The following is a 65,308-nucleotide window of genomic DNA, read 5'->3' on the forward strand; positions in this document are numbered from 1 at the left end:
CAGTAAAAGGTATTTAAAACAATATTTAATTTTAAATTAATTACATTTTTAGATAGGAGGGCAGCAGGAGCGAAATTCAGGAAAGTGGGTGGGGAGTGTGGAGGTACGCTTTAAAAACTGTATGGAAACAACACTGCATAAACTCTTAAACATATGTTGTGAAGTAGACATCGCATTTGTTGCAAAGGGTCCCCTGAGTATTTGTTTTTTACATTTTGTATGAGCAATCCTAAAATTGATCATTGAATTTCAAGTTCATTTTATCATAAAAGTCCACCTGCAAAGTCATGATCGTATGCTTCCAGTAAATAGCTTGCGTGCGCAGAGTTCAGCTGTCAGGTATATTCTTGTACTTTCAAACAGAGTTTCAGACAGTAATTTGTGAAACCAATGGCAGCAGCTGTGTACTTTATATGGGGATGGCCTATAAACCTTTGGTTAAACAAATAACCTGCAGTCACAAATGTATGAAATCTTTGACACTAAACAGACATAAAATTAGTAACACAGTTACCTCTGAGAATGCTTTTAGCTGCTCCTGAAATTTACAGATTGCTTGTGCTACCATTGCTTCTAGGAAGTGCTGGGCTCCGATTGTTCTGCTTATACTCAAGCAATGTCTTCTGTACTCTGCTTTCTTAGGCTGGTCCTGGCCTAAACTGCTGGATCTAAAACCTAAGTTCATTATAAGAGATTTAGGACACATTTACATTTCCCCATGTGCATTTTTGTGCTTTGACAAACGTTGAATTAACACTTTCCATTCACTTTTAACTCCAACAAATGAGAAATGGACTTGCCTTATTATAGATGAAATGGTGAGTCAAACTATATAAAAACTGTATTGATGATTTGAGGGGGGTTAGCAGGCTTTTAGCTCAAGCCCAACTCACACCAAAACGTTTAATTTAGCATTGTATAGAGCAGGTACGGTTTAGAGCCTTGTTCAGATTCTTGCAATAAAATTACCAGTACAAGTGTCACAAGGAAGGAAGTGAGGGAAAGTCTCCCCAGTGGAGTCACTGTAATAAAACTTGATTGAAATTGAAGGTACTCATGCAGTAGGTTGTTCCAGTCACCCTGAAGAACTTTGAATGGTTTCACTGAAGGCTTTGGCTGTTTTAAAGACTAGCTCAATGATTTTGAGATTAGGGTTCTATGGGGGTCATACAGTGGGGCAACAAAATATTTAGTCAGCCACCAATTGTGCAAGTTCTCCCACTTAAAAAGATGAGAGAGGTTTGTAATTGTCATCATAGGTATATCTCAATTATGAGAGACAAAATGTGGGAACAAATCCAGACAATCACATTGTCTGATTTTTGAAAGAATCTATTTGCAAATTATGGTGGAAAATAAGTATTTGGTCACCTACAAACAAGCAAGATTTCTGGCTCTCACAGACCTGTATCTTCTTCTTTAAGAGGCTCCTCTGTCCGCCGCTCATTACCTGTATTAATGGCACTTGTTTGAACTTGTTATCAGTATAAAAGACACCTGTCCACAACCCCAAACAGTCACACTCCAAACTCCACTATGGTGAAGACCAAAGAGCTGTTGAAGGACACCAGAAACAAAATTGTAGACCTGCACCAGGCTGGGAAGACTGAAACTGCAATAGGCAAGCAGCTTGGTGTGAAGAAATCAACTGTGGGAGCAATAATTAGAAAATGGAAGACATACAAGACCACTGATAACCTCCCTTGATCTGGGGCTCCATGGAAGATCTCACCCCGTGGGGTCAAAATTATCACAAGAACGGTGAGCAAATATCCCAGAACCACATGGGGGACCTAGTGAATGACCTGCAGAGAGCTGGGACCAACGTAACAAAAGTTACCATCAGTAACACACTACACCACCAGGGACTCAGATCCTGCAGTGCCAGATGTGTCCCCTTGCTTAAAGTGGTTGTATAGCCAAATTGGGGGCTTTTACCTACAGGAAAGCCTATAATAAGGCTTACCTGCAGGTAAAAAAATTCCCCTCGCAATGCGCCGCTGACTGCAGCGGCGCATGCGCACAGGGGATTCCCGGCTGGAAGCCCGGCAGACGCTGGACCCTGCCGGAGAGAAATCTCCCACGCGCATGCGCGGGAGTAACGATATCGTGGCTCCGGCCACTCACAGCGCCGGAGCCACGATACCCGGAAGAAACGCTGAGGGAACATGTCAGCTTCCTCGGCGTGGATCAGGACAGATGTCGGGGCCTCATTCTAAGGTAAGTATTTCATAATGAGCTAGTATGCGGTGCATACTAGCTCATTATGCTTTTTGGTTTTCAGGTGAGGAAAAAAAATAAAAAATTCAGCGGATATACAACCGCTTTAAGCCAGTACATGTTTGGGCCCATCTGAGGTTTGCTAGAGAACATTTGGATGATCCAGAAGAGGATTGGGAGAATGTCATATGGTCAGATGAAATAAAAGTAGAACTGTTTGGCAGAAACACAACTTGTTGTGTATGGAGGAGAGAGAATGCTGAGTTGCAACCAAAGAACACCATACCTACTGTGAAGCATGGGGGTGGCAACATCATGCTTTGAAGGCTGTTTCTCTGCAAAGGGAACAGGACGGCTGATCCGTATACATGAAAGAATGAATGGGGTCACGTATCATGAGATTTTGAATGCAAACTTCCTCCTATCAGCAAGGACATTGAAGATGAAACGTGGCTGGGTCTTTCAGCATGACAATGATCCCAAACACACCGCCCGGGCATTGAAGACGTGGCTTCGTAAGAAGCATTTCAAGGTCCTGGAGTGGCCTTGCCAGTCTCCAGATCTCAACTCCATAGAAAACCTTTGGAGGGAGTTGAAAGTCCGTGTTGCCCCGCGACAGCCCCAAAACATCACTGCCCTAGAGGAGATCTGCATGGAGGAATGGCCCAACATACCAGCAACAGTATGTGACAACCTTGTGAAGACTTACAGAAAACGTTTGACCTCTGTCATTGCCAACAAAGGTTATATAACAAAGTATTGAGATGAACTTTTGATATTGACAAAATACTTATTTTCCACCATAATTTGCAAATAAATTCTTTAAAAAAATCAGACAGAAAATGTGATTGTCTGGATTTCTTTCCACATTTTGTCTCTCATAGTTGAGGTATACCTATAATGACAATTACAGGCCTCTCTCATCTTTTTAAGTGGGAGAACTTTCACAATTGGTGGCTGACTAAATACTGTTTTGCCCCACTGTAATGTGTTGCAGCATACCATGTTCCTCTTTTAACTGCAGATCGTTTTTTAATGATTTTGTCCATATGTTTGGGGTCATTTTTATGTTTCAGAATGACTCTGGGATTGAACAGGTGCCTCCCTTAAGAATTTGAATGATAAATATGAAAAAAGGCTGTAATTTTCAACAGTAATGCCCCGTACACACGAGCGGACTTTTCGACATCCAAACTCCGACGGACTGAGTCCGGCGGACTATCCGATCGTGTGTGGGCTGCAACGGACTTTAGCGAAGCTAAAGTCTGACGGACTTTAGAAATGAAGCATGCTTTAAATTTTCCCGACGGAACTCCGCCGGACCCGGTCCCCTTTGAAAAATCCGCTCGTGTGTGTGCTACTCCGACGGACTAAAACCGACGCTAGGGCAGCTATTGGCTACTGTCTAGGAACTTCCTACGTCGAATCCAGTCGTACGTCATCACGTTCGACTCCGTCGGAGTTTGGTGTGATGGTGTGTGGTCAAGTCCGTTCGGTCGAAAAGTCCGCCAGAACTCCGTCGGAACTCCGGCGGAACTCCTTTGGAGGTCTGTCAGACTTAATCCCTCTCGTGTGTACGGGGCATAAGAGGACCATCCATTTTGATCAAATCGCTGACTTGCAGGAAATTTCTACAGGGCTTAAAGTGGCTTTATTATGAGAGAAGTAGTCAGTAGGGTGTCTTTTTGGAAATCTAGTAACTTTAGTCTGGCAATGGGGTGGGTTTAATAAATGCAAATAGACTGAGCACTCTGCAAGTGCAGTTCAGAGCTTAGTAAATGAGCAGAAGCTCTGCTGACTTCCATCATCCAATCATGTGCAATGTGATTGGGTATTCTTTATAGAGTGAAGCTTAACCTCATTTACCAAACTCTGGAGCAACTGTACTTGCAAAGCACACAGTCTATTTGCCTTGGGTAAATCAACCTCGTTGGTGGCCTATAAAAACCTGTTATGATACCTTGAATAACCGGGAGGAGACCTTTTGTGAGACCTGGACACCTTGAAATCATTTTGTGTACACTGGCGCCTATCTTCGGGAGGTAGCACAATTGAACTGACCTCCTAGATTAAACCCCACTCCCTGGGCGAGAGGCCCTCCCTGCATTCATCCTTTCTTTCAATTTTGCGGCAAACTCATCCAGAAGTTTGCCCCCTCCTCCTTCCTCTGCCGCCAGGCCATTTACAAAGCGCAGCGTGCTTCGCACATGCGCAATAGGGGACTCGCTGTGAAGCCGCTGGGTACAGCGTGGCTCTCTCTGGCGGTGTGGGTACAGTGTGGCTCTCTCTGGTGGTGCGGGTACAGCATGGGTCTCTCTCTCTGGTGGTGTGGGTATACTTTGGCTCTCTCTGGTGGTGTGGGTACAGCGTGGCTCTCTCTCTGGTGATGCGGGTACAGTGTGGCTCTCTTTGGTGGTGCAGTACAGCATCGCTTTCTCTGGTGGTGCGGGTACAGCTTTGCTCTCGTGGCTCTCTCTGGTGGTGCAGGTACAGCGTGGCTCTCTCTGGTGGTGCGGGTACAGCGTGGCTCTCTCTGGTGGTGCGGGTACAGCGTAGCTTTCTCTGGTGGTGTGGGTACAGCGAGGCTCTCTCTGGCATTACAGGTACAGAGTGGCTCTCTCTAGTGGTGCGGTACAGCGTGACTCTCTCTGGTGGTGTGGGTACAGCATGGCTCTCTCTGGTGGTGTGAGTACAGCGTGGCTCTCTCTGGTGGCGCAGGTACAGTGTGGCTCTCTCTGGTGGTGTGGGTACAGTGTGGCTCTCTCTGGTGGTGGGGTACAGCATGGCTCTCTCTAGTGGTGTGGGTACAACTTGGCTCTCTCTGGTGATGTGGGTACAGTGTGGCTCTCTCTAGTGGTGTGGGTATAGCTTGGCTCTCTCTGGTGGTGTGGGTACAGCTTGGCTCTATATGGTGATGCTGGGGCTATTAAAGAGAGCACATTCCTCTCTATTTTTCCATGTCTCCTGTAGCTGCTTCTGCAGTGTAGCACTCCTCAGCTTGTTTCCTGGTTTTCTCTTTTCCCCCAGCAGAGTGCAATATTGGAGACTATAGCCTGCTCCCTGCTGAGAACAATTGGGCCACCAATCTCCGGGACTACATTTCCCATGATGCCCCTCTAGTTTCTTCTGATTGGCCCTCCGCTGTGGCCAATTGGGAGGGAAGAAGAACAGGCAGGAAGCTTCCTCTTCTCCCGTACTGCCGACATTAGAAAAGGGGGCAAACATCCTGACAGCGGCCCGCAGCTCCCCCCGCCCCACCTTGTGGATGCCCATGGCTGGAGGAGGAGGAGCAGTATGTAGGAGTGGAGAGCGGAGCTGTCAGCGTGGGCTCTGAGGCTGAGCCAGGGGCGGATCCAGGGGGGGGGCAACGGGTCAATTGCCCCCTCCGAGAATACCGCCAGCTAATGACAGCACGGCCGGTTCCGCGGGTCCAATCGCGGCCGGTTCCGCGGGTACCCGCGGGCCGGTTCCGTGGGTCCAATCGCGGCCGGTTCCGCGGGTACCCGCGGCCGGTTCCGCGGGTCCAATCGCGGCCGGTTCCGCGGGTCCAATCGCGGCCGGTTCCGCGGGTACCCGCGGGCCGGTTCCGCGGGTCCAATCGCGGCCAGTTCCGAGGGTACCCGCGGCCGGTTCCGCGGGTCCAATCGCGGTCGGTTCCGCGGGTACCCGCGCTGAGTGGACGGGTGAGGGGGGGCAGCTGGGCGGCTTAGGAGGGCTGCTGGCCAATCAGGAAGCCAGCAGGCAGGGGAGCAGGGAGATGACATCATCTCTCACTGCCCTGCATCCCTCCAGTTCCACCCTCACTGTGTAGGAAGCTGTGTGCAGCAGAGAGATTGCATCATCTCTCTGCTGCCTATCTTCACTCTGGGACCCAACAAAAGACCACCAGTAGGTGACAATCCGCAATGTGTGGCAGACTACGTGGCAAGTGGCAATCCGCAATGTGTGGCAGACTACGTGGCAAGTGGCAATCCACAATGTGTGGCAGACTACATGGCAAGTGGCAATCCGCAATGTGTGGCAGGTGACGTGGCAAGTGACAATCCGCAATGTGTGGCAGGTGACGTGGCAAGTGACAATCCGCAATGTGTGGCAGGTGACGTGGCAAGTGGCAATCCGCAATGTGTGGCAGGTGACGTGGCAAGTGACAATCCGCAATGTGTGGCAGGTGACGTGGCAAGTGACAATCCGCAATGTGTGGCAGACTACGTGGCAAGTGGCAATCCGCAATGTGTGGCAGGTGACGTGGCAAGTGACAATCCGCAATGTGTGGCAGGCTACGTGGCAAGTGGCAATCCGCAATGTGTGGCAGGCAACGTGGCAAGTGACAATCCGCAATGTGTGGCAGGTGACGTGGCAAGTGGCAATCCGCAGTGTGTGGCAGGCAACGTGGCAAGTGACAATCCGCAATGTGTGGCAGGTGACGTGGCAAGTGACAATCCCCAATGTGTGGCAGGTGACGTGGCAAGTGGCAATCCGCAATGTGTGGCAGGCTACGTGGCAATCCGCATCTGGTGGCAGGCGACGTGGCAAGTGACAATCCGCAATGTGTGGCAGGTGACGTGGCAAGTCACAATCCGCAATGTGTGGCAGGTGACGTGGCAAGTGGCAATCTGCAATGTGTGGCAGGCTACGTGGCAAGTGACAATCCGCAATGTGTGGCAGGTGACGTGGCAAGTAACAATCCGCATTTGGTGACAAGTGACAATCCACATTTGGTGGCAGGCGACATGGCAAGTGACATCCTCAGGGCTCCCACTGATTCTGCAGTATGGTGAGTTGAACCATTTAATTTTATATTACAATGTATTAATAGAAATAATGCGCTTCAATCATCCTGACACCATAACAACCATGGTGCCGTAATGATTGAAGCGCAAATACCAGCCATTTCCCATATAAATTGCCCCCCAAAAAACATATTTATAGCAGTGCCCCTCCCGAGATTAGACTCTGGATCCGCCCCTGGGCTGAGCTGTGTGTGAGAGAGACACACAGCTAAGTCCATGCTGCTGTTAGTTCTGCCAGAGAAGGCACAGGCATGGCCACATAGCAGTATGCAAGGGGCAGCTGCAACCTGTGTTAACCCTGTCCAGACCAAGGTCACCTCTTACCTCCCGCTGTGCGGGATGATCATCAACAGGCCACGGTGCGAGCAGCCCCCGGCCCACTGGGCAAATGTCTGGTCTGCCCTTTGTCCATTCCGGGCCTTCAAGAAGGTCAGCAAAGGCACCGGTCATATTTCCCTTAGGAAACGTTCATTTTTAGAAGTGCATTTACCTCTACTAGATATATTGCAGCTGTTGAGATTTTTTTCCTGGCATTGAGAAAAGCTTCATAAATATATGTGAATGGCTGTAAATGGAAATGAGAAATTCTTCTTGGAATCATTTTCTTCTTAATCATTGACACAAATTCCACAACATTTCAGCAGTGATTACACTTTGAAAAGCATATCTGCAGAGCGCAAGCAAAGTCTTTACCGAAAACATTACTGAAGCATATCTCCTTTTTTTAAATGTTACTAAAGCAAATAAGATTGTCCAAAAGCAATTATACGAAGAATGTGTCTTAATTGGGCATAATTCTTTACTACTATTTAGAGTCAGGATCATAATAGCAGACACTGTTCTTGTCATTTATTCCATTGATAAGTGAAAAAGGCAGTTCACCAGATGAAATGCAAAACGCGTATTTCAGCATGCAGTTTTTTTGTATGAAGTACTAACTCTACATTGGGACAAAAGAACAGTTTTGGAAGAGATTGAAGCTCTTATGAATAATTAAGTTGATTCTTGAAAAAAACACTTCTAAAGAGTCTTTGTTATCTATAATAGAATGGCAGTATATGCTCAGTCATATTTTTATTGTTTTGCAACAAATCCATCCAGCACTAGGCTGTTGTCACAATGAGAAAGGTGTGTGTCGTGGCCCCAAAACATCAGTGTCCTTAAAATCCTGAGGTCGATCGGTTGACTGCTGGCTCTCTCTTCTATTTTTATTTTTATTGTTGTCTGTTCCCGCACATGGAAGATTTCCCTTTCAGTTTCTGATGCGTAGACAAAACAGTAAGTCATTGGAAATATCCCCAAAGTAAAAGAAAATTCTACCTCTGACAGTTGTCACCAGAATACACATCTCAAATGGAAGATATGTCTTCTCCAATTCTGGTGACATCTATAAAAACTTTTTTTATTAGCGCTAGCGTCAAAATTTTCAGGACAAGCTTTGAGGTGTACCCATTTCTTCAAGATCCAAGCAGTACAAATACACAAAGTTTTAGCAGAATGTTAATAAGACAACACGGTGACATCTATAAACTTTTGGATTTCCGCTCACTTTCTGTCTGAATAACAATAATCCCCAAGAGAAATAATGAGTGGATCTCTCCAATAAGTACAAAGACAGCACAAAAAGCCTGAGGCCCTAAGAGATTCAAATCCTTCCCCACTTAATCCAAAACCTGTATCCTCAAGAGAAATGATGAGTGGATCTCTCCAATAGAGACAAAGACAGCACATAAAACCTGAGGCTCAACGAGGTTCAAACACTTCTTCACTCAAACCAAAACCAGAATAACAAAGAGAAATAGTGAGTGGATCTCTCCAATGAATACAGAGACAACACAAAAACCTAAGGCTCTAAGCCCCCATACACATGGTCGGACATTCTGATGGAAAATGTCCGATCGGACCATGTTGTCGGATAATCCGACCGTGTGTGGGCTACATCGGACTTTTTCCATTGGAATGCCCGACCAACAAAGTTTGAGAGCTGGATATAAAATTTTCCTACAACATGATCTGATCGGACTTTGTCCGATTGTTTGTAGAGAATTCCGATCGGACAAAGTGCCACGCATGCTCAGATCAAATTACGAGACCAAAGCTATTGGCTACTAGCCTGAACGTAGTCCCGTCGTAACTAATGAACGTCATCACACTACGAACGACCCAATTTTCCGACAACTTTGTCTGACCATGTGTATGCAACACCAGTTTTGGACAAAATCCGTTGGAAAAAATCTGATGGATTTTGTGGTCGGAATATCCGACTGCGTGTATGGGGGCTAAGAGTCTCAAACCCTTCCCGACTCAAATCAAAACCAGGATCCCCAAGAGAAATAGCGAGTGGATCTCTCCAATGGGAACAAAGACCGCACAAAAAACGTAAGGTTCTAAAAAGTTCAAACCCTTCCTCACTAAAACCAAAACCAGGATCCTCTAGAGAAATAGTGAGTGGATGTCTCCAATGAGGACAAAGACAGCACACAAATCTGAGGCTCTAAAAGGTTCAAAACCTGCTCCACTCAAACCAGAACCAGGGTCCTCAAGAGAGATAGTGAGTGGATCTCTCCAATGAGGACAAAGAGAGCACAAAAATCCTGAGGCTCTAAAATAGGTTGTAATGCCATGTACGGCAGAAAAAGTCAGACGGAATCATTTCATCGTATATTCTGATCGTGTGTGGGCTTCAGCTGACTTTTTTTTCTAAAATTCTGTCGGACCTAGAAATAGAACACGTTTTAAATCTTTCTGACAGTATCAATTCCTATTGGGAAAACCGTTCGTCCGTATGCTGTTCCGACAGACCAAAAACAACACAAGGGCAGCTATTGGCTACTGGCTATTTAACTTCCTTTTTCTAGTCCCATCGTACATGTTGTACATCACCGCGTTCTAAACAATCAGACTTTGGTGTGATCGTGTGTAGGCAAGTCCATTTCAGCGGAACTCCGTTGGAAAAACCGCTGTGTGTACGAGTTTATTCTGACGGAAAAACCAGTCGTGTGTACGCGACATAACTCTTCCCAACTCAAACCAAAACCAGGGAAGCAATTTTGGTTGGAGTTACCTTTATAGTGCTTATAAACAGGCTAATTTTAGATCGCAGTGGTTTCTCTATGTATAGGTACAAGCAATACCTATGTCTGACTATTATGTGTTTGCATTAAAATCTGGTCAAATTACGATGTCTTCTGTCAGAGTACTGATTATCATAAGATTTTTTTTCTTTTTCTAGCTTAGAAGTTTATCATATGTTTATGATCTGGAAGTCTAGCACAAGAATAAATTATTAAGTTCAGGCTTTTAGAACCCAGGCGGGAGCAAAATGGCTGGATCTTGTATAGTAGGTAGAATCATGCTGTCATATCTCCTGTTGTCAGTCATTCAAATTTGTGATCATGTTTCACAGGCATGCACCATCTAGTGGTTTGAAGCTGAATTCCAGGAATGATCTTTATTGTATAGTTACATTGGTCCAGCTTGGACCAATATATTTATGCATATCTCATACCTGAGGGGAAGCCAAGAATCACTTTAGCAGTTGGCACAGGTACATTGATAGCCACCATCTTCTGGGTCCTGTGCCAAACGGCTTCCCCTACACACTGACCAGAGGAGGTCGCTTGCTCGGAACCGCCATCATTCACAGAACACTGTCATTTTTTCAATGAATAAAAGGCATTCTCTTTGGATGAATTGGAGATTGTGATGTCACCACTCTTCCTCTCTACTTCATAAAAGCAAGTGAAATGTTCAAACAACACTTGTCTATTCATTGACTGTACAATGATTTTTCATACGAATGCGTGTACGAATCTTCTCTTCTGACACTCTACTAGTGCATGTTAGCTTCTCCAGTGGCCCCTCAGATATGAGATATGTGTACTTACATCAGTCCAAGCTGGATTAATGTAAATATGCAATAAATATGACACCTGGTGTAGCACTGCCCCTGTAGGAGATGTTGGATAGGATGGGCCCTCTGTTCTTTGCATTGACATTCTTAAGAACCTCAGTGCCTCCTTAATTATGGGGGGGGGGATTTGTGCTAGAAGGAGGAATGGGGGAGGGGGAGAATTTGTGCTAGATGGATCATGGGGGGGGGATTTGTGCTAGATGGAGGAATGAAAGGGGGAGATTTGTGCTAGAAGGATGAATGGAGGTGGGGAGGGGGATTTGTGATAGAAGGAGGAATTGGTGGGAGGGATTTGTGCTAGAATGAGGGATGGAGGGTGGGATTTGTGTTAGAAGGAGGAATGGGGGGGGGATTTGTGCTAGAAGGTGCAATTGGGGGGGGGGTGAATTTGTGATAGATGGAGGAAAGGGGATTTGTACTAGAAGGAGGAATGGGGGGTGGGTGGGTGCTAGAAAGAGAAATGAGGGGAATATGTGCTAGAAGGAGGAATGAAGGGGGGTTTGTGCTAGAAGGAGGAATGGAGGGGGGTTGTGTGAGAAGGAGGAATGGGGAGGGGGAATGTGTTAGGAGGCAGGTTTGGGGAAGTTTTCTGCTACAACGGACCGCGGTTGCCACTCACCTCCCGCTATGCGGCCATGCCTGTGTTTCCTCTCCCACCCCACCAGCAATGTCATCATATCAGGAGAGCAGGGGATGGGAAAAGCCTTTTCATATCAACAAGCGGGTAATCGCCCGTTATGATCCAGATCTGTAGCTCCTTCTGCTCCCTGCTCCCTGGGAGAGGAGATACAGGCTAAATCCTGCCTCTTCCGAAGGTGTGATTAGAAAGAAAAGGGGGGTATGACTGCAAGGGGCACTGTGATGGGGGGTTGTGATTGCTAGGGGCACTGTGATATAAAGGGGACTGCACTGTAAAAAAGCACTGTAATCATTTCTGTGAATATCCTCGCCCCCCCCCCCCCCCCCCACGCTGCTCAGTCTAAAATGCTCAGGCCTTTTTTTTTGTCCCAGCCTGAGCCTGTTGCCGACCGATTGGGTGTCTACTGTCCAAAAAAAAAGAAGGATGGTAGCAGAGAGGGCAGGGAAACAAAGCTGGCTTGGAGAATAATTACTAAGGGGGGTGCATCTCTTCTGCTGGCTATTGTTGGGGCTCTTTAAGAGCGTTGACAGCTTCAATTAACCTACAAATATTAAAGGTACAGTATAGATACGGTATAGTTTTGGCATAGGTGCAAGACAGTTGTGGTTCAGATGCAGTAAAGGTTCGGTATAATGCGGTCTAGAGTTGATATAGGTACAGTCTGGGTTTGATGTAAGTGCGGTATATAAAGTAGTATGGGTGCAGTATGGATTGGGTACACTTGGTGTTCTGTTCTCAGTCGCTCAGTTACTGCTAGCAGTATAAGCAATGGGCAAATAGCCCTCTCACCAGTCCCTAGGATGCTGCGGTGAACCTCTCGCTGCAGAAGGGGGGGGGGGCCTTGGTTTCTCTCAGGAAAGCCTCTGGTGATTAGTGGTGGGAAGCAAAGGGTGAGTGGACACCCCAGTCTCCCTACTGCAACAGTGCAGGTGCTGTGATATGGCCAGTGCTACTCTGTCCCCAGTCTTAGGCTCGGATCTCTGCTAGTTATGTCTCTCGCTTGCAGGTGAATATACAGACAGAAAACTAAGGGACTGGGGGGGGGGGGGTACACCCATCTAAATGTAATCAGTTTAATAAATTGGATTCAATAAAGTAATACAATTCACTCACTGCAGTAGCAGGAAAAAGGCATGTCAGTTACATAGTTACAAAGTTAGGTTGAACCAAGAAAGGGGGGGGGGGAGAAGGCATCTTAGTGTGAAGAGGAGTCCTGGTTTCCTGGCTCCACTGTGCCGAGTCCGGTGAATGGTGGCTGACCTGTGTGCATAGATTGACAGGCAAGCATTTTGTGCGTCGACAGGGAAGCTGGAGTGCTGGGTGAGAAGGCCGTGGGACACAAGCTGCCCTCCATGGTATCCTGAAGCTTTCGGTGGTCCTTGGGAAGCACATGGGATGACGTCATCACTTTGGGGACATGGTAACACATTTTGGGGCAACAGTCTCCACTCCTTTGTGAAACCAAGTTTGAGAAAGGGTCGGCACAGTGACATGCCTTCTTTCCTGCTACTGCAGTGAGTGCATTTTAGTATTTTTATTGAATCCAATTTATTGAACTGTTTACATTTAGATGGGTGCGCCCCCCTTCTTTCTTTTTACACTTAACATATAAGTAACCCAGGACTTATTCTGAGGAGAACTGCACAATCTTCTTACTCCTCTGGAACATTATCCTTATGGCACTCTTGAATAGTTCTTTTTTTATTATTCTTTATTTATCTCAAATTTTTTATATATACTATTTTCCCAACAAAGAGTGTATAAAACATTTTACAAAAAAGAGAAAAAGAAAAACCTTATTACACCTAAATACAAACATTTCTTAATTTCTTTATAACTTATAACTATACCATCCAAACGTTAAATACCCCTCTGCCTTCACCCGCCCCCCCCCCCCTTGCCTTGCAAATTACTTATGGGTACCATAGTTGTATCTATTATTTCTGGCCGGGTATTAGTTTTTCCCATCCTCCTATTTTTTTCTTTTTTTTCCCCCCTTTTTCTTCCCCTTCTCCCCCTTTTTCCTTCTCCCCTTCGCCCTTTCTTTCCCTTATATTTATTGTGTAATTTCCTCTACATATCTCCAAGAGTTTTTAAATTCTTCCCATGGAGTCCATTTATCTAGGCCTCCCACTTCTGCTGTTAGATCTTCGTCCCCTTCCTTATAGTATTCAATTTTTTGTATTTCATTTACATGAAAAATCCATTCCGATATTTTAGGACTTTCGGTCTCTCTCCATTTTTTTGGGATTAAATTCTTGGCGGTATCTAGAAGAATGGGGATTAACGAGGTTTTGTATAGCTTTATGGGTTCATCTGTCCCATGAAATAGAATCGTCCAAGGATCTTCTCTTATTTCCTTTTTAGTTACAATCTTTATTATCTCTATGATCTTCCTCCAATATTTTTTAATAATGGGACAGTCCCACCAAATATGGGCCATAGTCCCAGTTTTTTTACACCCACGCCAGCAATCCGCAGATTGCGCTGCTACGAATTTGGCCGTTTTGTCAGGAGTAGCGTACCACCTTGATAAACATTTGTAATTTGTCTCTATCAGCTTATTATCTACTACCCCGGTGTGAGTTAATTTGAATATCTGCTTACGAATTTGAGTGCTACATTGTGACCCCAAGTCCTTTTCCCACTTTTCGATGTATGGCGGGGCCTCCCGCTCGTCTCCCTCTGAGAGAATCTTATATATTCGAGTTATATTTTTTTTCGATTTTTCTCTCAGGCATAACCGCTCTAGAGGTCTCAGATCCTCTTCACTTCGAATTGGCTGAGGGAGATTTGAGATAAAGTGACTTAACTGGAGGAACCGCCATGCATCGATCTTCATAAGTTCAGTGTCTACGCTCAGTGCTTGAAATGGAATTAATCTACCATTAACTAATATGTCTTTTAATTGTGCATTTCCTTTTATTATCCAGTTACCCCCTACTTCCTGTTTTCCCGGTGTGAAGTAATCGTTTTCCTTGAGAAAAATCAACGGTGAATTATACCCCCAATTATTTTGTGAGTGTGTGCGATCCCATATCTTAAATGCTAAACGTGTTATCTCGTGTGCGTCGGATCCTATTGTCCTATACTGTGGAGGGTTCCAAATTATACGTCCTAAAAGTGCTTGACTCATTACCTTTTCTAAACTCACCCATCTCTTTTCATTTACCTCTTTCGCCCATTCCACTACTCGTGACAAAACTACCGCATTGTAGTATCTTTTTAGATCTGGGGCTGCCAGTCCCCCTTGTCTTTTCCCCCTGCTTAATACCGCCCAGCTAATTCTCGGCTTTTTAAATTGCCATATATATTTAGAGATTATATTTTTCAGTGTTCTGAAGTAGGCCTGAGAGAGCGGGATGGGCAACATTTGAAACTTATATATAATCTTTGGGACCAGAAACATTTTGACCGCGTTAATCCGTCCTAACCAGGAGAGGGGACATGTTGAGATTTTTTTTATTTCTCTTTTAATTTCATCAAGTAATGGGATATAATTATTCATGTATATTTTCCTGATCGTATTCGTGAGGTAAACTCCCAAATATTTAATTTCCTTACGCCAGGGAAAGCGGAATTCTGCCTGGAGTTTCTCCTCTTCCTGGATGCTAATATTAACATTCAAGACTTCGGACTTGCTGAGGTTTATTTTCAAATTCGATATTTTGCCGAATTTTTCCAAAGTCCCCAGCAAGTTCGGAATCGTAATCCTAGGATTGGTAATAAAAAAGAGCACATCGTCCGCATAGGCTGCGAGTTTGTGTTCATCCCTTCCCATCTCAATCCCCTTTATGTCCTGGTTGTTTCGGATAGCGGCCAGTAATGGTTCCAAAGATAAAGCAAAAAGGAGCGGGGATAACGGGCACCCCTGTCTGGTGCCGTTTCCCATTTGAAATTGAGCAGAGGATTCACCGTTAATCTTTACCGAGGCCTGCGGATGATTATAAAGTACTTGGATCCATTGGATCATTCTCGGTCCCACACCCATTACTTCTAACGTTTCTATCATGAGTCCCCAGTCTACCCTGTCAAATGCTTTCTCCGCATCTATAGACAGGAATAGACCTGGGGTCCCACTATTTTTTAGGGCCTGGAGGAGGAGCAATGCCCTTACTCCATTATCCCTCCCTTCTCTTTCGGGAATAAACCCGACCTGGTCTGGATGCACTAGTTCATTCATCTTTTCCTTCAATCTAGACGCCAATATTTTTGCGAATAGTTTTGTATCAGCATTCAATAGTGCTATCGGCCTATAACTGGAGCAGAGCAAATGATCCTTTCCCTCCTTTGGTAATACCGTGATGGTGGCCTGTAAGGCCTCTGCATTCATTTCGTATTTTGTACCTAAACCGTTCATGTATTTACATAATCTGGGGACTAATATCTCCTTAAATTTTTTATAGTAAAAAGTTGTGTACCCGTCGGGTCCCGGACTTTTACCCGATGCCGTCTCCTTTAACGCTTTATGAATTTCCTCTTCTGTGATAGGTCTATCTATATTATCTCTATCACTTTCTTGTAAATGCGGTAGTTTGGGGTCGTACAAAAACTCTTTAATAATTTCCTCATCCCCTTTACCTCGCCCCCCTTTTTGGCCTACGTTATATAGAGCTTCATAATATTGCCTGAATACCCCCGCAATTTCCTTGGTAGTATGGACCATCTTCCCATTCTTGTCCTGAATTTTATCAATAAAGTTAGTCTCCCTCTTCCCTTTTAGCTGTCTCGCTAGATATTTACCTGTTTTATTTTTCCCATAGTATCTCTCTCTGGCTCTTCCCTCACATGCCCTCCTTGCTTCCTGATCCATCAAGTTCTTAAGTTCCTCTCTCGTGTTGATCAGTAGATGATATGGTTCCTGCTTTTGACCCTTATGTTTTTTATGCTCTTGCTCTAATCTATAAACTTCTTTTATCAGATTCTCCCTTTTCTCTATTCTATCTTTTTTCTTTTTTGCTCCTATGGAGATGAGGATACCCCTGATGTATGCTTTATGTCCTTCCCATAGGGAGGCACCCGAAATTTCCCCTATATTATTCATCAAGAAGTAAAATTCTATTTCTTTCCGGATTATCTCTACAGTTTCTTTATCCTGTAAAAAATTTTCATTTAATCTCCAAGTAAAAGGTTTTCTATGAATTCCGGGTATCCTCATCTTCATTATCACTGGGGAGTGATCTGACAGCGACACTATTCCTATCCTTGTTTCAGAGACTTCTTCTAGCAGCCTGTGATCCACCAATATGTAGTCCAGCCTGGAGTGTGTCCCGTGCACGGGGGAGAAAAAGGTATAATCTTTTATTTTTTCATGTTGGATCCTCCAAGCATCCATCATTTGGTGTTGTTTCAGGCGATGCTTAATTATTTTCAGATTCCTCTCATTCGACCCCCTTGCACGGGACGTGCTGTCCATGGCCGGATCCATACAAAAATTTAAGTCCCCTGCCAATATTACATCTCCTGATTTAAAGTCTGCTAGTCTCCGTAGTATTTGTTTCAAGTATCCAACTGGATTTTTATTTGGACAGTATACATTTGCGAGCGTAAACACCCTGTTTCCTAGTTCTCCCTTAAGGAACAAATATCGGCCCTCAGGATCAGTCAGCCTATCAAGCAATGTAAATCTTGTATGTTTCTCAAATCCAATCGCCACTCCCTTCGCCCTCCTTATTGGGGAGTCCCCATAGAACCAGATCGGGAACCTATCTGAATATAAATTAGTATTCGTATCCTGGGTTAGATGGGTCTCCTGCAAGAATACCACTTCTGCACTATATTGCTGCAGTTCCTTTAAAACTTTATACCTTTTATTAGGAGAATTTAATCCTTTTACATTGTATGACAAAAACTTTACCTCAGTCATCCAAGGTTGTCTGATGGCCTATTTATTCTGTAAATTTTTACCCTACCCATAATTTTCCCTTTTTTTTCTTTCCCCCCTTCTGCAAGGCTTTTCTTTTCCCACCTAACCCCCCTCCCCACCCACCCCTCCTCACCCCCCCCTCCCCACCCACTGGCCCAATCCTGGCCTTTACTTGTCATTGGGGGGCACAGCTCCCCTCTGCAAGCAATACCTACTAGGGTGTAACTCCAACTGCGACCCTCCACTTCTGTATCCCTTCTCCCCCCACCCCTTGGGAGAAGGATTCCCCCTATACAAACAAGGAGTGGTGGAGCCCGGATCAGCCCATCCGATCCTTCCTCCTGTCAATCCCCCCCCTGCCCTTGTCTCCCCGGGCTTTCCCTCCCCCCCCCCCTCCCCAACCCGAAAAAACAAAAAAAAACAAAAAGGAAGACCATTTCAAACCAGAGCCATAGCAAAAAAATTATTATTATTATTGAATAGAGTCCCTTCACATTAAATTTCACGTGGATCTCGAGGGATCTTGGGAGGTGGAATTCCCAGTTTATTACAAAAATCTTCTAGTTCATCTAGGAACTTTAGCTTGATAGTCGTTCCCTCTCTCTGGACTAACAGGGCTGTCTGGAACCCCCATTTGTACTTTATGTTTGCGCTTCTCAACTGTTCCAATAGGGGTTTTAGTTGTCTTCTCCGTGCCAGGGTTCCTGCAGAGAGATCTGTGAAAACTTGCAGTATTGTACCCTCATATTGTATTGGAGACGGTCCTCTTAGTCTGCTCCATATCTTGGCTTTATCCTCATAGAGGTGAAATTTTATGATCACGTCTCTTGGTACCTCTTCCCTTAGTCCTGGAGGTTTCCTCACTCTGTGTGCTCGATCGATCTTTAATTCTTCTCCTTCCACTCTACCTAGTAAAGGGTTAAATATCTTTGCCATTTTTGCTCCTAGATCTTCTCCCTGTTGTTCTGGCAGGGCTCTGATCCTAAGATTTTGACGTCGGCTCTGGTTCTCCTGTTCCTCCATTCTATATAAGATATCCCTGTGAGCCTCTTGCATCCTTCTAGTTTGCAATTGTAAGTCTATTATTTCCTGAGCCTGTTTAACCGTTAGTTCCTCTGTTTCTTCTATCCTCCTTAACAGGTGCCCCATATCCGCCCTTACGGTTGAAATCTCTGCTTTGATTGTATGTTCCAAGCTCGTGAACATTTCCTGTATTTCGCCTTTTGTTGGTATTTGGGAAATATCCCTCTGCTCCTTTCCCTTACCATCCGAATCCAAATCCAACTCCTCACCGGAAGTGTCAGCCTGTGACCCAACTAATCTTTCTGCCTCCTTCCTCTTCTCTCGTGTGCCCAGCTGTTTTTTTTCTATACCAGGACTTTTTTGGCTGGTTTCTTTAAGGTACTTCTGGATTGTACTTGTATTTAGACTCTCTCTTGGGTTTTTGGGATCATTAACTTTTGGGTTTCTTCCCCTCATGTTGTCCCTCTTTATCTTTCTCCTCCCCAGGATTCCCCTTTCACTTAGTGGTCACTGTATAAGTATCGGGGAATGTCTGAGACCCCCTTTTTTTTTCTTTTCTTTTCCAGGGATTCTTCACTGACGGTCTGCCGTTGGTGCACTCTACCGACAATAGGGGAGATTACCTGTACTTCTCCGTGTCCTTAAATATACCCCTTATGTGTCCGTGTCTTGGCTATAATGGCCCAAAATATGTCACCAAAAAAAAAAAAAGAAAAAGAGAGAGAGTATCGAGCAAAGGCTTTTACCTTTGTCACACTGAAGTATTCCCTTGATAATGAGATATGGAGAAAAAAAAAGGGACCAGAGGTACTAATTCCTCAGCACTATTTTTGAAACCTTCGGATTCACCTTCAATAAGGAGACACAGGTGCAACACATAGTCAATATCATCCTCTGCTTCTCATCTCATTCTAGCGCTAAGCATAGTGACTGTACTATACTGGCCTCAAACACAGGTGATGCTCAGTAGGAACAAAAGGGGAAAAAAAAAAAAAAAACAGGAAAACAGGAAAGACACTCAGTTCAAAAGTGTTTCAAGCTTCCCGGCAGAACTTTTCAAGGCTTATTGAGCCTATACATTTTAACCTGTCTTCTCAGGGAAACTATTTATTAAGAACTCAGCTTCGTTTTCCAGTCCATCCGCTTTATCCAGCTAATTTCTCCTGAGTACACGTATTTTAAATGCACGTTTCCGCTCCATGGAACATAGTTCTACAGGTTTCAATTAACACTGCTCACCTGTATTACTCCTGTTATACTGCTGCTGTGTATTTAACAGGCCTTGAAGTAACATTCAGGGTATAAGCAATGCTTAGATCTAACCTGTTTGTCGTCTTCTTTGAATTCAGATTCTTCAGCTCACAGGGAAATCTCAGCGTCGGGTGTACGGGGGGGGGGAGGGGGAGATCCGGGGGCTCCGTTCGCTCCAGCGAGGTCCTCAGCTCCATCAGCCGGCGGTACGCCTCCGAGTCCCGCTGGAGGAGTACTCAGTCTCGTGCGTGCAGCGTTCGATTGCAGGCGAAGGGGTTGATGCTGGCTGCATTACGGAGCGCTGTGCTCTCACACCGCGCCCAGCTCCGATCGGTACGGCGGGTCCTCCTCCATCCGCTCGCGTGGAAGCCGCAGTCAGGCTCCTCCCCTCTCACGTGCACAGCATGACCGCCGGAAGTGAGTTTATGGTGCTTGAATAGTTCTATAGCATATTCCTTTCTTTTAGAATATCCAGACAGTGGTTCTCTGTCTCTAGCTCCCTTGGTGCCAAGAGGAAGCGTTTTCCTGGGCAGTTTAATAAAAATCATCTCTCCACACCTCCTGCTGCACAGTGCATGTTGGGATCTGTAGTGTAACCATTATAGTATAACCATTAAATGATTGCCATCTCAAACTACCACTCCCATTCTCATTGCTCTTCTTAGAAGTCTATGGGCTTACTTGGCTTTAGCTCTCCCCCTGCTGGCCGGAGGTGAATGGTGTAGTATAACATCATATCTCAGTAGAGGGAGAGAAGAATAAAAAGGCACTGTCTCCATCTTGCTGTAGCCCAGCACCTGGCTACTCTGGAGCTAAGGTTTAGGTTTATATTACTTCCAAGTGTTCTACAAATGTGCACCCATGTCATCCAGTAATTTTTATTTTACTGCTAAGAACTGCCCAGCTGCACCTGTGGACAATTACCATAAGTGCTCAGTTTTAAGCAGGGCATGCATAGTTGTTTTTTTTTTTGTTCAATTCTGAGACTCCCCACCCCTGTCAGAATACACAGATCAGGGCTGCAGCGACTGATTGAATGCTGGTTTTCCATCAGTTGCACTGACAGCTGTTGACACAGCCTAAAAGTCGACTGGTTCAATTTGCGAATACCCAGCTTTAGAAACACGCTTAAACAAACATCTCACTCTTTGATTCGGTTCCCAGGCTCCAGCTCCCCTAACCTGGCTCCTGATTTCCTTTTCAGGGATTTTGATACCTGTTGACAACTTGGCGTGCTTCAGTCTGACCAAAATTTCTGTTTGCTGTCTACTCAATCTCTGCCTGTTGTACAATTTCTGCTTGCCACCCACCTTAATCTTTTGCTGGCCTTAGACCATGATCTCATTGCTGTTAGCTGGTTTAAGTCCAGGTGTATCCAAGGGTTGCAACCTGGTAGCTGTGCCATAGCAAAGTCCATCATCCCTTACCGAGTGCACTGGTGAATACAGCATGGCTTCTTAGATACTGTGCTTTTGGCCCACTGTTTGGCTGCTGATGTGAATAGAGTCCACAGTTACCATGACACTTGTTTCCTAACTTATTTATCGTTTTATTTATTTATTACAGGTACTTACATAGTGCTGTCAATTTACACAGTGTTTCACATATACAGTACATATATTGTACATGCACAACACGGTGGCAAAGTGGTTTCAATATCCTGACCGGACGTCATATGACGTGATCAGGATATTAAGCCGCTGCACGCCCCCGAGGGCGTGCATCGCGGCGACCGTTGTTGCGGTGTGTCAGTCTGATACACCGCAACTATGATCTCAGTAAAGGGTCTCTGACGTGGACTCTTTACCATGTGATCAGCCATGTCCAATCACAGCTGATCACAGTGTAAATAGGAAGAGCCAGTGATCGGCTTTTCCTCACTTGCGTCTGTCAGACGCAAGTAGAGGAGTGCCGATCAGCGCAGCCCCCCCCCCCCCCGAGGATGCCCACACTGGACCACCAGGGACGCCACCAGACCACCAGGAATGCCCAGCACAAGGTATTCCCCCCTAGACCATCAGGGATGCCAGTCAGTGCCCACAATAGATGCCAATCAGTGCCCACAATGGGCATCACTGATTGCCATGCATTATTGCATCCATCCCTACAATACTGTACACTACAATGCCGCCTATCAGTGCCCATCCGTGCTGCCTATCAGTGCCCATCCTTGCCACCTATCAGTGCCCATCCATGCCGCCTATCAGTGCCCATCCACGCCGCCTATCAGTGCCCATCCGTGCCGCCTATCAGTGCCCATCCATGCCCATCCGTGCCACCTATCCATGCCAATCCGTGCCACCTATCAGTGCCTATTTGTGCCACCCATCAGTGTCGCCTATCAGTGCCACTTCATTGGTGCCACATCATCGGTGCCCATCAGTGCCGCCTTATCAGTGCACGTCACTGCAGCCCATCAGTGCCCATCAATGAAGGAGAAAACGTACTTATTTACAAAGTTTTGTAACCGAAGCAAAAAGAAACATGTTTTTTTCAAAATTGTCGGTCTTATTTTATTTGTTTAGCAGAAAATAAAAATCCCAGAGGCGATCAAATACCACCAAAGGAAAGCTCTATTTGTGGGAACAAAATTATAAAAATTTAGTTTGGGTACAGTGTAGCATGACCGCGCAATTGTCATTCAAAGTGCGACAGCGCTGAAAGCTCAAAATTTATTTGGGCAGGAAGGTGTATAAGTGCCCGGTATTGAAGTGGTTACAGAAGGTTTCTCCAAATATACTTGTGTACTAAATTAGCTGGCTTACCCTATTGTGTGTTCCTCAATTGCCAGCAATGTGCCCATTCAAAGCAATTGTTTTTGAAGAGTAAAAAACAAGTAACAATAGGGCACGTGCACTGACCTGGAATAATCCAGCATTAAAGTGAAATATGTGTACAAAGCAGTAAAAGGTTGGATACAGTATGATCGTTTTATAGATATTTAAAAGGAAATTGTGAACCTTTTAGTGCATTGTACACAGATTTATTTTAATGCTGGATTATTCTAGGTCAATGTGACGTGCCCTAATGTTACTTGTTTTGTATTTATTTTAATGGATAAGTTCAACTTTGGTAACATGTTACACCCATATTTAGGGTATAACATGTTACAAAACAGCACCTGCCTGCACCCCTCTGATCCCTGCCGTGACAGTGGATGGGGATCTTCTCCCCGCACCCGATGTCACAATTTAAAAAGAGCGTGGCCAATGTGGTGCTCCATCCACACAGCTCATTCATTCACCGCAATCTGTGAATTAATGAACTAACCACCATCTGCAGCCGTGGCAGGCGGCTTGTAGTTCTCAATAAACTGTCATAAACAAAGGCATTTCATTACTATGGTTGCTTGTGGGCTTTGGTGAACTTCAAATTTATAATCTTGCTTCCACTTAGCCTTGTTTTTTGCCAGGCTAATATTATTATTTATTATAGGTACTTATAGCACCGTCAATTTACGCAGTGCTTTACATTTATATTGCACTTTCACATCAGTCCCTGCCCTCAAAGAGCTTACAGTCCTAGGCCCTAGCGTAGGTCCCTAGCTCACATTGATACATACATTCTGTACACTATTTTATCAAACGTATTGTGACGCCTGCCTTTACACGCACATGAACTTTAATGGCATCTCAGTCTTAGTCTGTAGGGTTCAATATTGAGTTGGTCCACCCTATACCAGCTTCAACTCTTCTGGGAGGGCTGTCCACAAGGTTTAGGTGTGTGTCTATCAGTGGCAGCCCGTTCATTAGGGGTGCCACCCCCCATCCATGCGTCCCGCCCCCCCTAATCTACATGCATGACGCCATGGATTCCAATGGGGGATTTTTTTTTTTAAGCACGTGATTAGAGCCTGAGGCTCTAATAGGCTTTAAAAAAGGTTGGGCTCGGGGTGCAGAGCACTGCGCTCTGAGACCACCTAGTTTGTGACAATAGCGAATGAAGATTCGCTATTTTCACGTGGATTCTCCTCCCGGCCAAACAGGAAGCGGGTCCGAGACCCGTTTCACGATTGGCAGAAAGGAGAAGCGTTCCAATTGGTCAACGAGGAGGAGGGAGAGATCGAAAGCCGCCATGATGTCTGCAGAGAGCAGGGGAAGCTGCCCGAGGAGGAGAGCAGGGAAAGGAGAAGCTGCCTGTGATGTTGAAGAGGAAAGCAGGAGAAAGAGAAGCTGCTGCCCATCACCTGGGTGAAGCTCTGCCTGCCATAGATGAGGTAAATGCTCCCGATTGGTGACAAGGCCTGGCTTGCAGTTTTCCACTCTAATTCATCCCAAAGGTATTCTATCGGGTTGAGGTCAGGACTCTGTGCAGGCCAGTCAAGTTCCTCCACCCCAAACTCGTTCATCCATGTCTTTATGATAATACAGAGAACTGATGGGATAATGTGGGGAGTGCAAAAATAACCTGGGGGGAATGCTAACCACCATACCAATCACTTTATTTTATTTACACTTTTGTTGTAAGGTCAAGGCTAAGATACAAAATGTTTCTTGGTGTGTAATAAATCATGTCTCTTTTTAAATATTTATCTACTTAATAGAAAGTGGTAGTTGTAGAAATTTTACATGAAAACAACATGGTATAAACTGGAAATTCTAACTTTTAAAGAAAATACTACTAATAGTCTGAATTCTCTTGAGTATAAAAAAGAAGCTATGTACATGTCTCCATCTAGTGGCCTTTAGAAGAACATACATAGTGTGAAGAGAAATGTATATATTGTATATACATATTGGCAGTGGCAATGCAGTTTTGATCCCCAAAATATTCTTCATTATCAAAAAAATAACTATAAAGTATAAAACCTGAAACAATTAAAGAATAGGCTCTGCTAGCACCAGTTTACAGATAGGGTATAGTGAGTGGTACAGAAGTTGTAATGCTGACCATACATGGCTCTAATATCAGACAAAATGCAAGCTGTGAGTGGCCCTATTGGCACCACTGGGCTTGACAAACTTTGATTGAAAAATGAAAAGATCTGGGTGCAAAATTGTCAGCTGAACAGTGATATCCAATCAGTGACTGTGTCTTATTAGATAGGGGCTAAGTGGGGGGTGACTGATCCTAAATATACTGTACAAGTTCAGTTTTTCTTGTTTGAATTCATAATTTGATTTATATTTACATTGAATTTTTCAATTTAATTAAAATGATAGAAGTGTTTCCTTAATAAAGTGAATGTAAACCATCTCCTATACCCAGCAAAGTGACCAGCCTCAGATGATACACAGAGATGAAACAAATCTCCCTACATAAGTTTTACATGTATATTTGCTGTCTTTCCCTTGCTATATTCTTTAGCAAGTGGACACCCCGCCCCCCCCCGCCGTAGGTCAGGCACCCCTCCGCTGGTTTTACCAGCCCCGCACTTACCCCATCTATGGCACGGGCAGCGATTCCCTTAGGGCGCAGCTTCCGCTGCGTCTTCTCCTCTGCATCAAGGTGGCCGTGTGTCTCCTACCTCCTCCTAGGCCAATCGGATCGCTTATCCCTTTGGCCAATCGAGAAACGGGTCTCAGGACCCGATTTCTGATTGGCCAGGGGGGGAAATCCGTGTGACAATAGCGATTATTCATTCACTATTGTCACACAACTGGATAGGCTCTGCGCCCCAAGCCCACCCTTTTTTTAAGCCTATTAGAGCTTCTGACTCCAATCATATGCTTAAAAAAATACCATATTGGAATCCATGCGTCTGGCACCCCGCATGTAGATTAGGGGGCCAGACGCATAGATAGAGGGACGGTCCTCCTGCGCCCTGCATTATGGGCCGTCACTGAGTCTGGGCATACACTGTGTGAGAGCTGATTGGAGGAAAGGCACATCCCCCCCCCCTCCACATAGGCAGAGGAATGAAGAAACTTGCAGAGCTGTGCTGTGAATAGACGAGCTCTCTGCTAATCTCCCTCTAATCACCCTCCCCGACACAAATTTTCAGCTGCTTTTATCTCCTGTGTTAGAGAGCTTGTCAGAAGTTCTCATGCTGATAACAGAGGAACGGAGCAGCAGAGAGCAACAGCTGATATTCCAGCCAGTGTCTAATTGATTGCTGCTGTATAGGAACCAAATTTGATAGCAATGGAAGAGTTCCCTGGCAAAGGATTTGAGATATTTGACGATTCGACTCCTTACTCCATAACAAGAAATGTCTCTGTGCCACTGCCGGAGAGAACCCTGGGTTACTGAACAGGGGCGTCAATAACCCCCCTTTAGAAGAAAGTCCTAATTGGGGTTACAATTTTTCCCAAATATGCAGTAAATGTGCTGTAAGAAAAGATAAAGAAGAAAGTGGACCACGGACAGAGATATCTAGCCAGGGAAGCGCCTGGAAATCAAAAGGGGCAATCGACTGTTCTATGTGTACCCATTGTTTAAGGTGAGAATGATGGAACCAGTTTACTAGTCTAGTTAACACTGCTGCAACGTGGTAATAATATAGGTCCAGTGCCCCTACACCCCCTTTTGCTTTAGGGAGATATAGAATTCTCCTTTGTAATCTAGGTCTATTGCAACCCTAAATAGACCTTGAATGGGAGGCCACTATGGGTATAGTTTGGAAAAAATAGAGAAAACGCGGTACTATATCCATTTTTTAAATATTGATCCTCCCAAACCATGAATAATGGGCTTGATCGTACTTATTTCACTCATATTTCATTGAGAACTACAAGTCTGTCTGCTGTGGTTGAAGATGGGACTTGTAGTTCATCCATTCACAGATCTCTGATTTCATTTCAAATCTGACAGCTGCTGAGGGCAACAAGGACCCCCGCACACTGACGGTGGGGATTTTGGGAGTGGGGTCCACCTGGCACCATGTTTCTCTAAATATGGGTGTAATATTTAACATAGTCTTAAAGGTGGAGTTAATGCTGTGTACACACGAGCGGAATGTCCGACAGAAAAAGTCAGATGGAATCTTTTCATCGTATATTCCGATCGTGTGTATGCCTCATCAGACAATTTTTACGAAAATTCTGATGGACCTAGAAATAGAACATGTTTTAAATCTTTCCAATGGAACCAATTCCTATTGGCAAAACCGCTCATCTGTATGCTGTTCTGACGGACCAAAAACAACGCATGCTCTGAAGCAAGTAAAAGACAGAGGCTATTGGCTACTGAACTTCCTTTTTCCCGTCCTGTCATACGTGCTGTACGTCACCGCGTTCTTAAGGATCGGACTTTGGTGTGACCGTGTGTACGCACAACAGTTTCAGCGGAACTCTGACGGAAAAACCTTCGGAGTGTATTCCGACGGGAAAACCGGTCGTGTGTACACGGCATTAGCCTTTGAATGGCTACTGAACCTGAATTATACTAAAGCTTATCACATAAAAGACACAAAAGTCAGGTCTGACTTATCAGAAACCAATTGTACTTCCAGTATTTTTAGGGATTGTGGCAGGAAACAAATGAAAATAAAAAGTCATTGAAAATAGAATCTCTATTCACACAGCATCCAATTGAATCAAGATGCCAGTAAATAAGTGTTTCAAATTGATTTCTAAACTGAATGATATAGTGAAAAAGCATTAGGATTCCCTTAACCACTTCCAGACCAGCCTCCTTCGTTATACGCCGGTACTTTGACATAGAATACTGTTGTTATGGCAGCAGACAGCTGCCATAACCCCGGTATTTTTTAAATGGCAGGCAGTCCGCTTTCCACGATCGTAAGAGCGAGAGCAATAATTCTAGCAAAATACCTACTCTATAGCTAAAAACTTGTAACCTGTAAAAATATTTAGACTTCGCCTATGGAAATTTCTTATGCCCCATAAACATGGTCGGAAATTCTGATGGAAAAAGTCCAATGGGATTATGTTGTCGGAAAATCTGATCGTGTGGGGGCTCCATCAGACTTTTTCTGTCGGAATTTCCGACCGTGTTTATGGGGCATAAGAAATGTCAGTCAGTATATCTCTTGCTCTGATTCACCACACTCATTGGAGCGCTGAGCTGTGGAGGGGCAGGAAGCGGCCAACTCTGCGGCTCGCTGAGAGGCTGCCATCAGTCCAGGCACCTGGCAGATCCAGTTTTTCGGAAGTCAGGATGACGCGGTGCCTCGACTGATAGCAGTGACATCAGTGGAGAGCAAACTTCAGACCTCTCTATGCTGAAAATGGGTCATAGGAGTGCAAAACAAATTGCACTCCTGTGACCTGGAGGAGAAGCCCAGCCTAAAAAGTTCAGGCTGGACTTCTCCTTTAACTTTAGGCTGGAAACGTTTAAGGACTTTTAAAATGTTACCTATGGATAATTTGTGATGATAAAGTTTGTTGCGGATTTGCACACAATTTTAAAGTTTGATAGGCTGGGCATCTGTTTACTGGATGCTTACTTATATTTTACCACATGGGAGCAAATAGGTGAAATGTATTGTTAGAGTTAACATCCACTTTAATACAGGCAGTTATGCATTTGTTAAAAATATTCAAAGTATTTTTAAATCTAACTAGTGTAAGTACATGATTTTGGACTCAATTCATACTTTGGTTAAGGATATAGCACAAATTCCTGTGGCAAGAATCAGAGGCTTCCAGTGGCCAGAATGACAGGTGATTGCGAATAGCTACAGCCATGCAGCCTATACAAAGCAGTGACAGGCTAATGGCGGCTGCACCTGTCTGTGGCTGTTTGGATATAATCGGAGATGCATGATTGCCCCTGGATGCAAACTGCATCCAGAGAGGAAAACCAGAGGTATTCAGTGGATGTCTGATTACATCTGACCAGCTATGCCACTGTCAGCCTATTATTGCTTTGTATAGGCTCACTGGGACAAGTATGTACAGTCACCTGACATTCTGGCCGACCGAAGATTCTGATTCTTGTTGCTAGAATTTGCACTATAAAGGCCTGTACACACGATCTGACTTTTTGACAACAAACATGCAAATTAGCTGTTTTGGAGCAACATCCGACCGTGTGTACGCTCCATGGGACAAACTTTTTCCGTTTTCATCTGACTTTTATTGGCTGTGCGAACGGACAAACTTTTTGACAACATAAGTCCAATCGTGTGTACACAAAACCATCGGACTTTTGTACAAAGTATAAACACGGATGCTCAGAACCAATGCAAAAGATCAGACAACAATACAGAAGTTGACCAAAGGTGGCGCCGGAGTAATTGAACGTCCTCTTTTGAAGTGTTGGCAGTACGTTGAAACGTCACTACATTCGTGTTTGTAGCCTAAAATGTCCGATCATGTGTGTGCAATACAAAATTATGGCCAACGCTCTTTGTACAAAAGTCCACGGGAAAGTTTGTACAAAGTCCGATCGTGTGTATGGGGCTTAACAGTAATCACAAATGTGAATGGAGCCTAGCCTCTCTGCAGTAGAACTCAGACTGGGCGAGTCAGTTAAATGAGCTGGCTGAAAACATACTGACAAGAGCACAGAACAGCATGAACATGGATGGCAGATAAGGCTCAATTCACATCTATGCATGTTGCTTTTGAGCTTTTCTGCAGTGCTTTTTGCTGTGCTTTCTGCGTTTTTGTAAACAAGTTTTAACCACGATTTGCAATTTACGATTTGTGCCAATTTTTTTTACATTCACTGTATATAGCTGGTTGCTAAGGAGTGGGTTGGGAAGCCGGCCACTGCATCCTTAACAACCGATGAGTCATCAGCTATCAGTGTCAGCAGGCTTCACCACTGACAGCAAAATGTAAAAAAAAATAGTTGCTGGCTAAAAACAAAACACATGGGGTTCCCTACATCCCCAAGCCAACATTTAAAAAAAAATTGCCATGGGGTCCCCCCCCCCAAACCCATAGCAGACCCTTTTCCGAGCAAGCAGCCCAATAGGTCAGAAAAGGGAGGGAACAAGGGAGTGCCCCCCCCAAACTATACCAGGCCACATGCTCTCAACATGGAGGTGGGTGCTTTGGCCAAAAGAACCTTGCCCCCATGTTGATTGGGTTAAGGGCCTCTCCTTGACAACCCTGGCCAGGGGTTGTCGGGGTCTGTGGACGGAGGGCTTATCAGAATCTGGAAGCCCCCTTTAACAAGGGGACACCCAGATCCTGACTCCCATGTATTGGGTACATTGCACCCCTACCCATTCACCAAAAAAGCAGTGAAATATAAAAAAATAAATAACAAGAGCCGGTTTTTGACAAGTCCTTTTTTTAAAAAATAGCTCCAAGCCGTCTTCTCCCCAAGCAGTCTTCTTCCGGTGCCGTCTTCTCTTGGAGCTGTCTTCTCCTGTTCCGCTGTCTTCTATCTTGCTGCCACTTGCTTCTTCCTCACCGCTGGTTACCCACTAAAAACAAAAAAGGCCACTCTTGTCCTGAGTCTGTCTTACTTTTGACGTCCTCAACTGTCTGACATCTCTTATATAGCCAAGGATCTTGGCCATCTGATGATGTCACCCGAGAGCCCACCCCTTGTGAAGTCACAAAGGGACGGGCTCTCCAGGTGACGTCACCGGATGGCCTCAGAACAAGAGGACAGAGGCACATAAGACATCTCCCCCACCCCTGCCCCAAAGCACCCACTCCCCATGTTGAGGCCATGCGGCCTGGTATGGTTTGGGGGGGTGCTCGCTCCTCCCATCCCTTTACCTACCAGGCTGCATGCTGTGATAAGGGTCTGGTATGGATTTTGGGGGGCCCCACACCATTTAAAAAAAAATGGTGTGGGGGTGTCCCCTCCTAATCTTTACTACAATGATTGATTCTGGTATAGTCTTTGGGGGGCAGGGACACCACGCCATTTTTTTCGTAAATGTTTTTAGCCGTCATTTTTTTTTACATTCAGCTGTCAGCAGGGAAGCCCACTGACAGCTGAGGACTCATCGGTTATTAAGGACGTGTCGGCCGACTTCCCGGCCCACTCTTTAGCAACCAGCTATATACAATGAATGTAAAAAAAAAACTCAAATTACAAATTGTGGTAAAATCGCGGTAAAAACACAGTACTTGCATTTTGGATGCGGGTCCATGCAAAACACTGTATTTTGGAGGAAAAAAGTCCCTTACCCTTTCTAAAAATGCAGAGACACAAAATGCATTGATGTGAACGTGTTCCATAGTAATCCATGTTAAAAAAAATTCCCTGCATTTCTGCAAAATGCAAAAAGCATCAAAAAACGCATTAGTGTAAATCCAGCCTTAGGGTGCGTCACAACACATTCAATTTGAATAAACACAATGGGGGTTATGTACAAAAGGCAAATCCACTTTGCACTGCAAGTGCACTTGGAAGTGCAGTCGCTCTAAGCCCTTGTACACACGGTTGGAGATTCCGACAACCAATCCGTCGGATTTTGTCTGTCGGATTTTGTCCGACGGATCTTGTCCGAAACTGTTGCATACACACGGTCGGACAAAGTTGTCGGAAAATCCGATCTTTCATAACGTGATGATGTAATTTTGTTACGATGGGACTACGTTCAGGCTAGTAGCCAATAGCTTTGATGTAGGAATTTGATCTGAGCATGCGTGGCACTTGGTCCGATCGGAATTCTCTACACATGATCGGAGTATGTCCGATCGGAGCATTTTGTCGGAAAATATTTCCGGCAAGTTGGAAAATTTGGTCCGACGGATATTCCGATGGAAACAGTCCGATGCAGACCACACACAGTCGGAATATCCGACAAAACGCTCCGATCGGAAACATTCCGTCGGAATCTCCAATCGTGTGTACAAGGGCTAAGACTTTTAAGCCCCATACACACTATCAGTTTTTCTGCTGAGTTTTTCCTTCAGATTTACCAAAACCATGTAATATGAGGTCAAACCTTTGGAGTTTAAATTTGTATGCAATCAGGCAGGCTCTTGCACTACATGGTTTTTGTAAATCTGAAGGAAAAAAATCAGCAGAAAATCTGATAGTGTGTATGGGGCTTAAGGGGTAGATCTGAAATGAGTGGAAGCTCTGCTGATTTTATCATCCAATCATGTGCAAGCTAAAATGCTGTTTTTTTATTTTCTTTGTATGTCCCCCTCGGATCTACAGCGACTTTACTTCCAAGTGCACTTCAAGTGACATTCCAAGTGCGCTTGCAGTGCAAAGTGGAGTTTCCTTTAGTAAATAACCCACAATGTGCCTTAATTCACAAAAATATGTGTTGCAGCTTTGTGTATCCTAGTTTGAATAAGCCCTAAAAGCCGGTGGGGGTTGGTTGTGGGTCCTGATCCATCTTCTTTTCTTGTTCTGGATCAAAATTGTAAGCAAAAAAAAAAGTAGAAAAGGGGGGCATTTTTTAGGCATAGACATTTATTCTAGAGATAGACATGCGTCCAAACCGCTGTTCTTGTGAAAAGCAATCTGCGCTCTGACTGCTTTTCAGAGCCATCTAACAGGCTGTGAGGAGGTGATATGACGCCTCCTCACTGCCTGTTTTACAGCGGAGTTCTGCCAAAAAAATTTTATTTAAAGTCAGCAGCTGCAAAAAGCGCAGTTGCTGACTTTCTATAATTAGACACCTGCCCCATGGTCCTCTCCCCAGCGCCGGCATTCTTACTATGGGCACCTGGCTATGGCTTCACAGCCAGGCACGCACAGCATGAGCCACGCTGTGAATGGACGGACAATCTTTTGGGACTTGTGATGTGTCCCAGAAGATTGCACGGAGGGAGGGGGGAGAGGTGAACTTCCTTCTGGCGTCCCGGGCCCCCCAGGAGGAAGTGGGAGCTGGATGCCTCTAAAAAGAGGGGATCCGTTCCCCCTCCCAAAAAAAAATGACATGCCAAATGTGGCATGTCAGGAGGTCACTGTCACTTAAAGCGGAAGTTCCATTTTTGGATTCCGCTTTAACTCCATAATTGGTGCTTCCTCATTTGCTTGAATGGGTCATGTTCAGAAGGCTTAACTACCAATTGTTGGATCATTTTTTGTTGCAGGCACGAAGAGAAGCATCGCAACTGTGGCATGTGAACACCCCTGTCCATTGCACCTTTAGGGGGAGGGGGCAGTTGGCGGCGCTAAAAATGCATCTTAACCACTTGTTTTTAACCCCCCCTTCCACAACTGCAAGTCTAAGGCTCGAAGCACACTGAAGCTCATAAATGGCCGTTTTTGGGAGTTTGAGCATTTTTTTTTAACAGCCCATAAACTCCCCTCTATGGTATCCTATGTGTCCATGCACACATGGACGTTTTTGCATGTTTATCATCAGTGGAGTTTATGGGCTGTTTTCTGAACGCCATAAAATCCCATTCAGGAGTAGTTTTTCTGACCCAAAAAAACGCTAAATGCTGATAAACGCTCAAAAACGTGGCTCACCAGCATTTTTTTACTTTTTTGATCCATTGAAAAAAATAAAATAACGCTAAAAAAAACTAACAAACAATATTTCAAAAACGTTACTGACGTTTTTCTAACGTTACTTTAACGTCCAGTGTGCATGGAGCCTAAGTTTTCAGTTTCAGGGATGAATCTTTTTGCCTTAATTCCGACCTAAAAACTGAGCCAATTCGGACTAGTGTGCACCCAGCCTAAATGAGCCCATGGTTCATTCACACCAGAAGCGCTGGGGTGTGTATTTGAGTGCATTCCCAAAGATTGGCAAGCAAAAAATGGTTCTCTATGACTGTAGTTCATACCAGCATGCCAGACATCCCAAGTCTCCAGCGCGGTGTAGGAGCCTCCCACATTTCGGGAGTGGCTCCCGGACACCTGCAAGTGCTGCCCTATATCCCGAATGTAGGGTTGACCCTGGATGGTCCCCTGGTTCACAGTTGGGGATGATCGGTGCAGCAGAAGGGACAGCTGTGAACACTGATCTCCCTGTATAGCTGACAGACATTTCTCCTTTTCTCCCCCCTTTGGCTGTCGGCTAACAGGCTATACAGGGAGATTGATGATCACAGCTGTCCCTCCTGCTGCATCGATCATCCCCGACTGTTCCCTGTGTGCTCCTCCTCCAGCCCCCATCTGTGTCTATTCTTCTACAGCTCCCCTCCGTGCTCTTGACTCCTCCCCCCTTCTTCTCCAGATCCCTGTCCTCCTCCTCCGCCCTCCCTCGTCCCCCACAGCCGGTGTCTTGTCAAATAGCGTCCTCCATCGGATAGTGTCCGCTGCGTACTGCGCATGTGCAGTATACAGGAACACAGATTCCGAAAAATGCCGAGGATGAACGGCGCCTGCGCCGTGAGTCCAGGTTCTATCCCCACTATCCAAGTGGACATAGAGTTAGAATAAAAAAGAGCCGAGCGCAGCGAGGCCGAGCCCAAAGCGTGCGCCCGCGAGGGGCCCTCTCAAATTCACAACCCTATGTCCGCTTGGATGGTGGGGCTACCACCTCCACTCACGGCGCAGGCGCCGTTCAGCTTCTGAGATTTTCCGAAGCTTCGTCTGCTCCGTACTGCGCATGCGCAGTACGGAGCGGACACCATTTGATGGCCGGACTCTATACGGCAGAACACCGGCTTCCCTCCTCCCCTGACGGCTGTGGGGATCTGTCAGGATAGAGAGCGGAGGAAGGGACTGCTCATTTACTGGCCCCTGCCTTTTCTGAATTGGATGCAGTGAGCGAGATCGCTCCTGTGTCCTGTGAAAACTGAACAGAGAGACCTGTGTGTTACTATGCTCAGTTTATGAATAGACGGGGGCCACTGGGGTCGATTTACTAAAGGAAAATCCACTCTGCACTACAAGTGCACTTGTAGTGCAGTTGCTGTAGATCACTGTAGATCTGAAATTAGGGGAAGCCCTGCTGAATATCATCCAATCATGTGCAAGCAAAAATGCTGTTTTTGATTTTCCTTGCATGTCCCCCTCTGATCTACAGCAACTTTACTTCCAAGTGCACTTGTAGTGCAAAGTGGATTTGCCTTTAGTAAATAACCCCCAATGTCTCCTGTCCATTCATCTTCAATGCTGAAAAAGGGACTGGGGAATCAATGTCCTCAGCCTCTTTCTCTGTCTCAAAGGGGAGATATCAGGGGTCTGTCTCGATTTAAAAAAAAATTGCAAAAGATATTAAAAAATCAAATTGTAAACAAAAATTATAAAACATTAAATTATAATTAAAAATAACTACTGACACCACCTCCCTGCCCTACCAACCCTGTTCACTGCCCCAACCCCCTCCCCCCAAAAAACATAAAAAAAAAATGTAAAAATAAAAACTACTGACACCATCACTGCCCACACCTTCCCCAGAAGCACTGCAGAAAAAAAATGAAATTTTTTTTTAAAGAAAATAATAAACAACAAAATTGTAAAAAATAATAGAGAAAATAATTTTTAAAAAAACTACCGACACACTGCTCTACTGACACTGTCCACTACCCCCAATAATTGTGAAAAACAAAAACTAAAATAATAAATTGTAAAAAATTATTAAAAAAATAAAATTGTAAAAAAATAAAAAACTACTGACACCATGCTGCACATACACTCCACACTGTACATTCCCTATTTAATATTACTACATTCTACACGTGCGCATGCAAGTCATCTCAGACTCTATAAAACCACACCCCATTTAAGCCACGCCCAATATGTAGTGCGGTTTAAGCCACACCCACCTCCCTGAAATGAGTTTTTGCAGGTTGGGATGTCCGGCATGCTGCATTCATAGTTGCCCACTGTCCCGAATTTCGCGGGACATTCCCGCGATTAGGACATTTGTCCCAAATTAATTTTGTCCCAGGAAATGTCCAGCGAAATTCGGTTTGTCCCGGGAAATTGAATTTCCCTTTTTTTTGCCGCCGGCCGCTAGAGGTCGGCGGCCGGCGGAGACAATGTCGGGGGCCAGTCTGGAGGTGTGGGGGTCGGTCTGTGCAGGATGTGGGGGGGCGGTCTGTGGATGCCAGAGGGGCACCAGATGTAAGGAGGGGCTCCGCTGATGGACACAGATGTGAGGAAGGCACCTCTGATGGGGCACCTGATGTAAGGACAGACTCCGCTTGGGACACCTGATGGCATCTGGTGGCAGGCAACGTGGCTAGTGTCTAGTTTATATTACAATGTAATAATAGAAATAATGCGCTTCAATCATCCTGACACCATAACAATCATGGTGCCGGGATGATTGAAGCACCAACACCAGGTATTTGGAGTATCTTTATCTGCTGATTGTCAAACTCTGGAAAACACATTTTGCTATTGTGGTGTAGGATCGGGGGCTGCTGTCCCTCCTTTGCCTCTCCCCACCCTTCCCTCTCTCCATCCCCCTCCATCCCGCATTCATCTCAGACTCTAACCACACCCCTTTGAGCCACGCCCCATGTAAGCTACGCCCACTATTTTACGTAAACCACGCCCATTTCTACCTTTTCCTTTGCCACACCTATAAACGCATGCCCCACCCCTAATTATACCTCAACTCTGCCCACTGTCAAACAAGTGTCCCGATTTTTTTTTTTACAATGTTGCCAACTATGGCTGCATTGCATTTGCCCAGTGCTTAAAAAAAGTACGGCGTGCACTACTCTTTTTCATCACAACACGTTCAAGTGCACGCAAACACGCATGAATGCAACCCGTTACAAGGCAAAAAATAATAATACATAACAGGTATGTAAAATGCACGCCAACGCATTACAAAAAAAAAGTAACGCACGTTGTGTGAACGAGTCCAGTTTTTTTTTTTTACCAAAACCTGTACTGATAGTGAGGATATCATGTAACATCATTGCTAGGCTCATTTCCCCGCTCACAGTATAACATATGTGTAGACCGAAATGAAGGAATGAATTGTAATTGGATCTCATTCATTCATTGTGACGTTGATGAGTTTTCACACCCAGGGACATTTCCGGGTGAACACCTTCCCCCATCGTCTGATCAGAGGAAAGAGAGGCGGAACTAATCTCTCACGGTCACTGCTGTGCGGCGGAAGGTGTTCCGCGTTGCGCAGCCGCTGTTTAGGTCACGTGTGCAGAGGCAGCATGGCGGAGGAGAAGCAGAAATTGCAGCCTGGTGCTGGTAAAAAGAGACAGAGAGAAAGCAAGCCTGGTGAGTGAGGCGCAGAGCCCTTGTCTGGAGATATCCGCGTCATTTGTAGTCACTGACCTGCCACGTGCAGTATATATATCATTATGTATTCACAGTGCAATCATATACACACATGGAAGAAATAGAGCTGACCACTGGAGACCCTGTCATCGCCCCCTGTACATCACAATCTGGATGCTGTGCTGTATCCTGTCTGCCCTTATTTTTAGAGCCCAACTCCTGGCTTTGTGTAACTTTAAATAGTTCTTTGGACCAGACTGCTCCAAATGACCTATTCACTTCACTAACAGATATCGATAGATCGTGTAAGGTATGTATGGAGCCTCAGCTACAGTATTCAGCACTGTGTTCCCATTCCTGGAGTCTGGCTGAGTGCTGCTCTGCTATTCACAGGGAGCTGTGTTTTCTATGAATAAATACAAGGCTTCCTCTGATTGGCTGAGGTGGAAAAGAGTACGGGTGACATTTATAAAATATATAATTTCCTCTGAATGGCTGAACAGTTGTCAGCCCAGCTTGGTTACCTTGATTTTGTTGTATGGACCTGCGGGGGGGGGGGGGTCAAACACATGCTCTCGGTGGCTGCAGCCACCAGTAGTGTGTTTTATATCTGATAAGTTGAATCCTTCCTGTCAGATGGAAACATTCCTGCACTGCTGCCTGATTGCATCCACCCTTTCCCCGTAATGTGCACCCCCACCATGTATACTGGGGTACACTTGCCCTTCTGTGGGACCAGGCATAGTGGGTACTGCCAGGTAGCAGGGAGGGAGCTGAGTGGTTACACTTTCGGTATTCTGCCAAAACAGCCCACTTGCCAAAATCCACATTACTTCTGCTGACTCTTCAGCAGCAGTAATTGCAGATTTTCGACGACTTGACTGTTTGCACAGAACACCGGCAGCGTATAATATGAATAAAGGTTTTGAAGTCCCGCGCTTATGGGGGGGGGGGGGAGATTTGAGAAGAACTGCTGCTTCTACCAATGCAGCCACCTAAGTGGAATGTATAAGGTAAGAGTTTGTTTAAAGAAGAGGGGGGGGGGGGGGGGGGTAGAAAAAAAGTCACTGTTCTGGGGTGGTGTCTTACACCCCTAAGTAATTAGCAAGAAATGGAAAATAACATATATCCCAGATGAGAACATAGGTAAAGTGTAAACCTGATATGTAAATAACGTGTCCTGGTGCAGCAGTCTGATATGCCACTGTTTAAATAGCCTCAGTGTGACTCGTATTGAAAAAAAAAAAAAAAGTTTTATCCCAATATGCAAATAGCCTATGTCCTGGCGTGGCACTATTTAAATAGCCTCCGTGCAACTCATAAGATCAGCGTGCAAAAATAATGCCAAAAAGAAAAGTGAACTACAATGCCCAAGTTTAAACATTTGTAAGAAACTCGTGTCCTTTAAATGATCAAGTGATACACGCTTACAACAATTAGTGAATTATGCTAAAAAATGCTCTGTGCACAAATAGCCCATATGCCGTACTGATGTAATAGAAAAATAAAATGACAGGTGCTCGTCATAAACTGTACTCTGTGCTTCTTATGGGTGCCCTATAGGTAATGCACTCACTGCAACCATTCACCCCATGCAGGGGTATTGCACTTTCACAATATGTGCCACTGTGTAGCAAACAGAGGACCCTTTCCTGTGTCAGCTGATTGTTTCCGTGTTTGCGGTGTAAGATATGAGGGTCTCCTTCAACTTTCACTTTGTAGTTCCCACATGCAGAAAAGAGACATAGACTTATGCTTCCAAGGCCAGTTTGAAGAAATGATGGCGATCTAATGACATGCTTCCTTCACTGCATGAGGTTTAAGCAAAAAAAGGAAGTCTGTGGTAAGTTGCGGCAGGACGGTATGTCATGCTGTACCATGTGCTCCTAAATTTAGGGCCCTGACCATTCAGGAAAGAGATCCCGGAAAGCAGGTCTTTTGCATTCTGGAATCTTGTCCCTGGACGAACAGGGCCCTAAATGTCGGTACTGCTTGGTACGGTATTTAGCCACAGCCACCTGTAGACTTTGATAGGCTGCCTACAGTGGGGCTGGAAGCAGCATCTGTCCCTCCTGGGCACATTGAAGCTGAACAAGCAGCTTGGGAGCCTGTAAGCATCATAATGGTCACAAGGGTGAGTAGTCATTGGTCAGCACGGTTTTATGGCCGGCCGCACTGACAAATGAGAATCTCTAACTGCTTCTGTGAAGCTGTCCCGGAAGAATATGGTTCATAAGAGATTCTAATTGGTCAGTGTGGTCACACAGTCCTTCTGATCAATGACATTGCTTGCATTATGATGCTTGCAGGCTTTGGAGCTGCTAGTAGTGTTCGCTGTACTGATTGTCTATAAAAGCATACTTACCCTTTAATGCGGTGGTCGCCAAGCCATTGATAGCGATCTACCCGTCGAACTTGGGCAGCCAACAGGTAGATCGCGAACATGACCCTGCTTCCCCCAAGCCTCCGCTAATCTCATCTCATGGATGAAAGGCAGGAGCTGCCTCAATTAACCCTTTCAAGTTAAAAAGCAGATGATTGCTGGCGTCCCAGCAACCAATTACCAGCTTGTTAATGTGAAAATTTAAATCTGGCAGCTCCCCAGTACTGTGCTGCCTCCTGCTCCCTGCTCTGCTGCACACACGCTGTCAGGTTGGAGAGTGCAACCTACACAGTTCTGGGGGGGGGGGGGGGTGATGTGAAGGAGGGCAGAGGACGCTACGAGGGCGGGCAGGATGGCGCAGGAAACACTCAATGTAAAATACACCTTAAAGCGGAGGTTTGACAAAATATTTATATTTTTTAAAAGTTAGCAGCTACAAATACTGCAGCTGTTGACTTTTAAAATAAGGACACACTGTCCAGGGCGCCCACGATGTCGGCACTCAAAGCCGATCTGTCGCTCGGCTCTCAGGTGCTGCCACCGCTGTCTTCGGTAAGGAAATCAGGAAATGAAGCCTTGCGGCTTCACTTCCTGGTCCCCTTCTGCACATGCGCGAGTCTCGCTGCACAATCCGGATGGTCCCTGCTGTCTCTGGGATCTGTGTGTTTCCCAGCAGACAGCTGGGGGGGAGGCGGGGAAGCGGGTGCAAATACCTGTAAAGGTGCCAAATGTGACACCGGAGGGGGGGGGGGGGAGGGTTCCCAAAAAGCAGAGGTTCCATTTTTGTGTGAACCTCCGCTTTAAAAACACATGTTCACCGTTTTTAAATAATGTACTTATTATTATAATGCAGGATTTTTAGAGTGCCAACAACAGTTTGCACAGTGCTTTACAACAGGGCTCGACAAATCCCAGGCGCCAGGTCGCCGTTGCGACTAAAAATTGTTCCCTGGCGCCTGGGTTTTTCTCACTGACAGGTGCCTCTGCTACAGGGCTGTTTGTGGGTTCTTGGGAAAGTGGAGGCCCTCCAGACACAGAGCACTGTCTGGTAGTCGGGATGGAGCAGGAAGTGAGCAGCTGCTGACATCCTCCTCCCTTCTCCACACACTGTTGGCAGAGCAGCGCCGCAGTGTGTGAAACTGTGTGTGGAGAGGTGTCAAAATGGCGGCTGAATGTCGGCGTGGGCTGGACACAGGGTGCTATCCAGTGTCAGTGCTGGCTATTGGTGCCCATCAGTGTCACCTGTCAGTGCCCATCAGTTCCTACCTCAATGCCGCCCCATCAGTGCCCATTAGTGCAGCCTATCGGAGCACATCAGTGAAGGAGAAAAAAAACATACTTGCAAAATCTTAAAACAAAAGTTGATTTTTTTTTTTTTTTTTTTGTAATATTGTCCTTTTTTCTCTTGGCATCAGGCATGAGCAATTCTTATTGCCCGATGCCCCAGACATGCAGTTCTGGGTGCTGGGCAGAGGATTTAAATAACTGGCTCCTAACTTTTTCAGCTGGCTCCTAGATTCTAAGCAAATTTGTCAAGCCCTGCTTTACAATATAAAGGGAGACAATATGATTCAATACAAGAGGGATTTTCTGTACAAGGGTATATATCATATGCTGGGCCACAGCTCTATAAACTAGAGGCTATCCAATAAAAACATGTTTTAAAATTCTGAATAATTATATACAGTTTCTGTATAAGTAGGGTACATGTGAGTTTGATAATAGCAGTGTATTTCTTCGGTTTGTACAGCTATCGATGAATCTGAACTTCTCACGGTTCCAGATGGCTGGAAGGAAGAGCCTTTCACCAGAGAGCATAACCCTAAAGGATTGTTGGAGGAGAGCAGCTTTGCCACATTGTTTCCCAAATATAGAGAAGCTTATCTGAAGGAGTGCTGGCCATTAGTGCAGAAAGCTTTGGCGGAAAGTGTAAGTAACTTTTGTCAGTCATAATAATTTGCAGATAAAGACGTTTGTGTTTGGCAGCAAATATGTGGAACTCCAGCCCACTGCTAAATACACAGGGGATACATACAGTTTGTGTGCATTGCCAATGTAATGGTAATGATGTCCAAATATTTTTGTGATTCATACACCTCTCATTCACTACTATTCATCATTACCTGCCTGCTCATTAGATGATCAGTTAGCATAGCTACATTAAATATTTCAGGAGGTTTCCTGCCTCCTGTAAGCTACTTTACACATCTGCCATTCCTCCAGGTGACAAAGTATTTAATTAACATTGGGCAGAGATAATAGACTCTTGATTTAATATACAGGCACATCTCCAAAAAAATTGAATATGATCAAAAAGTTAATTTATTTCAGTAATTCAGTTCAAAAAGTTAAGCTCATATATTCTATAGATTCATTACGCACAGAGTGATATATTTCAAGCATTTCTTTATACTATTTTTTTTATAATTATGGCTTACAGCTAGTGACCCCAAATTCAGTATCTCAGAAAATTAGACTATTACATAAGACCAATAAAAAAGGGATTTTAAATACAGAAATGTTGGTTTCTGAAAAGTATGACCAAGTACAGTATATTATGCACTCAATACATGGTCAGGGCTTCTTTTGTATAAATTACTGCATAAATGCGACGTGTCATGGAGGTGATAAGCCTGTGGGACTGCTGACGTTTTATGGAAGCCCACATGGCTTTGATATCGGCCTTCAACTTGTCTGCATTGTTGAGTCTGTTGTCTCTCATCTTCCTCTTGACAATACCCCACAGGCTCTCTATGGGGTTCAGGTCGGGCAAGTTTGCTGGCCAATCAAACACAGTGATACCGTGATCATTAAACCAGTTATTGGTGCTTTTGGCGGTGTGGGCAGGTGCCGAGTCCTGCTGGAAAATTAAATTAGCTTCTCCATAAAGCTGGTCAGCAGAGGGAAGCATGAAGTGCTCTAGAATTTCCTGGTAAAGGGCTATGCTGACTTTGGAAAAAAACACAAGTCGGAGGCGCCTCTGGGTGTAGAAATAGGACAAGATTTAATGTAGTTGCATTCATAGGCAACTCGCATTTTAAAGCTCATGGTCCCAAATGGGGGCATCATCAATGTGGTCAGTCCGTGTCTGCTGGTGGTGCGCTTCTCAGCTCGTTCCAGACACCGCTGGATGGTGACCAGCCGGCCACAGTGGAGATACACTCAGAGCAATGGTTCCCAGCAAGAGTGGATGACGTCACTGGTATGCAACGCGTTTTGTGAGCGTACTGGCTGCGAATGATGTGGCAGCCACATGCCTTCATAAAGTTCCTTCATCAAGCTCTGATGCGAATGATAAGCGATAGCCCTGAGTGCGGAATACCCCTCCTTTTCACCATCATCTCACATGGTCTGTGGACATTTTAATCACCAGTAAGACTGTGGACGTATAGGATATATATTATTCCATGCCCATACAGCACTTAAACCTAAAACTGTGGGACATTTAGTGCTTCTAGTCCTTTGCACCATTTACTTGTATATTATGCTGACTTTGGACTTGATAAAACACCGTGGACCAATACCGGCAGATAGCTCCCCAAGTCATCACTGACTGTGGAAACTTCACAGTGGACCTCATGATCCAGGATTCTGTGCCTCTCCGCTTTTCCTCCAGACTTTAGACCCTTGATTTTCAAATTAAATACAACATTTACTTTCATATGAAAAGAGGACTTTGGACCACTGGTGGATCTTGAAGCACTGACACCAGCTGTAGTCCACTTCATGTGAATCTCCCCCAAATTCTTGATTGGCCTTTGCTTTACAATCCTCTCAAGGCTGCGGTTATCCCTGTTGCTTGTGCACCTTTTTTATACAACACTTTTTTTTCCTTCCACTCATCTTGCCAATGATATGATTGGATACAGCACTCTGTGAACAGCCAGCTTCTTTAGCAATGATCTTTTGTGACTTACCGTATTTATCGGCGTATAACACACCAAGTTTAAGAGGGAATTTTAAGGAAAACATTTTTAGGAGGGACGTTTAAGGAAAAAAAACGTATATTTAAATGCCCATCAATTCAGCCTTATCAGTGTCCATTGCAGCCTTGCCAGTGCAATCATCGCTGAATTTAAAATTGGTGCCGCTGAGACTCGCCGGAGCGGAGTGAACGCCAAGGAGATCGCAGGGACTGGGTGGAGCCGAAATACACATAGCTGAGTGTACTCGGCTCCGCTCACAGTCACACCCACTGGGAGTGACTATGAGCGGAGCCGAGTACACTCTTTGTGTATCTCGCAGCGATCGCTCCGCTCAGTCAGAGGAGATCGGCAGGGGATCGGTGGGATCGGCGTACAACACGCACCCACGATTTTCCCCTGATTTTAAGGGGGGAAAAAGTGTGTGTTATATGCCGATAAATACGGTACCCTACTTGTGGAGGGTGTCTGACTGTCTTTTGGGCAACTGTCAAGTCAGCAGTCTTCTTCATGATTGTTTATCCTTTTATATAGCGATCAGTGCGATTAAAAATGCACTGATTGTGTAAATGTGATTGGCAGTGAAGTGGTTAACCAGTAGGGAGCGCTGCAGGGGTTAAGTGTGTCCTAGGGAGTGAGTCTAACTGTGTGGGGGGTGGGCTATGTGTAATACGACACTGATCACAGGGAGCTGTGATCAGTGTCCTGCCACTAGGAAGAATGGGAAAATGCTTGTTTACATCAGCATTTCCTCTTTCTTCCTCTCTGAAATGATCGCGGGTATTCCCACAATGCCGCGTCTTAAAGGGCAACGTACAGGTACGTTAATATGCCTGTACGTGCCCTTCTGCTGACGAATATCGACGTGAGCCAGTCGGCAAGGGGCTAACTTAGAATGAGAGAGGATCATGTTCTTTAGAAGATTATTATGAACATGACCAATTTTAAATGTCGTTGTCAGAATATTTACTGACTGAATCGTTGCACTGCAAGCATGTTTGTTATGAGAAAAGTCCTTGTTAAGCCCCATACACACTATCAGATTTTCTGCTGATTTTTTTTTCCTTCAGATTTACCAAAAGCATATAATATGAGGTCAAACCTTAGGAGTTTCAATGTGTATGCAATCAGGTAGGCCCTTGCACTACATGGTTTTGGTAAATCTGAAGACAAAAATCAGCAGAAAATCTGATAGCGTGTATGGGGCTTTATAAGACTCTTTCTTCTGAAAATGGTTTTCATGCTTTTATAGGTACAAAGAGTCTGCCTGTGTGTGTGTGTATATGTATATTTATTTATTTATTTATTTTTTCATTGACACTGCCTGTCTCCGTTTGGGATAAGAAGTAGACAATTTAAAGGTCCTTGTGTTACCACACATGACCATCATCTCTGTAAAGCAGAGGTCAGGTGCTTGATGAAGGTCACTGCCTGGAGCCACGGGAAATGAAGACATTGGGGGTTATTTACTAAAGGCAAATCCACTTTTCACTGCAAGTGCACTGAAAGCAAAGTCGCTGTAGATTCGAGGGGGACATGCAAGGAAAATAAACAGCATTTTAGCTTGTACGTGATTGGATGATAAAACCAGCAGAGCTTCCACTAATTTCAGATCTACCCCTTAGATTTAGAGTGACTGCACTTCCAAGTGCACTTGCAGTGCAAAGTGGATTTACCTTTCGTAAATAACCCCCTGTTTTTTTTTCGGATGGAACATTTCTGCTCCTTTTCTTTCCCATTGAAAGAAAAATGAAAACTTCACTTCAGGTATTCAGTCAAGAAAACAAACTGACAGATTTCAACCTCTGAACTAAAAAGTTATTGCTGTTGATGTCCCCCATTGACACAGTTTCTTCTCAAACTTCAGAAAACATGTTAAAAAAATAAATAAATAAAAATAAATAAATATATATATATATATATATATATATATATATATATATATATATATATATATATATATATATATATATATATATATATATATATATATATATATACACGCAAAATCCACAGCTCCAGGTCTAGTGGTCAGTTACTTGACCTGAAACCTAAGTATTAGTCATGTTATGTTTGCTGAAATGGAAAATCTGAATTCCAGCAGAGCCACTAGTCTTCCTTACTGTCTGTCAGCTTTATACTTCCTTTACCAACTGATAGGCAGGGACAGTCTTCTAGGAAAGACTTTTGTGATGAGGGAATTATCAGTATATCTAATTCCCAGTGTTTTCTTTTTTGCAGTTTGTGAAAGCAGAATTGGATTTAATTGAAGGCAGTATGACCGTTGCCACTACCAAAAAGACATTTGACCCTTATGTTATTATCAGGGCAAGGGACATGATAAAGCTGTTGGCCAGAAGTGTACCATTTGAGCAGGTGAGTTTGCTTTTACCCTCTCAATTTTGAAAAAGAAAAAAAAACTATTTTTTACTTTCTGTTATAATACATATCCAAAAAAAATTTAATTTCTTCATCAATTTAGGCCAATATGTAGTCTTCTACATGTTTTTGGAAAAAAGAATCCCAATGAGTATATATTGATTGGTTTCTGCGAAAGTTATAGCTTTTAGTGGGACTGCAACATTGCAGCAAACAAATCTGACATGAAGTGATGCTTTTTGGGGACCAGTGACACCAATACATCAGTGCTAAACAAATGCACTGCTAATTTGTAAATGACACTGGTAGGGAAGGGGTTAAAATCGGGGCCATCAAAGGGTTAAGTGTGTCCTCTGAGTGTTTTGTAACACTGTGGGGGATGGACTGACAGGAAGAACAAAAATATTACAGAGCACACGTGTAGGGCTGAAACAATTAATCGATATAATCGATAATGAAAATCGTCAGCGATTTTCATTATCGATTAGTTTGTCCGTACCATGCGATCCGCAGAGCGGGCCGCGGCCTTAGGAAAGGCCGCGGCTTCGGCCTAGCTCCGGAGCTGGCAGCCATCTTGGTACACCGGGCGGCGGCGAGCTGCGCGCTGATGTCACCCCCAGCGCGTTCAGCCTGTGTCAGCCCAAGTGAAGGAATTCTGGAGGAGTCACGCTGGATGCCTTGCCTGCCCTCATTCAAAACTTCTTTTATGCAGGTACCACTACATTTATTACCTAATCTAACCTAATAACTAACTACTATCTATTAAATAGTAGTTAGTTATTATCTAATTCTATCTAAGCCTTTCCACTTGCTCGGCACAGCCACATTGTTGATTTAAATAAAAGGTACAGCACTATCTCTCCCCCCCCAATAAAATGCAGCTTATTACAAGCATAAAAACATAGCATATCACTGACGATTTGTGCCAATAGGCATCCCGGGACTCATCACGGCGGTTTGTTTGGAGGAACTTTGATCGCTGGTGAGCTTGGCGCAAATCATCAGTGATATGCTGACTATGTTTTTATGCTTGTAATAAGCTGCATTTTATTGGGGGGGGGGGGGGGGGATATAGTGTTATACCTTGTTTATTTAAATAAAATGTGGCTGTGGGGGGCGGGGATAGTGTTATTTTTATAAACTTTTTTTTGCTGATCCGAAAATTGATCCGATCCGTGACTCTGATCCGAGGAACGATCCGATCCGTGAGTTTTTTGATCCGTTACACCCCTAGTCCGCACCTTTCCCCCCCCCCCCCCCTGCCGGTCCGTTAGAATCCTGTGTATCCTCCCATGTCCTACGCATGCACCACGTCCATGAGCACGCAGCTATGCCTGCTTGCATTCTCCACCCAGCTGACGTCCCGCCAGCAACGCACCTGCGCTGCTTTCGGCTCCTCCTCCCCCCCTCTACCCAGCAGCCTTCCGATAGACCCGCCGCAGAGCGCAGGCGTGGCAAGCCCTCGCCGGGCCACTTTCCAGCGCTGCCGTGATTGGAGGTTGTGCTCTGCACATGCGTGCATCCATCTCCCGGCTTCGGGGTGCCCTTCGCTCCATTTGGAGGAGTCGGCCGAGTCACGTGTGGCGGGTCCGGACTGAGACTCCGCCCCACACCACCCCGGCACACAGAGGAGGAGCCGCTGTCACCATGAAGGGGTGAGAAAACCCGAGACACCGCAGGGGGGGGGGGGGGAGGGAGGGAGCACTGAGAGGAGGCGGGGCAGTGACACCATGTGAGAGGGGAGGAATGTGTCACCTATACTGGGGGGGACACGTGTGTGTGTGTGTGTATATATATTTCTCCCCTTTTTTCCGTTTTTTTTTTTAAAATTTTTTATCCGATTAATCGAAAAAATAATCGGCCAATTAATTATGAAAATAATCGTTAGTTGCAGCCCTACACACATGCAAAACTAACATTTACCTCCCGCAAGGCTTTTTAAAAACGCCTAGACATTTTCCAAAAACATCAAAAAATATGGGAATTTGGTCACACCATATTGCTATATGGTGCTTAAGATCACTTACTGCAACAAAGTACCCCATGATTAATGGGTCCTACACTACCCATAGATTGGGAGATCCTGCTTCTCTGAACCATGGGAGCTATACTCTATATAGGAGAACATGAGGTCTCCATCATGACACAGATGGTCACTAATGAGAGGCACTGATGAGGGAGTGGGGTGCTCCACCCAAAAGGATTTGGTCAGAATCCATACAATAGACATACAAGATATTTGGGGGGCACACCCTAGGACTGACAGGAAGAACACAGAGATCCGTGTTCCTGCTTACAAGGAACAGAAGATTCTTTACATAGGCAGATCCCCGTTCTGCTGCTCTGTGGAGGGTGGCCGGTGGATATTGGGTCCGCCGGAACTGCTGATTTGGCTCCCGCTGCGGGCAACAGCCCCCATGGTATCTATTGCATGAAATGACGTACAGGTCAAGCAATAGAGTGCCCTGCCAAAGTATATATGCAGTGGGCACTCTTTTAAGTGGTTAATGAAACCCCAATTTGGGAATGTTAACTTCTTGACGACCATGTAATGTATATATGCATTGACAAGGGACGTAGGCTTTAATGCCCTGCCACCACACAGAGTGGCCTATGTGCTGAGAGTCCACCCCTACTAAAACCCCCTCAAAGGGCTGCCTGGAGGTGCTGTTAAGAGGGTAAACCAGAGTATTGGCTGTTGCTTTAAAATTGCCTGTAGACTTTCAACTTCAGATTGTGCTTACTGAAGCCTGCTAGCAGCTTGTTTAAATGGTAGATCTGCTTTGCATATGTGGCGGCAGGCTCCTGAAGAGCACACGCTATGTGTTTTTCAAAATTAAACTCTACCTAAACTGCAGTTAGGTTTGGGTATTATTTGTCTAAGTTTTACTTCTGTATCAGTCTGACTGGACTGTGAGATGTTCAGCCTGGCCACAGGGGGCACTGTCTCGGGTGGCAGGCGTGGAACTATGGTCTGGTCAGGCGCTTAAATTTCTCTCTTTTGGAGCCAGGTCAGTGGGAGCAGCCCTCTCGCTGTGCCCTCTGGAAGAGGGTATTTAAGATGTGGACGTCACGTGTTTCAGGGTCTGGTCCAGTATGATGTGCTGATTTCATGGTCCTGGTCCTCCTGGCCAGCCCCCAGGAAGGCTATGGCCTGGGGTGCGGATCCACCCAACTTTGATGCCTCTGGGCTGGCTAGCCCGGGGCAAGGAAACTAAAAGAGGATTCTGAGGTGGTTGGGTGCCGTCTTCGGTTCAGGAGAGACCCATTGTACTTCGAGTATTCCAGGGGAGGACTCTTTAGAAGAACACCACGTATGGGTTGGTTTTCTTAACAAGAGCCTGGAAGAGCTGAAGTTACCGAAAGAATCCGGTCTCGTGGATATCGCCAAGCAGGCTGAAAGATCCAGGCATCCTACAAGTGTTCTACAGCTTAGTTTCCCACATGTTCTGTAACAACGTCTGTGACAAAGACTTTGTTCCTGAGTAAGCACCTTGTTGGCTGCTAGGCCTTGTGAGAGAGGGACTGTCCAACCTGAGTGTTCATCCAGCTGCGAATGGCTATTCTATGGATGCAGTCAAAGTAAGCAAATTCTTTAATGTTTTTTGGACTTTGACATTGAGAGTACCTGAACTACCTTTCCAACCCTCTGATCCCAAGTTGAAAGACTGTTCAATGGTCTGAGTTTTTGCAAATAAAATCCATTCAAGTGGATCTATTGTCAGTCTCAAGTTAGTAGGTCATCTACCACGGGACATCCCCTAGACGTGTAACAAGGAGAACGGAAGGTAACGGTAAGCCCAAAAATTAGTGCTGCACATACAAAAATTAATGTTACCTCTGAACACCCTCCCCACTCCTCGGGTCCTAGCTGCAATTATTTTCTGTGACATACGTTCTCTGCCACTTACATGTCTGTCAATGTACTATTCAGTACACTTTTCACTCAGTACACAGCCCAGGAGACTGTGTCTCGGAATAATGCCTGAAATAGTGAGCAGTAATTGATCAGTGTGGTCACTGACCAAGCAGAAAATTATTTCTGAGGGCATTTCATACATCAACAGTGTAATGAATGCCTCCTTTTCATACAGTTTTAGAAAATCACAGCAGCTCCAAATTGAAATGCAAGGGTCTTTTTTAATAACCTTAAATGAAAAAAATTCTTAAGTAGCATTTTTTATGTTCTACTTTGAGTCCTCTGCAGCTGTCATTTTGGTAGATTAAAACTGATATTCAGAGTATTTTATCTGTGCTTTCTCTGCCTTAAATTAAAATTGTAACCCTTTTTTCAGATAGTATAAGGAAAGGCATGTTTTTCATTGTTATTTGGGACCCTGCACTTATGAGTGTGTCATGGGATTAGTTTTAGATGTAAGCAGTGTTTTAGCTATGTATCTTCCCCCCCCCCCCCCCCTTTTTTTTTTTTTTTTTTTGTTAAACATATATCTTTGCTTTATTCAAACTATTTACTGTATATTGTTAAGCTGGCCATAGGTTGTGTGTAGTGTTTCTTCTTCTTATTTTTTTTTTTTCAGTCAGTTGGCTGAACGAAAGGGGGGGGGGAAAAGATTTGAACAAGCAAGGTTGATGGAGGAATCCGCCCCCCTCCCCCCCCGTTGAGACATTTATATTCAGTTCTCTCCGCTATCAGAATACACGATCAGTGGCTGCAGCCAGTCTACTGCATCAGTGGACTGATCGACAATCCGACATTCCAGGGATGGCTAAGCATGGATAAAAATGCAGCTAATCCCTGCTGAACTAGTGGAATTTCTATCCATTCTTAGCCAACTTAAAGTATAAATTCACCTTTGGGAGCATGTTACATCCATATTTAGGATGTAACATGTAACCTGCTCCAGCAGTGAGTTGAGCTCAAACTCGTGTAAGTGTAAAGGGGGGAGCTGCATACTTAAGATTTCTCACCTTTTAAAGTGTATTTTGTCCATTTAGGGGAGATTTCTCTTCACTTCCTGTCCCTTGGCCTAAACAGGAAATGAGAGAAAATCCCACAAAAGTGAAGGAATCTTGGTGTATCATCAGAAATAGTGCCCCCCCCCCCCGTTGGCAGATTTCCTCACTGTTCTGTGGACAACCCAAAATGTGGGATTTTTTTACTTTCACTTTCGAAGATTTACTTCCTAGCCAGTGGCAAATGCAGGCGGACATCAAGCCTGCTGTGTGAGATGCGCCCTACCCAGAAGAGTGACACTGCTGTAGGGCGGTCAGCAAGTGACTAGACTGGGTTTGGATAGCATGCCAAAGCTGCAAATATTGTTAAGCTTTTAGTAGGTAGACCGAAAATCTCATGCAAGGTCTGAAGGTCCTTCAGATTTTGACCTAGATATAGTTGCGGGATATACGCAAGGCCCATTTCTAAGCGTTGATTAAATCTCTACAGTTTTAATAGCTCTGGAAAATGAAAGTTCTGAAAAATGCGGGTGTAAGCAGTATATCCCTTATACTGGCACTGATCTTTAATCCTATTCTAGACCTTATCTATCTTAGCTAAAGTGGGAAACTCCCCGCGTCGAAACAATTGTCTTCCTAGAAATAACTTGGACAGTATTTTCCTAATTGGATCAATCCTCGTGTCTTCCTCCAATTCTGTTATATGTTGGAGCTGTGCTGACAAAAATATATAGGAATGGGTTTGGAACGGCCTGCCCCGTTTACTTAGCTTGCTGCAATATTTCTAATTTTAATGTGAGAATTTTGCCTTTTCCAGATAAGCATACAAAGTAATAGTGTCCAGCGGTTTAAAAAAAAAAAAAAAAAAAAAAACATAGGGAGCCACACCGGAATATTATGTAAAGCATATAATAATTGTGGCATCCATATCATTTTAATAAGGTTTACGAAGGTGGTAATTTGCACCAACTTCTAGCTTTCTGTTTTATATTTAATGAACAGTGAGTTAATTAAATCTGCTCAGCAACCATGATAGACCATGGTCAGTATACAGGGCCAGGCAGGATCAGCCAGGTTTTTTGGGCGATAGAAGGGGCTAAATTACACAGCACAAGCACTGTGCTGCTATTCATGCTTTAGGGCCGGTTCACACTGCGGGCGATGCGAGGCGACACGACTTGCCTCGCCGCAATCTGACAAGTCGCCCCCGTTCTGTACAATGGAACCGTTCTGAGAGGAGCGACTCGAGTCGCTCCGACTCAGAAAAAAAGGTTCCTGTACTACTTCTGGGCGACCTCGGGGCGACTTGCATTGACTTCTATACAGAAGTCATTTGCAAATCGCCGCTGAGGTCGCGGCAGGTCGCGGCGAGGCAAGTCTGTGTCGCCTCGCATCGCCCGCAGTGTGAACCGGCCCTTAAGGGAACAGGATCTGTGTGTTTTATTTTTAGGGTAACAAACAAACACTTTAAGATCTGTTGTCAACAGAGAAATCGGTCTATAAGAAGTTGTCACTGTCAAATCCTTCCCTATGTTCAGTTACCCCACAATAATGGCTTCATACATAGATTCACAGAATCCAAAGCTGCCTATGAATAGTTGAGTGTGGCTCAGACCGAGTCTACATTGTTTCAGGTGTGAGATGGGAAGCTGGAATCCAGCACTGTGTGTAGCTGAAGCAATACATACAGTGTTTGGAGACGCTGAAGCATTTAGTGAAGAAAATTGTTCCTTTTGGACCAGCTTGGTCTAAACAATTTAAATTGACAAGAAACATGGAAATCGGCTTTAAGCCGTGCAACTGAAGAAAACACATATATGCATGTTTCACCCTTATGACTTTTATACTTGGACTACAATTAGCCATACAGTCATAGTAATTTATTAGAGCTTGATTTGATGGTGTCTGTAATGTTTTCTCTCTTCAAGGATGCATTTTTAAATGCAGTTGTCTCAGAATATACTGTCGCAAAATCCTAATTTTCACTTTTGATTACCCATTATATAGACGTTACTATTAACATTGCCTGATGAAGTTTTCTGCGATTTTGTTTGCCATATGGGAAAAAAATGATTGATAACTGTTATTTCACCTTTCTTTCCCTCAGGCTGTAAGGATTCTCCAAGATGACATGGCCTGTGACATTATTAAAATTGGCACTTTAGTTCGAAATAGGGAAAGGTTTATTAAAAGGAGACAGCGGCTTTTGGGACCTAAGGGATCTACTCTGAAGGTATTTTATAGAACTTTCATCACTGCTCTAGAAATATTGTTTTAAAAAGAATGTCCATTTATTTATTGTATAATTCTTTTCAGGCCCTGGAGCTTCTCACAGACTGTTACATAATGGTTCAGGGAAATACAGTATCTGCTCTTGGACCCTTTAATGGCCTTAAAGAGGTAATAGAAAAAATGCTTTATATTTTCACAAGTATGATTCTTATGTGTGTGAGTAATTCCATTGCTTTTAGGTATTCATAGTGTAATCTTGGAAAGGAAGTGCATATGGTTTTTTAACACCTAAGGCAGGCCATACATGATTCTTATTTTTTTGTTCAACTAGCAGGTTGAATAAAATAAAAAAATAAAAAAAATAAGATTTCCCCATCCACACATTTGATTCCACTCCCACGGAGCTGTTGTATTCTGCCGGCAGGGAACCTTTGCAATGATCAGTGTTGCTGGCTATAGCCGGCGGTACTAAGTGTATGGGGAAAAACCCAACAGGCTGTTTATACATAAGTTGATAAATCAACTTGTATACAACAAACTAGCCCATACATGGATAGAAATTCGCCCGGTCCCTGCTGAACCATCTGAATTTTGATGCAGCTTAAGGAACACCAGGGAAATGGAAAATATCTTTAGTCCATGGGTGTCCATAAAAAACAATGGATTACTTTACCATTGTTCTAAGTATAATTACTGTATGTTAAATCTTGCTTACCAGTACATTCCCATCATCCCTTTCATCTGTCATTTGACATTAAGTGAACCGTAGAAGTGTCTGCTGTCGCTGCAGAAAAAGCTGTACATCTAAAATGATTGACATGAATTACATCCACAGTGTGTACATTTAATTAAAGTGGATGTAAACCCAATTTTTTTTTTTCTTTTGATGTCATAATGTAGAGTATAAGATTTCCTATTATTTGAGCCCAGTCTTTCCACAAAGAGTTAATCCATCTCTGAGCAATCATCTTTTAGTTTTCAGTGAGATAAATCTTGACAGAGAAAAACTTTGTCAAATCCTCCCCCTTGCTGTGACAGGTGATTTACATATCTAGTGCACTAGCCTAAGATGCATGCATTTTTTTTTAATTCCCTCCCACTCCTTTCTTCTGCTGCTCTACAAGGATTGGCTGTTCCCACCTCAGCATGATTTGGCATGCTAAAGTCATGTGGGGACTTTTCTGAGTTTGGACTGGATGTTGGTGATCATAGCAGAAGTTCAGTGTAAGAAATACACAGGAGAAAATGCATGTTGATAAGGGGAGTGTAGAGGTGGGTGGGGAGTCTACTGACATAACGACTCCACCCACTGAGCCCTGGAAAACAGACCCACCCACAAAATCTGCAGTTTTTCAGGTCTCATAGCAGACAGAGGAGAGACATTTGACAAATAAGTATACATGCAAGAGGCATGTATATGCTTCTAGATAACCAATATTGTAGTAGTTTAGAAAGGATGAGAGTGGTTAAACTTCCACTTTAAAATCGTACTGCATTGGTTGGTATGTAGGCAGCACAGCATTTATTTGGGCACTTATCAGGAAGTAGAAATGAGATTCTGAGGAATAACTGCAGTATCGGAAACATTGACCCTTAGTCTTTAGAACAAAGCAGCGGTAATAGATTGGAGTTACAACAATAGAACGGAGGATGGGTTTTAGAGAATTGTAAAATACTTTGCTGGTAGTAAAATGCCATTCAATGTTTGAAGAGAAAAGTAAACTTGTAGTTTTTTATTTTAACCCACTGAAATTGACAGTTAAAAAGAACCCTAAGTCCTACAGGTTATGGTGAGGTTGGCTTAAAAGATTAGTTCATCTTTAAATAAAAAATGAAAAAACAAAAACAGGCTATGCAGTTAGTTAAGAAGCTGCAGTAGGTAACCGTAATATCAGCCTGTTTACACAAATCCTCAATAATGTATCTACCATACCTTTTAGGTCACTAGCCTGCCCAAGAAACATTCTGAATGGCTCCATCCTGCCCTGTTGCCACATCAAGCCAGCCATTGGATGCTCACCCCCAGCATTACAGGAGTGAGCACCATGCTTTTTCATTCACAACCTTTAAGCTCTGCACAGAGGCATGCAAATCAATTTTTTTTTCCCCTTGGCCAACTATACATCCAGGACTGCTCGTTTATAGCAGAGATATAGCTGTCAATTTTATTTAAAACTTTATATGGCTGTTTTAGGCTTGTTAGCCATCATCCGTGCATTGCATGGAAACTATGGCTTTTAGGGAGTAGGGTTTTGGGGACCAATGAGACAGTAAAGACTTAGAAATTCCAGGGAAGTCGGTATTCAGATATCAGCTTTCAGGCCAAAAGTCAGCTCTGGCATGCCTTTCTTTTCTCAGTGTAACAACATCAAGACTGACCAATACAGGAGTGTTCTTGTGAGGAACAGGGTTATGTTTGAGCTCTGAACTTGAAGCTAAAAGTTAATATTCACATTCTAGGTTTGGAGATAGCCAGAGTACTTAAGCTTATAGAGAGTAGTGTATGTGCATATACATTGTGAATAAACACGCATGAGTGCTCCCTTTGCAAGCAGCTTGTTATGGGGACACTTGGAAGGGGGGAGGAGCCACCCAGGAGAGCTGTTTGAGGATCAGGGTTGCTCTGTGCAAAACCATTGCACAGAGCAGGTTAGTACGACTTTATTATTATTTTTTTTTAAAGGGTAGCTTAACCACTTCAAAACAGGGCACTTATACACCTTCCTGCCCAGACCAATTTTCCGCTTTCAGCGCTGTCACACATTGAATGACAATTGCGCGGTCATGCTACACTGTACCCAAACAACATTTTTATCATTTTGTTTCCACAAATAGAGCTTTCTTTTGGTGGTATTTGATCATCTCTGCTTTTTTTTTTTGTTTGTTACAAAACTTTGTGAAGAAGTAAGTTTTTTTTTCTTGCACTGATGGGCACCATTGAGGTGGCACCGAAGAAGTGGCACTAATATGCAGCACTGATGCAGCACTGGTAGCTGGCACTGATGTACATTAATGGATTGTACTGATGGATGCCAAACAATGCCTGCCAATCATTGGCATCCATTGTGGGCACTGATTGGCATACCTGATGGTGCTTAGTGGTGGGCATCCTTGGGGGGGCTGTGATGATAATCAAAAAATGTCTCTTCACACAGTGTCAATGCTATAAAAATCACCTATCAGACTTATTCTAGCTTACAAAATACCTGCATTTCATATTTCCGGTAGCAATACATTTTTCCTTTTTTACCCCTACAGGTTAGAAAAGTTGTTCTGGACACCATGAAGAATATCCATCCTATATATAACATTAAGGTAAAGGTGGTTTTGTATTTCCTCTTTGAGAACATGTTCAGCCTTTAGCCTAGGTTTACATTGCTGTGGGTTAGAAATTGTGCAAGTTCAGCTGAACCTCGCACATTTTCAACCTGCAGCAATGCAGTCCGACATCGGGGGTGATTGGACAGAGATCTGCACTTGAAATCGCCAAAAGTAAGGAACTACTTTTGGGAATCATTGCAGCGCCGCACCGATTCAGCCTGTGCTATTGCCGGCAATGGCTGCCGATTTGGCATGCGATTTGACATTTCGGACCAATGTGAACCTAAAAAAGGTTGTACTGTGCTTATCTACTTTCACTAGTGAATTAACTCCTGGGATTTTGTGGTATCATGTTTGAAAGGTAATATCTATGAATTTTTCAATGATTTTATGCTGTATCCTATAGGCTTTAATGATCAAGCGAGAGTTGGCAAAAGACCCAGAGCTGAGAGCAAAAAGCTGGGACAGGTTTCTGCCAACATTTAAACATAAAAATGTGAGCAAGAGGAAAGAACCGAAGAAAAAGACAATCAAGAAAGAATATACACCATTCCCACCACCACAGCCAGATAGCCAGGTATGGTGCTTTTGTCAATAGGTAAATAAAAGCAAAATTTGTCAGTAGGTCTGACAATATGTCAGTTAGGTCTTTTAAGCCTAGTGTACCGAAAAAAGTTTTTTTTTTTTTTAAGGAAAATGAGAGTGCCAGATCTGTAGCACAAAATGCCTACTTCACACTCTCAATGATGAAAATTAATATTTAGTTAGTAAATTGTAACGAACCATAGTAGTAATTGGCAATGCACCGAAATATTGGCCAAAAATATTATCAGTATTTTGCCAATAGAGAAAAAGGTGACAATAATGGCGCCAAAAAATTCACGCGATTTTATCATGCTTATGGTGAGTTTTTCTTAGATTACGCGAGTCAAAAACAGCATAAAAAAATGTAACCTGGGTGCATTATTCATGTGTTCTTGCTGCATTTTCAATGCATTTGAACAGGGAGGTGCGTTTTTGGTGCGTGTGTCGTTTTTATTTTTTTATTAACCAAAAATGCAGCAAGCGAGATTTTTAACACCACAACATAAGCGCAATGGACCAGTATGAAGACATACATAGAATTTAAGGGGGTGCATTTTTCTTGAGCTTTTCTTGCACTAAAGGTGCCGTTATGGCCGACCAATAAATTCATATTCATTTAAATTCCTGATATTAAAAAGTCAAATATACAGTAATACAATTATGTATAAAAATGTTTTTAAAAAAACTGCCATTTTCAGTTTTGGCACCAAAAACTTTCATTTTGGTGCACCACTAATAAATGCATAACAAAGTTATATGTGTAAAGGACACCCAATGTCTTTGTCAGTGACTGCAATAACAACCCCCAACATTGGTGTCTGTGCAGCAGGGTAAAGGACATGGAGGATCAGGCCAGCCACACACCTTATCATGGAGGAGGAGTGATGGATCCCAATTGCCCCTATCCCTTCATGTTTCACTTGAAATTAATTGATGAATGAAAGCTACAATAGTAGCTTTCATTCATAAAGGATTGCTGAGCAGTTGTCAAACTGATAACCCAATCCTACAGATTACTCAGGAATATTGCAGCACTCCCTGTGTAAACACCAAAGCTGCTGTAGAATCCTGCATGCCATTGGAGAGGGGCGCACACATCGGGTTTTGCATGCATGCCGCAGGTTTCTGCCCACTGGTTCGGGGTCTCAGCCAGCACTGAAGAAAGCCTTACAAGACTCCCATATATAGTGACATTTTATTGCCAGTGCTTTTCACAGATTGACCACCATTTCTTGCCTATGTTGTTCTCTTAACTGAGCTCTGTTTTACAGCACTGGAATTTAGAAAATTCAGTCTTTGTCCAGTTAAATCCAAACGGCATGCAACACTATTGATAGGATACATAAATAGATAGTAGAAAAATAACTATCCCTGCAGTGTAAGATATTAACTAATTATTTTTCATGGCCCCTTGTACAGTTGAAGTTTAAAGCCAATGGAAATATTTGGGTATATGTATGTGAGAGAGTGCTGTACCAACTATTCTAACATGGTGGCATGTGTCACTTCTATAAATATGTATTTGACTCCATTTAAACTATTTCCTGTTTGGCTTTTATAGATTGACAAGGATCTGGAAAGTGGAGAGTACTTCCTGAGAAAAAGTCAGAAGAGGAAAAAGAAACTGGATGATATAAGAGTAATGTCTACTATTGTACTTTTCAAACATATAATTGTATGTTTTGTGTATTGTATTTTAAAGAAAACCTCTGCTCCAAACTGATAAATCAGGTTTGCCTTCTTGCTTTCATGTAATAGTATGCCAGTTAACTGTATTGCCTCAATACTTTTTAATCTAAAATGTTTTCTTTATTTTTCAACCTCCAGACCAAACAAGCAGCAGCTGTGTCTAGACGTCAGGAAGAGAGAAACAAAGCATTTATCCCACCAGAGGAGAAACCAGTAATAGAGCCCCAGAAAGGTAATAGGAGCCATGGTGGCTTTGTAGTTAATAATATGACTGACAGCATAGTGTATACTGCTTTTCTTAACTATACTTAAAGCTTTTAAACTTAAGAAAGCGAATTCTGAAAAGACTTTGCAGTATAAATCTGGTTATATGGAGCATTAACAATCTTCCAAAAGAAATTATCTCTTCTGCGCACCGTTAACAGAAAACACGTACAGTTACATTAACATCATTTTGTTGGTATAGAGTACTGTGAAATTTTTACTGCAAGCTTTGGTGTTAGGAGAAAGCAATAAATGGAAAGATTGAAGTATGTTTCTAGGAGTAACAGCATCTGTTGAATTGTGGAATACACATAGCAGGGAGTTTTTAACAGCAAACATTCTTGTGAAAACTGCTGCCGTTTTCCATCCATTCGCCTTGCACATGTATAATTGTGATAGCAGAGCTGAAATGCTGATTTTATACACAAAGTCTTAAGGTGGCTTTATAGAAATGGTGTTATTGCAAATTTGGATATTTCAGTATAATTATGACCATAGGATTTAAAGAATTGCAATAGAATAGGGAAATTATTGCTATGTTGTGTTTTTTTTTTTCTTTAGTAAAGTTTCTGCTTGAGTGTACACTCGGACTGTTTTGTCTATTAGCTTATTGATAGAATCGTATATAAAATAAAAAAAAGGGTGGTTTTGTGTATGACCACCTGAATTGTATTATAGTACTAACCGAAGAACTGTTATATTTTCAGAGCCCACTTCCACCAAGATTGATGTAAATGCCCTTAAAGAAAAACTAAAGAAAGCAAAAGGCAAAAAGCTTGGCGCTCTTCCAGAAGCAGAAGTAAAACAAAAGTTGTTAACATCTGACAAGAAGAAAAAGAAAAAATGATGGATGAGCTTCTCTGATATGGTTTCTCTTCCTTTTTAATAGAAGAGTTTTATCAGATTGTTCTCTTCAAAGAAGATAACCCAAACCTGCAACGGTCTACATTAACATCACGTTTAATAGAGTACATCTTTGTGAATATTGTGATTTTTTTTTTTTTTTTTTCCTTTTCATAAACTTTGACCTTTCATCTAGCAAATCTGAGTAATTGGGGTAGCATCATAACAGTTTTTGCTTGTTTAATGCAATGACATTGTAAAAGTCTTCAATTTTTTCACCAGTTTTTGCTGTTTTTTAATAGTTGACCTAAAATCCATTTTTTTTTTTTCAGTAAACCCAAATCATTGTTGGGGAGTGAAGGCTGTTTTTTGAATGCCCCTTTTCTAACATAGAAAACCTCTAAGGTAGGCATTCAAAACCAATAACACCCAACTTCAGCACCTTAATTTCCATAACATTAAAGGGTTCAGCAGGTGTTAATCACTGTTGTGCAGTGTTTTTAATGTGTGCCTTCTTCAGTTGGCTTGCAAACATTCTTTTTAGTTTTGCTGTGTAGTACAGCTTCAGCTTTACTTTTGGTACCCTGCTAACATCAGCTCTGTAAGTATGACACATATCATCTATGTATGCCCCCACCTATACTTGCCATTTCACAAAATACACACCATTCTCTCCAAATGCATTTTGTAAATGGCTTAAAGTAGGCAGGGACAGATGCACAATACCAGGGCTAATGTCTGGCAGTGGGCCAGAAAACTGTACTATCCAACAAAACAAAAAAAAGTTTTTCGAAGTTGAAGAAAGCTGACATCAAATTGCTGCACAGCAAAGCTAAACCACTACTAAGTTCTTCTAAGCAATGAAACTATTGATGCCCATAGTTCCAATGATGCAAACGTGGCTTATTAAAGCGCTGTTCTGCCCAAAAAAAAAAAATGTAAAAGCCAGCAGCTACACATACTGCAGCTTCTGGCTTTTAACAATAGAACATTTACCTGTCCTGGCGTTCAGGGATGTAAGTGGTCCCGAAAGCCAGCCCTATCTGTCATAGCAAGTTATTTAAAGAAAATGTGAGCCTGGTTACTGAGCACACACATTTATTTATTCTGCAGCCCAAATTGTAAAACAGTACTCTGAATGACCTGTGAACAAGGGCTAGAGTGTTTTTGGCTCTGTGTAAATGAATATTTTCAGAAAAAGCATGACTTTGCCTACCATCATTGGGGGCTCTAGTGGTGGACTATGGCCCCCAATATGACAGGTTGACTTCAAGTGTCATAATGTAATAAAACCTTTTTTTATCCAAATAAATATTGCTCTTTCAAGAGGGTGTAGGCATAAACAGTTTGGTGAAATAAACAAAATGACACTGTGCAGGTGAAATAAATATAAAGTGACACTTGGAGATTAATGCCATTCTAAGCCTGCAGGTGGTGCTGTTTTCTAGAAAATTCATTTTTTCCAACTATTATTGCAGCTGTTTGTATCATTTTTATAAATTATATATTTTTACACTTAAGTATTTATCTTTTGTGTGTGATACATGGATGTCTTGATGCATACTTTTTTTTTTTTTTTTGTATTTATACACACACTGGCAGATATTTGTTAAAACTGGACAAAACCTGGTGCAGCTCTGCTCAGCTTCCAGGTTTTATTATCAAAGCTTAAAGTGGTTGTATACCCACAGAAAAAAAAAAAAAGAGTAAACCAATTAATAAAAACCTGTAAGGCAAAGGCATAATAAGCTAGTATGCACCTCATTATGAAATACTTTAGAATGAGGAGTCTGTATCTAATCTTTGTCCACGCTGAGGGAGCTAACATTTTGTCCTCGGCATGTCTTCCAGGTTTGCAGCTCCGGTGATGTGAGTGGCTGGAGCCACAGTGATGTCACTCATGAGCATGGGAATCTTCTGCCCGCCAAGGTCCAGCAGCATCTACCGGACCTTCAGCCGGGCATTCACAGCGCATGTGCTGCTGATGTCAGCGGGTGCATGCGAAGTGAATATCTCCTAAACTGTACAGGTTTAGGAGATATTCATTTTACCTACAGGTAAGCCTTATTAAAGGCTAACCAGTAGGTATCATTTTTTTTTAAAATGGGTATACAACCACTTTAAAGGAAAAGTCCAGCCTGAGCTTGTTTGCCTGGGCTTCTCCTATGGGTCACAGAAGTGCAATTGTCACTGGAATCGGTCCAGGCACCCCATCATCATGACAAAGTCTGGCTCTGCCAGGTGCTTGGACTGATGCCTGTCTCAGCCTCTCAGTGAGCCGCTGAGAGACATGGAAGGCTGCTCCCTGCCCCTCCACAGCTCATTGCTCCAGTGAGCGTGGATGGGGCAGATTGGGGAGCTGCTGACAGGCAGCAGCTCTCTCCTCAGGGAACTGAGAGAACCAAACCGTCTGTGTTTGTTTCGGTTCTCTGTAGAGGCGCCGGGGGACAGATGCAGCATCGGTCCGATGCTACATCTATCTAGATAAGTATGATGGGGAAATAAAAACATAAACATACTTTTCTTTTAATTGAAAAAGCTAAAGTTAGAAGCTGATTGGCTACCATGCACAGCTGCACCAGATTCTGGGCACGCCAGTTTTAGTAAATCTCCCCCATTGTGCTCTGTCATGAAAATCTGACTAGTTCATAGACGATCAGGCAACCAAAGTTAATATTGTGCAGACTGTAAAAGACAAATGCTGTTGAGGTTATAATGCGCAACCCTTTACTACTAAAATAAAATAGTTGTAAGTTTAAGCTGTTTATTAGGGAAGGGGGACACAGCATATGTCTGAGGTAGTAGCCCTGCTCTTATGAAAGTGGACTCCTCTCCTAGCACTAGACTTCTGGACAAGCAGCTGCAGCCTTAGTTTGAGCTTAAGTGGTTCTAAAGGCTAACCTTTTTTCCCTAAAATAAACATGGTATACTTTCTCTGTGCAATAATATTTCACTGAGCGGCCCTGAATCTCCTCTACTGGGGTTCGTGCTGGTGTTCTTGGCTCCTCCTCTTTTTTTTTTGTGTGCCATTATAGCAAGCCGTTTGGTATGAGTCACAAGTGCAAGATTGCTCCAAAGCCTAGAACAATTATTCTTTTCACTCTGCTGTGTGTGGTGATGCCCAGTATGTGTTACCTTATTGTGGTTTATAAACAAGCAGCCTAGGTACATGTGCTTTTTAGCACCTTGAGCAGGCCATAGAATGTTTGTTTGTGTTTTTTTTTTTTTTTTTTTTCCTTTCCTCCAACCATGTGCTGCAGGAAAGAAAATCGCTTGATTCCCCCATCAGCAGTCAGATGGGGGAATTCCTACCGCTGTGCTCTTGTGTTCTCCCAGTGGGGGGACCCAATGATTATTGCTATTGACTATAGCTGCTGACCATGATCACATGCTAGAAATCCGACATGTTGGTTCTATACAAGTCCAGTTGATGCATCGAATTGGGTACAGCCTACCCATAAATGGATTGAATCTCTGCCTGTCCCTGCTGAACTGGCCAAAATTTGAACAATCTATGGCTGGCTTTAGTCAAGAAGTGGTTGTTCTGACATAACCAGATGTCAGACTAGTGCAGAACAGCAGTGCGTTAAAAAAAAAAAAAAAATTGATCAATTCATCTATTAAGAATGGTTACTGCACTTAATTAGCACCATTGTAAAGACCAGTATTTTTATATGTAAAGCTGATAATCTTTCCAGAAGATGAAATGTGCATAAATTGTAAACGCTTACCCAAGTATAAAGTCCATGCACTTTTACTCGTAGCAACCATTTGTTTTAAAATCTTAAACTGCATCACCAAAGTTTGGATTACATACTATACTTCAGTAATCTGATGCCTTTTTACTTATAAATAGGTGAAATATAGGATTTCTGGCCCACAAATGTAGGATGCTCAGCACTGCAAACTATCCACTACATTTCACAGTAACCAGGGAGATGGCAGATATGAAGGGGGAGCACAGGCTGACCTCAGCACTATGTTGCTGTTCCTTTTACTATCCAATCATAGGCTGGGGTGGCACTTGGCTAATCTAAACTATTTTATAGGCAGTATAGAAAAATGAGGTCAGATACTGTCAGTACAGGGCAGATTGTCATTTTAGCACCTGAGAGCTCTACCCACAATTTTCAATAAACACTGCTGTACAAATCACCAGAAGTCTCCTTTCCACAGATCCTTGGTTTTAGGGCTTGTGCACACCATGATCGTTAATCATGGAAGGTGCAATATAAGGACACATTGATAAAGACGGTTTTCTATGTGCACTGTTCTCAGCATAGATGCATTTTTAGGCAGTGTAGTGTACAAAGCTGCATGTCTGCACAATGTGGACATATCATAATAAAATCTGAACCTTGAAGTGGTATGGGAAATAAAAAAAATACATGTAAAACGGAAGTTAAATGCACATTAAAACCCGAATGTCAACAAGCTTGCATTTTTATGTGCATTGTGGTGTGTATGAGCCCTTAATGTTTCCTTGGGCTTGGCAGGAGCATTGCACAGAACTGTTGGGACCTGTGCTTCTCAGGTGCTTTGGCTGGGAGTGTTGCTCCTGTTATGTTTTATTTTCAGCTTTCTTTTGGGCAACTGGTGCTCCTGGGTTGTCCATGTGGTGGATTACTAGCAGTGTTTAGAACCGCCCCCCCACCACCAAGATGGTACTTTATTACAGAGATTCCAAAGGATCCTGTGAAGTCTCTGGCTATGAAATCTGTTTAAAGGAATAGATGCAGCAGAGAGAATTGCTTCATGGCATCCATATAATTAAAAGATTTGTACCTGCATATTCCAATGTCAGGAATCCCAGAAACACCTGCACCTTACAGTGAAAATGGGGGTCAAATATCCCACCCTTAATTTGGAGTTTCTTTACTGCACCAGTGATTTTTTTTTTTTTTTTTTTACCAAAATGGGGGCAGAGGCCTTGTCTCCCCCCAAGTTAAAGGGAATATTGGTGATTCCATATCTAGATGACCACCTGTTCTTTGCCACCTAAAAGGATCGATTGGTGGCAGATTGGAAGTATCTGAAAAATCTCAGGTGGCTTTTAAATTTTCTGATTGTGCTGTCTCTAGGCTACACCACTGATTTATCCCAAGAAAATATTTCTTCCTGAGTATGAGATCCTGAGCCTGCAGTCAGCCATACAAAAAAAAAAAAAAAAATCCTGTCCAAAATATACTAACCCTGACCTTTGACCCAAACACTAACACTGACCTAGATCAAACCTTGATCTAGGTATTTTTATTTATTTTACATTTTTCATACAAACTTTTTTTTTTTTCTTTCCGCAAGGAATGAGAAAGATAATTGTATCTTTCTCCTCTATTAACAGAGAAAAAACACGGACGGGCTTCACAGTGACTGATCACTGTGTTAGCCAATCAGAGTCTACCACACAGATCAGGTGACCTGGAATCAGGAGATCCAGATTCTGATCGTTAGCCCGGGGCTCTTAATGAGACCCCAGTCTCTGCTGGGACTGCCCCACGTTATAAAGCCCACTTCCACGAAGCCACATATGTGTTAGGTGGCATGAAGGGGTTAAACAAGAGACAAAGCCTTGGGCTTTGTCTCTTATTATATAATTATAAACAAAGAGCTACAATTTTGAAAACATTTTTTTTTGCTATAATTATCACAAATTGTTTTTAAAAACTAATTTCCTTATCAGTTTAGGCCAACATATATTCTTCTATATATTTTTGGTAAAAAAAAAAAAAAATTGCCATAAGTGTAATTTGATCAATTTGCGCAAAAGTTATAGTAATGCCATTGATCTGCGATTTTTAGCGGTATTGCGAGGGGTAGACCGGACACTTTTTTGGGACCATTGACAATTATATAGCGTTTAGTGCTATAAAAATGCACTGATTACTGTATAAATGTCACTGGCAGGGAAGGGGTTAACTGTGGGGATGAATGGGAGTGACTAGGAGAGGAGACATAGTTTTTCCTACTTAAAAGGAACAATGTTTCCTCTTCCCCGACAGCACAGGGATTTGTGTGTTTACACACATAAATCCCCATGCTGGCGCTCGTGCACGTGATTGTGGCCATGTGCCCTCTGGTGGCTGAAAAAGGGTAGGATGTACCCATATGGGATTTTGCCCAGGGGAGCCATTCTGCCG

At 43.7% G+C, this 65,308-nt stretch overlaps 1 protein-coding gene across 1 annotated transcript; it reads left to right on the forward strand.

The window, feature by feature from the left end:
- The first annotated feature begins 36,498 nt into the window (after window positions 1-36,498).
- KRR1 (KRR1 small subunit processome component) lies at window positions 36,499-60,691 on the forward strand. The gene is made up of 10 exons (XM_077474259.1): window positions 36,499-36,638; window positions 40,772-40,950; window positions 45,186-45,320; window positions 52,345-52,470; window positions 52,554-52,637; window positions 55,728-55,784; window positions 56,197-56,367; window positions 57,937-58,014; window positions 58,203-58,296; window positions 59,036-60,691. Exons 1-10 carry the CDS (start codon window positions 36,572-36,574, stop codon window positions 59,173-59,175), a joined length of 1,131 nt encoding a protein of 376 aa, XP_077330385.1. The 5' UTR covers window positions 36,499-36,571; the 3' UTR covers window positions 59,176-60,691.
- Window positions 60,692-65,308: the final 4,617 nt, after the last annotated feature.

Source organism: Lithobates pipiens, unplaced genomic scaffold (assembly GCF_037356315.1).
Source record: "Lithobates pipiens isolate NorthernLeopardFrog02 unplaced genomic scaffold, aLitPip1_a1.2 Scaffold_8, whole genome shotgun sequence".
In the NCBI taxonomy this organism is placed as follows: Eukaryota; Metazoa; Chordata; class Amphibia; order Anura; family Ranidae; genus Lithobates; species Lithobates pipiens.

Excerpts from the sequence above, each read along its gene's own strand:
- KRR1 (XM_077474259.1), top strand. The coding sequence starts at position 36,572 with ATGGCGGAGGAGAAGCAGAAATTGCAGCCTGGTGCTGGTAAAAAGAGA. Across the intron at positions 56,368-57,936 it reads CACCACAGCCAGATAGCCAG|ATTGACAAGGATCTGGAAAG; the intron begins GTATGGTGCTTT and ends TGGCTTTTATAG. Across the intron at positions 58,297-59,035 it reads AGTAATAGAGCCCCAGAAAG|AGCCCACTTCCACCAAGATT; the intron begins GTAATAGGAGCC and ends TTATATTTTCAG.